Source organism: Triticum aestivum, chromosome 4B, assembly GCF_018294505.1.
Source record: "Triticum aestivum cultivar Chinese Spring chromosome 4B, IWGSC CS RefSeq v2.1, whole genome shotgun sequence".
Taxonomy (NCBI): domain Eukaryota; kingdom Viridiplantae; phylum Streptophyta; class Magnoliopsida; order Poales; family Poaceae; genus Triticum; species Triticum aestivum.
In genome coordinates, this window is record NC_057804.1 from 310,669,435 (window position 1) to 310,741,523 (window position 72,089).

A 72,089-nucleotide genomic window follows, 5' to 3' on the forward strand; every position below is an offset into this window, starting at 1 on the left:
CTGAATTATATGGCTTAGGTCGTCAGCGTCTGGTGGTCGCACATACGTGCCTTGGAAGTTATCGAGGAATGCGGCTTCCAGGTCTTCCCAACTCCCAATTGACTCTGCTGGCAAGCTGTTAAGCCAATGCCGGGCTGGTCCTTTAAGCTTGAGTGGGAGGTATTTGATGGCGTGAAGATCATCACCGCGGGCCATGTGGATATGAAGGAGATAGTCTTCGATCCAAACCGCGGGGTCTGTTGTGCCATCATAAGATTCAATATTCACGGGTTTAAACCCTTCGGGGATTTGATGATCCATTACTTCATCTGTGAAGCATAGTGGGTGTGCGGCGCCTCTGTATTGGGCGATATCACGACGAAGTTCAAAAGAGCTTTGTCTACTGTGTTCGGCCCGGCCGGACTTACTGTGTCCGGCGCGACGGTTGTCGTCACGTATCATGGGGCGCCCACGCGATCCATAGATCGATCTTGATTGTCTTGCCTTATCCTCCAATATATCTCGCAAGTCCAGAGCGTTCCCCTGTGGCCTTGTGCTTTTCGAGCGATGCCGGGGTACGGTTCTAGTGGAGGGCCTAGAGGCCTCTCTGTCGCGGCCACGGGGTGGTCGGTCAGCCGTATTGTCTGCTGGTGATGCAGGTTCATATGCCTCCTCCTCTAATCGGGGGAGCAGCTTGCGTTTAGGGTAGCTTTTGGAGGGGCGTTCGAGCTCATGCTCTTCGGCCGCAAGGACTTCAGTCCATCTGTCGGCTAGCAGATCTTGATCAGCTCTAAGCTGCTGCTGCTTTTTCTTGAGGCTGTTTGCCGTGGCCATAAGCCTGCGTTTAAAACGCTCTTGTTCGACGGGATCCTCAGGCACGACGAATTCGTCGTCGTCGAGGCTTGCCTCGTCTCCGGAGGGAGGCATGTAATCCTCTACCTCTTCGTCTGCTGCTCTCTCATGAGGGCTGGCATCTCCGTCCTCCTGTGCTGAATCTTGCTGGAGGGGGTTGTCTTCGGCACTGTCTGGGGTGTTATTATCTCCGGTGCCGGAATCTCCATTCTTGCTGTGACGGGATTTAGAGCGGCGCCGCTGACGCCGGCGCTTGGGCTGTTTCTTGGAGGGGTCATCCTCCGCTGTTCCTTCGCCATTCCCATCCTTTGGGATATCCACCATGTATATGTCATATGATGAGGTGGCTTTCCAGTGCCCAGTAGGCGCTGGTTCTTGGTCGTCTCCGGCATCGTCGTCCATACCGTCGATGTCTTCGGAGTCGAAGTCTAGCATGTCGGTTAGATCGTCGACAGTGGCTACTAAGTGGGTGGTGGGTGGGCTTTGAATTTCTTCGTCGTCCGCATCCCAACCGTCCTGACCGCAGTCCGGCCAGGGCTCTCCTGATAACGAGAGATACTTTAGCGAACTCAAGATGTCGCCGAAAGGTGAGTGTTGAAAGATGTCCGCAGCGGTGAATTCCATGATCGGCGCCCAATCGGATTCGATTGGAGGGGGCGCGGGAGGTTCGGAGTCCGGCGAGGAGTCCGGCACCTCGGAGTCACGAGCTTCATGAGGGACAAGGTCAGTGTTCGGCTCCATCACCGTAGAGGTTGCAGCCCCCGAGGCGGTGTCTAGCCACCCGTCCTCGATCTGCGCAGCCGGCTCCGAATTGAGGATCGGAGTGGACTCGTGTGCGGCCTCCAGGGCACTGTCCGGCTGCAGAGCTAAATCATGCCCATCGTGACAGTGCGGCGCGCTCGGCTGTGGCTCGAATCCATTGGAGATCAAGTCTCCGCGGATGTCAGCCGTGAAGTTCAAACTTCCAAACCTGACCTGACGGCCAGGGGCGTAGCTTTCGATCTGCTCCAGATGGCCAAGCGAATTGGCCCGCAGTGCAAAGCCGCCGAATACGAAGATCTGTCCGGGGAGAAAGGTCTCACCCTGGACTGCGTCGTTGTTGATGATCGAAGAAGCCATCGAGCCTATCGGTGACGACACAGAGGAACTCTCAATGAAAGCACCAATGTCGGTGTCAAAACCGGCGGATCTCGGGTAGGGGGTCCCGAACTGTGCGTCTAGGCGGATGGTAACAGGAGACAAGGGACACGCTGTTTTACCCAGGTTCAGGCCCTCTTAATGGAGGTAAAACCCTACGTCCTGCTTGATTGATATTGATGATGTGGGTATTACAAGAGTAGATCTACCACGAGATCAAGGAGGCTAAACCCTAGAAGCTAGCCTATGGTATGATTGTTGTTCGTCCTATGGACTAAAGCCATCCGGTTTATATAGACACCGGAGAGGGCTAGGGTTACACAGAGTCGGTTACAATGGTAGGAGATCTACATATCCGTATTGCCAAGCTTGCCTTCCACGCCAAGGAAAGTCCCATCCGGACACGGGACGAAGTCTTCAATCTTGTATCTTCATAGTCTTGGAGTCCGGCCGATGATGATAGTTTGGCTATCCGGACACCCCCTAGTCCAGGACTCCCTCACCCTCCCTTTACATTCTTGCAAGTTGCATGCTTTACTTTCCGCTGCTCATATACTCTTTGCATGCTTGCTTGAATTGTGTTGAGATTGCGTGACTTGTGCTAAGATAGCTAAAATCTTCCAAAGACTAAAATTGGGAAAAGGATAAGTTTTTATTTGGTCAAGTAGTCTAATCACCCCCCTACAAAGTGGCATAATGTTCAGTCTTCCCGCAGTTGAAACAAGTAATGTGGCTCAGATCCCTCTTGGCTGGTGTTGCAGGGTTGGAACAGTTCTGGCTGCTGCTTCCTCCATTCCCATTGCCATTCTTGGGGCCACTGTGGTTGTGCGAACTTCCTCCATTGTGTGTATGTCCTCCATGATTATGGCCTCCATGGTTATGAGTATGTCCTCTCGAGTATAGGGAATAGCGGGGCTTCTTCTGAGCTCCGGAAGTGTACCTCCCCTGTCCATACTTCCTCTTGCGATTGTCAATCTGTTGCTACTTGCCTTCTATCATGAGGGCCTTGTCTACCAACTCCTGGTAGTTGTTGAAGGTTGCCACCATCAACTGCATGCTCAACTCATCATTGAGTCCCTCAAGAAACTTCTCCTGCTTCGCGGCATTTGTGGCCACATCATCTGGGGCATAGCGTGCTAACTTTCTAAACTCATCCACGTACTGTCCCACTATACTACCTCCTTGGCGCAAGTTGCGAAACTCACGCTTCTTCATGCTCATAGCTCCTGCTGAAACATGGGCGGTTCGGGAAGCCTGCTGAAACTGATCACATGTAACTGTATCAATGGGGTAAGTGGTGGTGAAGTTCACCCACCAAGATGCTATGGGTCCATCAAGATGATGTGCAGCAAAGCCACTCTCTCCGCATATGTGCATCCTGCAGTAGTCAACTCCCTTCCAATCTTGCAGAACCAATCATCTGCAACAATCAGCTTGGTGCTGCTAGAGAACACCGATGGATTCAACCTCAGAAAACGGACTAGGTTGTCAACAGGGGGTGGTGGCGGTGTGTTGTTGTTGTTGCCTTGGTTTTGGTTCTGAACTAGCATCTGCATCAAGTCATTCTGCTGCTGGATCAACTGAGTGAGCTCCGATGGGAACAACAATCCATTGTCACGTCTCGGAGGCATCTGATGGGTGGAAGGGGTGAGAAAACAGAATACAATAAGGCATAAGAGAGATTCACAACCCATATGCACATGAGACAAACACAATCAATTCACTTCATTCAATATCAAACAAGGTTCACACAAACGATCTAAACTACGATTACAAACTCATCGATGCTAACTACTTGGAAGAATACTACTAGTAACATAGTGATCGTCTAGAAATTTTGATCGGAGGAAGACTCCATGATATCTGCTCCAGCTTCGTCAATGTAGTCGTCATCACTGTCATCATTTGCATCACTGTCCGTGTCGGTGTCGTCCAAGATGATGTAGTCCTCCGAACGGATCTCCTTTGCAAGTTCTCGCTTATGGTTCTCCACGGGTAGTCCTAGCTTCCTCTTCAATTCTTCATGTTTCTCCAGTAGTACGACAATTTCTTCCTCATATCCATCACATGTAAACTTGAGGTCCTCTTCTAGCTTGATATTCTTCTTCATCAGCTTCTTGATCTTCTTCATGTTCAAGCACAGTTGATTCTCTTGTCGGCGAATGTGATCACCCATCTCCTGAATATAAGCTGCAATTGATCCATCCTTCCTGGATCGAATCATCTCCCATTCTTCGTCTCAACGGCCACATATGCGTCCAAAAGTGATGTGGGCTGCCATGCTCTTTCCCAAACTCCAGCTTGGTGCATCCAGGTAGAAATCAATAGGCTCCGTTGTTGGTGCAAATGTCCTCCTAGGTACCCTAACTTTGATCTTCGAGTGCTTCTCTTCCGGTAAAGTTGCAGAGAAAATCCTAGTGAAGCTTGGTAGTCCAATGTTCAAGTACTTAGTGACTTCCTTCAAGTGTCGTCCAAAAGGGTTGTCGTCATCCGACTGAGTGAACTTGTTCCTGGGGTCCGCCATCTATAGAGTAGAAATAGAGGAGAATTTAGAAATTAGCAAAGAAGAGAAATCATGTGGCTTATTCTAATGGCCGCGTCCTACAGTCAGCATGTGCTCTGATACCATCTTGTAGCAACCACGATCCCAATGGACCAAAGTCTCTGTGCTTAAGTGTCATCCATGAATTGGTAATGCTGATACACACAGCACTCGAGGAATTATAACAGAGTTCAATCAATCACTTATTACATTGAGTCCTCATAAAGAGTATGATTACACAAATAATATGGCTGAAGGCCATCTGAACTAAATAACTGCGAAAGCTTCGAAGGTAAATGAGTCCATCAACTCCAACGGCATAGCTGAGTGCATTACAATGACCTATCGCACCTTATTTATCGTTTGAGTAGTCTGCAACATGAGACGTTGCAGCCGTGTAGGTCAGCACATTGAATATGCTGGCAAAGTTACACTGTAAAGCAATGAATGCAAGAACTATATCTACATGCAATATTTGGCTGGTGGAGGCTCTAAGTTTATGGTTTTGCATAAAGCTACTTTTTCCCTACAACAAAGGAATAAATTTATTTACTACTCCCAAGTTGTTCCAATATTTGACAAGGTTCCTCCAACTCCAGTCCGAATTAAACAAGTATCATCATTTAACCCAATTCAGTTAATTAAAGAGTGATGAGATCAACAATAATATCCAATTCCAGATACTCAAGATGTCCATAACCGGGGACACGGCTAACCATGATTAGTTTATACACTCTATAGAGGTTGCACACTTTCCCCCACAAGACTCGACTGCATCCATGATCGGAAGATCGAGACATAGTTTTTCTGAAGCATTAACTCTCTACTCCGGGCGGACCGGTAGACCTACTTTCCCCTACATCTGCTAGTCCACCTCTTCGAGAGCTCATACAAATTACTCAACTATGCCAGAGCCCATAATGGCTTGTGGCTGCACACTGAAGTTTTTAGGCATGAAATACCATATGATCCCTTTGAGCCTGGGTGACGAACCGAGGAAAAATCACACGGGTACTCCGGGATTTCCCTAATGGACAAACACTGGATTCTCCAGGTGCCCCAACCAATCCACCCAGATGTGTATTAAAGTTGCCACCTTAATTTTATCCAAGATTAATAACTCTCATAACTTCCATGTGAATCACGTTCCAATCCCCGTGTACGAGCTTGGCTAAGCAATAGAGCATAACGTATATTCCCGGGGTGATCAAAGGTATTAGATTCCTACCTCAAGTACTATAACAAAACCACATGTTCCCAATCCTACTCATGCAAATATTTGAAGGGAAAAACTAATGCATAGTAAAAACTGGGTATAGAAAAGTATGATCAAAGTGTAACTTGCCTTGCTAACGATCTGCAAACTCTAGAGATTCGTAGTAACAAGCTTTGCACTCCGGGTAATCTAGCGTAGACAAACAGTAGCATACATAAGCAATTGAAAGCACAAGTGCTCCCTAGGTGGTTTTGGTAATTAATGTCAACATATCTCTTGTTGGACTAACACTTTTATCCAGTATATTTCAGATAAGTTCAACGATGGAGTGGCATGGGCTAAAGGATGTGGGAACTCCTTCTGGATGCTAAGGACAAAGGATTGGCTCAAGCTTCAAGCTCAAGACTCTTCATTTTTAAATTTTAGTGACCCAAGATCACATTGAGTCTATAGGAAAAGCCAATACTATCAAGAAGGGATGAGGTGTTGCTCAATGAGTTTCTTGCTCCACAGTGCTTAGTGATATGCTCCAAAAACCCTCAACTACTTTCCCACTTCCACACATATGACCTAAACCTAAAGTCAAACTCGGCCCCACCGATTCTTTCTATCCGGCGCCACCGAGTTCAGATGTCTTAGCCACTGCCACAAACGCTAGACAAATCGGTATCACCGATAGGGATATCGGTCTCACCGAGATGGGATTGTAATCTCTCTGTGTATGTCCATTACCAAAATCGTCTCACCGAGTTTGAGCAATCGGTACTACCGAGATTACAATGCAAACTTTCTGGTCAACTTATTACCAAAATCGGTCCCACCGAGTTTGAGTAATCGGTCCCACTGAGTTTGCCTGACCAACTCTCTAGTTAGCTAATTACCAAATTTGGTCTCACTGGGTTTGTGTAATCGGTCTCACCGAGATTACGTTATGCCCTAACCCTAACCATATCGGTCCTACCGAGTTGCATGTCGGTCCCACCGAAAATCCTAACGGTTACTAGATTTGCTGAATCGGTCCGACCGAGTTTCTCAATTCGGTCCCATCGAGTTTGGTAAATTGTGTGTAACGATTAGATTTTGTGTGGAGGCTATATATACCCCTCCACCTCTTCTTCATTCGTGGAGACAGCCATCAGAACAAACCTACACTTCCAACTTACCATTTCTGAGAGAGAACCACCTACTCATGTGTTGAGGCCAAGATATTCCATTCCTACCATATGAATCTTTATCTCTAGCCTTCCCCAAGTTGCTTTCCACTCAAATCTTCTTTCCACCAGATCCAAATCCTATGAGAGAGAGTTGAGTGTTGGGGAGACTATCATTTGAAGCACAAGAGCAAGGAGTTCATCATCAACGCACCATTTGTTACTTCTTGGAGAGTGGTGTCTCCTAGATTGGCTAGGTGTCACTTGGGAGCCTCCGACAAGATTGTGGAGTTGAACCAAGGAGTTTGTAAGGGCAAGGAGATCGCCTACTTCATGAATATCTACCGCTAGTGAGGCAAGTCCTTCGTGGGAGACGACCATGGTGGGATAGACAAGGTTGCTTCTTCATGGACCCTTCGTGGGTGGAGCCCTCCGTGGACTCGCGCAACCGTTACCCTTCGTGGGTTGAAGTCTCCATCAACGTGGATGTACGATAGCACCACCTATCAGAACCACGCCAAAAACATCCGTGTCTCCAATTGCGTTTGAATCCTCCAAAACCCTTCCCTTTACATTCTTACAAGTTGCATGCTTTACTTTCCGCTGCTCATATACTCTTTGCATGCTTGCTTGTTATGTATTGTGAATGTTAAACTTGTGCCTAAACTCCACTTAAACTTAAAAGGATTAAAAACTGCTACTTTGGTACTTAGTGTCTAATCACCCCCCTATAGACACCTCTTCTCAAGGTCCTACAAGTGGTATCAGAGCATTGGTCTCCATTGCCTTGGTTTAATCACCATTGGAGGAAGATGGATGAGTCTACTTTGGGGAGTCTTAGACATAGAGTGCCTATTCTTGATGGAGAGTATTTTCATGAGTGGAAAAATGAGATGCTTGTAATTTTCAATCAATATCATTTAAACAAGTATATTGTTAGCCCTTGTGCACCTCATGTTGATACTATGCATCCTACTCTTGATCAGTCAATTGACATGGTTAGGAATCTTAGAACTGCCGAACTTATTATTAGATGATTGCCTAGAAACTTGATTGGATGTTTGCCTACTCTTGAGTGTGCCTACACTATATGGAAATTTCTTGAGGAACAATTTCCAAATTATTCCTTGAAAAATCTAGATGAAATTCTCCATAAGTCTATTGCCTTGAGTAAGATGAATACTAGTGATCCTATGTTTGGTCATCGTCTATTTGAATTTACAAACCTTATGCGTGCCAAAGGAGATGTTGGAATTATTGGTGATATTATTTCCGAAGCTATAAAAATTCATAAGCAAGATCATTGTCAAACTCACTCTAACGAATCACCTTCTCTAGGATTTGATCCACCACATGTTGATGTTGAACATGGATACTATGATGAGGATGATGATAGTGACTTCGATCTTGATGATGCAATGAGACGCTTTGGTCTTATGGCAAATCTTCGGGGATATATGTCAGGAGGAAAGGAATGGGTTCTTGATAGTGGATCTACCGATCACATGACCGGAGACAAAGACATGTTTCGTGAGCTTGCTGAAAATGATAGTCCTTGAAAGTATGTCACTTTCGGTGACAACTCAAAGGGTAAGGTGGTTGGCCTCGGTAAGGTGGCCATATCACATGATAGCTCCATACAAAATGTTATGCTCATTGAATCTCTTGGTTATAACCTACTTTCAGTATCTAGACTTGCTGATTTCGGTTTCAATGTCCTATTTACTGAAGTAGATTGCCAAGTGTTTCGTCGAGACAATCATAAAATGGTCTTTACCGGCATACGTAGAGGTGATCTATACATTGTTGATTTCACTAAAAAGTCTCAACCTAAAACTTGCTTCATTGCTAAATCCTCAAAAGGTTGGTTATGGCATAGACAACTAGGTCATGTTGGTTATGGCATAAACCACTCGAGGTACTTCACATGGATCTTTTTGGTCCCAACTCTTACAAGAGTCTCGGTGGAAACTCTTTTGGTCTAGTTATAGTTGATGATTTTTCAAGATTTATGTGGGTTTTCTTTCTCGATGATAAATCGCGGGTCCAAAAGATCTTCAAAAACTTCGCTAGGAAGGCCCAAAACCAATTTGAAGTGAATATCAAGAAGGTTCGCAGCGACAACGGAACGGAGTTCAAGAACGCAAATGTGGATACCTTTCTTGACGAAGAAGGAATTTCACACGAGTTCTCGGCTACGTACACACCTCAACAAAATGGAGTTGTTGAGAGGAAGAACCAGACGCTCATCGAAATGGCGAGAACGATGCTTGATGAGTACGACATACGAGCTCCTCACCGGTAACAAACCCCAAGTTGGATACTTTCGAGTATTCGGCTGAAAGTGCTACATTCTTGACAAGCATCATCGTTCTAAATTTGCTCCTAAGTCTCATGAAGGTTTCCTACTAGGTTATGGCTCAAACTCTCACACTTACCGTGTCTACAACAATTTCACCTGAAAGGTTGAAGAGACGGTAGATGTGAAGTTTGATGAATCTAACGGCTCGCAAGTAGAGCAATTGCCAATTGATGTAGGAGACAAAGATCCTTCGGAAGCAATCCAAGACTTGTCTATTGGCAAGGTTCGTCCAACGGAGGTGAAGGAGAGTACCTCATCCGTCCAAGTGGAAGCTTCTACTTCACGATAAGGTGAACCAAGAGTTGATACGGAAGCATCCACAAGTGGGACACACCAAGATGAAGAAAACAAGGAAGTGCATCAAGATGAACGTCAACGACCTCCTTCTCCACCACGACAAGAGAACTACAACGCCAACATTGAAGAAGGTCAAGAAGAAGAACAAGATGAAGAAGAAGTTCAACCAAGAACCAAGCAAAAGCTTTCACGAGTTCGAGCAAGAATTGCTAAAGACCACCCCGTCGAGCAAATCTACAATGATATTCACGAGTGGCAGCGGTGGCGTACGAGGTGTAGGAGGGGGCCGGGGTCCTCCTTATAAAGGTGACCCGGGACGGCGGACTTGCTTGGGGGAGGGGGCGCGGCGGCGACTTGCAGTCCAGGAGGACTCCAGTGGCGGCTCAGCTCGGCTCGGGGTCGGACTCCCGATCGGGGAAGGCGGCGGCGCTAGCGGGCCGGCTGGGCCTTCGGCCCAATTCGGTCGGGAAGAAGTTTTTTCAATAGTTTCGCCGCGAAGAAAAATCCTAATAAAATATTTAAAAAAATCTTAAAATACCAAAAATAATTTTCACCGTCCAAACCTAATATTAGGACAAGGTGAACATTTTTCTGGACTAAAATGCAATTTTCACAAATGCATGTTGTTCTCTAATTCAGATAAAATAGCAAATAAAATACAAATCAAATAATAATTTGATTTTAAAATCTTTTCTCCAATATTTCTCTTTTGTTGAAGAAGTCATATTATCTTCTCGTTTATTTTTGTTGTCGGAAATAATGAGAGAGAGAAATATTGAAATCAAATTGATCCTTTTTTCTTTCAAATTTGAACTAAATTCAAATATGAAAATTTTGTGAAACCACCAACTCTCTCCTTGGGTACTTGAGTTGCTTAAGATTTCTAGGATCACAACAAAATGCAAATAGAATATGATATGCATATGATGATCTATGTATAACATCCAAATTGAAAATTGGGATGTTACAAAGAGTATTGTACCATATCTTAGCATCACCCTTTAATAAGAATGGAAACAATTTGATAATATAATAGTAGCGAGTCTTCTCATCTTGAGCAAATAGGGTGGCTATATCATTTAATTTAGTAAGGTGTGCCACAACAGTTTCAATTTCAGAATAATGGAAATGATCAGATTCAACCAAAGTAATTAACTCTGCGTCGACAACAAATTCATAATCCTTATCATCAACAAAGATGGGTGAAGTAGCAAACTTAGGATCACATTTCATTCTAGCATTCAAGGATTTCTCTTTCAGTTTGCATAATAATTTCTTAAGACCATAAGCAAGAAAATCTCTAGTTGTCTCCTCGTCCATAACATAACCTTCCGGTATCTTAGGCATTTCATATCAAGGAGGGTTAGGTCTAATAGGTGTTTCAAGATTTTCAGTCTCAAGTATTTCATCAGTTTTAATGATCTCATCAGTTGCAGCATTCTCAATATCTTTAGCTCTAGCAATTTGTTCATCAAGAAAATCACGTAGTGGCACACCATCATCAAGCATCATTATGAGTAGCATTCCTAGAAGTAGCATCATCAACAACTTGCGACATATCGGGATTAAGAGCATGTGGTGGTGTTGCAAGTCTACTCAAAATAGAGGGTGAATCAAGTGCAGAGTGTGATGGCAGTTCCTTACCTCCCCTCGTCCTAGAGGGAACGATCTTGTTTTTTTATCCTTTAGATTCTTGAAAGTGATAAATAGATAATAATCCCAAGTGACTCAACAATATAGCTATGCTCCCCGGCAATAGTGTCAGAAAAAGGTCTTGATAACCCACAAGTATAGGGAATCGCAACAGTTTTCGAGGGTAGAGTATTCAACCTAAATTTATTGATTTGACAAAAGGGGAGCCAAATAATATTTGCAAGTATTAGAAGCTGAGTTGTCAATTCAACCACACCGGGAGATCATATAACAGTCATAAACTAGGTCCATACAAAACTAGCTCCAGTTCATAAATATAATGTAGGCATGTATTCCGCAAATTGTCATATGTGCTTATGGAAAGAACTTGCATGCCATCTTTTGTCCTACCCTTCCGTGGCAGTGGGGCCCATATGGAAACTAAGGGATATTAAGGCCTCCTTTTAATAGAGAACCGAAACAAAGCATTAGCACATAGTGAATACATGAACTCCTCAAACTACGGTCATCACCAGAAAGTATCCTGAATACTGTCACTCCCGGTTTATGGATCATAACACGTAATAGGTGGCTATAACTTGCAAGATCGAATCTATAACATACATATACTGGTGATAACATAAACGATTGAGATCTGAAATCATAGCACCCGGGTCCAAAGTGATAAGCATTAAGCATGGCAAAGTCATAGCAACATCAATCTCAGAACATAATGGATACTAGGGATAAAGCCCTAACAAAATTAACTACATTACATGATGAATATCATCCAACTCCCTCACCGACCAGCGATCCAATGAAGGAATTACTCACTCCTGATGGAGAAGGGTTGGTGATGATGAAGATCGAAGATACCCCTCTCCGGAGCCCAAAACGGACTCAGATCTGGCCTCCCGATGAAGAATAGGAGGTGGCGGCGGCTCCGTCTCGTGAAACATGATAATTCTTCTGCCTTGATTTTTCTCTCCGAAAATTGGGTTTTATAGCATTGGAGGTAGGGTCAGCGGGGCCACCTGGTGGGCACAACCCACCTGGGTGTGCCAGGAGGGGGAGGGGGCGCCTGGTGTGTTGTTCTCACCTAGGCCTCCCCCTCCGATGGTTCTTAGCTCCAGTATTTTTCTTTTATTGTATAAAAATCCTCCAAAAAATTTCATTCAATCCCGAGAACTTATATTTCTGCAGAAAAACAACACCACGATAGTTCTGCTGAAAACAACGATAGTCCGGGTTAGTTTCATTCAAATCATGCAAATTAGAGTCCAAAACAAGAGTAAAAGCGCTAGGAGAAGTAGATATGATGGAGACGTATTAGTTGCTCGCTCCGTGACCACACCAAGTCCGCCAAGACCATGGAGGTGTGCTCTCAGTTCACCAGCATTGATGACATGCATAAAGAAGCATATGAACTAGTGTTAAAGGCGACGAAGGAGGAGTTGAAGACGATGATAGCTGACCCAGTCAAAGGCGCTATGAAAATGGACATACTACGCTGGGCGATGGATCATACCGACTCCAGCTATGCTGGTCAAAGAGCAATATGGGCAAGGTACGGGCTTGTTAGGGCTCCTTAAGACTAGCCACTATCATTCTGGAGCCACAGGAGGACGATGAAGTAGGGGAGCTCGTGGTCGGGGCACCGGAGGCTGGCAACCGTACTATGCCCATTTTTCTGGACAATGACGAGGACGAGGGGTGGTGGATGATACGGTCAAGGCGGAGGTGACCGACTACATGGCCAAGGGCCTCCGGCGCTCCAAGCACCTCCAAGGTCACCGTGGCTAGGTGCAGCGTAAGTTTGATTTACTCCCAAACCCTTGTACACAATCCCCGTTTGATGTGACGGCGGCCTGATCTTTCGATGAGAGTGGGGATATTTATCGATTTGGTGGATTATGACCTTGATGATCTGGCTATACCGTACCCGACGACACGCCTCGACAATCGCTAAACCAATCTCCGATGGTTATTGACCTTGTCGTAGGCACAATCAACCTGAACAACGAGGTTCAAGTTCCTGCAAGCAACCGAAGAACGGGCAAGAACAAATGTGAATTGCAATCTGAAATTGCGGATGAAAAATTGAGCACACGAAATAGATGAAAAGTTGGGGTTTCATTGTGGATCTCACAAGGCGGTAGTCCTACACGTCTCGTAGATGCTAAATGTAGAGATGACTAGACAATACAATAAAACCCAAGTCTAAACCCTAATTTAGACTAGCTATTTATCAAGAAACGGATAGGCAGGCGTGTTCGTGGGTGAACTGTCCTGGAGTCCATCTGCTTGTGTCCATGGAACTAGGCCGGGCTGCACCTGGTCTTGGGCCTCGTGAAGTCCGGCGACGACGCCTGCATGACTTAGTAGGCTGGCCTACAAGCCCTCAACATTGGTGCACGTAATTAACACGGACGGATGCATGGACTTTGTACAGTAGAAAAACAGGGCACACCTCTTCAAGAAATTGATCGCAGTTTTCCAAATTAGCACACGTGTGAAGCATGGACCATCATGCATATACCTGTAGGTCAGTGTGTGTGCATGTATAAACTTTGTTTTCCATCTCGCATTTTAACTTGTGGTTTGTGTAATCTTCTGTATATCTGCGAGTAAGAAATAAATGTGTAGTATTTTTATCCTTGATAATAAAATAAAATAATTTATATTTACCACAAGAATTGACTTCATATTTGTATACGTAGAAAATATATTTGGTCGCGTCTGTAGATGCCATGTCCAGATCATTCTCCCTTTCTTGAAAACAAAGTCGTCCTCGGCTTTGAATAATATGAAAATGGACTAACCAAAAAGACAAGGCGTATACATGGTATATGTGTAAGTCATCCATTTTAATTTCTCTCCATTGTTGCACTATTAATATTTTGATACATAAGTAATTAGCATATCTCATGAGATGAAAGTCCAAGGGATTATCACAAAAATTGTACTGACATGAAGTATTACAACTTAGTTTGCACATATAAGTGAAGCACATATTTATGTCATCCAATTTGCAATCCTGGTCATTTAACCACCCCAACATAGGTAGATAACAATTAGGGATATCCAAGTTAGCATGTGTGGATAAACAATCATGCAACATGCTATTCAACATGTAATCAATAACAATATTGGAGGTCATATTAAAATGATCAAGAATTGGCTTATTAATATCCTCTTTCAAGCTAGCAACATCATCACATGTGATACAAATTCTATGCACTAAAAATTCCTTGTCTACACAGTCCTCTTCAATCAATCTAATGGTAATATTAGGGGCATAAACACTTTTCGCCGAACTCAAACATGGGATTTCAACAATTTTATTTCACGCATGTGACAAAGGCATAGGTGGGTCCACCAAAAGAGAATACAAAGAACTAACACGAGAAATTCTAGCGATTACTTCATCATGCTTAACCAATCGTATGCGATCCAAACCAGATTTAATTATTAAGTCACATGGTCCAATAACAGTGGCCTTTAATTCATTGGGTGCACTCAAAGTAACGAGGGAAATAATTTTTGCAGTTGGTGCACGCAAAACAATAGGTGTTTCGGTCGTTTGATCACACAAACTATCCAAGGTAGCAACACAGTTATCCATTACAACTGGTGTGATCAAAACAGAGGGTATTTCATTCAACTCAACACGTAAATCTTTTAATTCAACATGACATAAATCGATATCAGGTGGATGAGGTGATTCTGTACCTCTATTATTACCTTGTATGTGTGACTCTGAATATGTAGGTATTGCCGACGGTTGCCGGTCACAAGCTAGAAGTGGCATGGATCTAAAAGCAGCGGGTGCAACAACCATAGCAGATTTCACACAGGAAGAGACAAAAGTTGATGTAGGAACTTCCACCAAGTGTTTCTTTGTTCCATGTAAACCTCGATTAATTTTGTGCTCAACTTGACAAGCAAGATGAAACAAACCATTGATGGAATAATATTCCTTATACACAAGTATATCATAAATATGAAGGTTTAATCCTCTCAAAAATCTATTCATGGTAGCTTCTTCGCATTCTTCAAAGCCAGAATGAAAAAGCAGTGCACAAATAATTATAATATTCTTCAACGGTGTTATTGCCTTGCGTTAAACATTGCAATTTTCTAAGAAAATAACTAGCATGGTATGAAGGACAAATCGGTTTTGCATGACAAGTTTTAAAGCTTTCCAAGTAGTAGGTCTATTATAAATATTTTCTCTGCAATAATTTCTCCACCAAACTGAAGCAAAACCGAAAAAGATTTTAGTGACATCATTTATTTTCTTAGGCTCAGGAAAAATCATGGTTACGAAAGATTTCTTCTACCTCCATTTCCCAATCAATATACGAATCAGGGTCATATTTACCCTCAAAATTTGGCAAAGAGGTAACCTGATGATGTGTGTTTCTATCATGATGTACATCTTCTGACGGCCATCGTATCTGCTGTGGTGGAAAAAGTGATTTGCATCAACATATGGTAAGTAATCTCTGACAACAGACACAACCCAACTATTGGCTGCTCTTGAATCTGACATGGTTAGTACCATAAAAAACAAAATCACAAGTATAATGTTCCTATAGTACTACTCGGAGGTGGTGTGAAATTTTTTCTCAACACTCTAGCAATTACCAAGCTCTTACCGGTTCTTACCATGCTGTGGTGGTTGTCGGCCTTTGGCACTGTGAGAAGTTATCAAACGTTGGATATAGCGTTTGCCAAATCGACAGAACAAGGTACAATATATGAAGTGGAGCTTGGTTAAGGTTTCCTCCACTCACAATATGAGTGGCACAATTTAGCAAAGAGTAATGCAAGTTAAATAATTGCTCAAACTCCTAACTAGTGCTAGCAGGTGACTAGTAAGAGATAAAATAATCTAAGCTCAGATCCTGACACAAGTGAGAGTAAACCGATGTAAATGCTATAGCTCTAACTAGCTAGATATAAGTGAGGTATAAACATGGCGACCAAGAGTGAAAAATATGCCAAGCAAGTATCACATGTATAACAGAGGAACAATTCTGAGCATCAAAAGAAATTGCACAAAGAGTGCTAGCCGGCCAGAATGTTGCAACCTATTTTTTTTTTACTTTTTCTTGTTTTTATTTTATTTATTTTTGCTTCACTCTTTTTTTCTTTTTTTCCAAGCCGGTTACTAGCAGAAATTACGTACACCAAGATGAGGCTAAGATAAATTAAATGCCAGTGTTGTAACTTGTGCTAATTGAGCTGCATGCAGAAGCTAACAACGATGCCAGATGACAAATACTGGTACACTAGATGTGTGGTGTATTGCGCGTGGAGGCAGCCACAAGGGGCGAGATGTCTGGCGTCGTGCGTCTACTTATGGTGAGCGGGGCGGAGCAGAGTCTGGTGGATGGGAAGCACACGCAGTGTCAGACACAGATGGCCGTGTGTCTGGTCATTTGCGTAACCTGCCTGCGTGCGTTAATACGAAAAGTAATCTAATCAACGCCTGCTAAATAAGTCGAGAAAAAAAGGCGTCAAGAATCTCCAAAAATTGGAAACAACCAATTGCAATCTCGCTCACTTTTTTTGGGAACTTTCTTCAGATTGGTAACTAGCGTTGCGGGAGTATTATGTGGGTGGACAAAACATATTGATCTAGTAGATAATTTTACACCCTAACTGATCTAAACCAACACTAATTCTAGGATGTATGTAATAAAAAATTCAACTACACAAATACTAGATGCAAAAAATTGCTAAAGGCTAAAAATATATGTGCAAAGGATGAACTAACCTATTTTTTTGGCCTTTTCGTGGGTTATAGGACCAAAAAAATCTAATCGAATAAAACTGGAAATCTCTTACGGATGAACGTGAAAACTGATACCACTTGATGTGACGGCGGCCTGATCTTTCGATGAGAGTGGGGATATTTATCGATTTGGTGGATTTTTGACCTTGACGATTCGGCTATACTGTACCCGACGACACGCCTCGACAATCGCTAAACCAATCTCCGATGGTTATTGACCTTGCCCTAGGCACGATCAACCTGAACAACGAGGTTTGAGTTCCTGCAAGCAACCGAAGAACTGGCAAGAACAAAGGTGAATTGCAATCTGAAATTGCAGATGAAAATTGAGCACACGAAATAAATGAAAAAGTTGGGGTTTCATTGTGGATTTGATAAGGCGGTAGTTCTACACGTCTCGTAGATGCGAATTGTAGTGATGGCTAGACAATAGAAAAAATCCGAGTCTAAACCCTAATTTAGGCTAGCTATTTATCAAGAACCAGGTAGAGAACCAGGTAGGCAGGCGTGTTTGTGGGCGAACTGTCCTGGAGTTCATCAACTTGCGTCCATGGAACTAGGCCAGGCTATACCTGGTCTTTGGGCCTCGTGAAGTCTGGCGACGGCGCGTGCATGACTTAGCCGGCTAGCCTACAAGCCCTCGCCTTGGTGCAGGTAACTAACACGGACGCATGCATGGCCTTTGTACGGTAGAAAAGCACGGCACACCTCTTCAAGAAATTGATGACAGTTTTCCAAAGTAGCACACGTGTGAAGCATGGGCCATCATGCATATACATGTACGTCTGTGTGTGCATGTATAAACTTTGTTTTCCATCTACCATTTTAACTCGTGGCTTGTGTAAATCTTCTGTATATCTACGAGTAAGAAATAAATGTGTAGTATTTTTATCCTTGATAATAAAATAAAACAATTTGTATTTACCACAAGAATTCACCAGATATTTGTATACATAGACAATATATTTGGTCGTATCTGTGGATGCCATGTCCACATCACCCGTTCAAACCCTAATATTCATCGGTACTACCTAAATGTAAATGTGTCGGTAAATCCACTTTCGAACCCCTACATTCAATCGAACCCCTAGCACGCGAATCAAATATGAAAATCGAATCGAATATGCGAATTAAATATGGAAATCAAGAGCGAGGAGGTGAAACAGAGGGCTTACCGCCATTGTTGTCAAACACTTGTTAGTGAGGTGGTGAAGCCGGTGATTGCCGTTGGTGCGAGCCTTGCAGTTTTACGCTTTGCTGATCGCCGTTGTTGGTGTCAGACTGAGGAGAGCGGAGAGAGAGCGATGAGGGAAGGTGGGGGTAATTATGTTGATGTTTCAGGAAACAATGCGACATCTTGAGTCTGGCTCCTCACGTGCAACCAGCGCTGCCCACGTGCCTAGAGTTGCATCCCATGGGCATGGCTATGGAAAAACTGCCGATTTTCCCGTTCCTAGCGGGCCTAGCTCGGGAGTGCTTTAAGGTTCGTGCTTTGTAGGCCGAATAGTAAATGCAGTCTACCAAACATCTGATTTTCGTACCGCACGAGCCTGAGTGGGTTGTATGCAGGCAACCAAACATGCCCTAACTTTCCCTTCCCATTGGGTCTAGGCTGATTTCCCCCCTTTGAAATGTGAAGAATTGGTTCCTATCCTACATAGGAATAGGAATCCATTTGTACAAACCAAAGAGCATCAAAGGAATTTTTCCTACAAAATTCGAGTTGGTAACGATTTGATCTAACTGCTATGCATCATCATAGTGATCCTGTGAACTTCATTCGTAGGCCAATTTTTTTGTTTTCTACTATGTTTCCCAACACCTCTTCAGACGAGGAATAATACCACATAAAGGATTTGTTTGGAAACATGGTAGAAAATAAAATCGCCCTATGATCATCGAGGAACAATATGATGATGTATATATGGTTTGGATCAACGATTGTTACCGACTCCGGAGTTACAGCAGAAGAAGACGAGTCGGTGTAGGTCATACTTGGAGTCCCTCGAACCGTTGATGATGATACGACGAACTGCCCTTGAACGATCCCTCGAATGGAAGGCCGAAATCATGACCTCTCTACTTGGTTGAAAGCGTACGATCTTCGCGATCCGGCAGCGCTTCGCCATCCAAAGCTAATCATCGCTAGAGAATTAGAGGGAGGAGATTAGGACCACACCGAGCTTCTAATTATGAGGATTAGAGGAATTAGGTATAGCTCTAATTAGTCAATGATACGTCTCTGACGTATCTATAATTTTTGATTGTTCCATGCTGTTATATTATCATTCTTGGATGTTTTACAATCATTTTATAGTTATTTTATATCATTTGTTGGTACTAACCCATTGACATAGTGCCCAGTGCTAGTTGTTATTTTCTACATGTTATTTACATCGCATGAAATCAATATCAAACGGAGTCTAAACACAGCGAAACTCCTGGAGGAATTTTTATGGGCCAGAAGACATCCAGTGGGCCCAGAAAGCACCTGGGGGTGGCTCGAGGGGAGCAGCACCCACCAGGGCCCGCCAGGAGGCCCTAGCGCGCCCTGGTGGGTTGTGCCCACCTGGGGGCCCCCTGAACCACCTCTTTGCTCTATAAATACCCCAATATTCCAGAAACCCTAGGGGAGTCGACGAAAATCAATTCCAGCCGCCGCAAAGTCCAAAACCACCAGATCCAATCTAGACACCGTCATGGAGGGGTTTGCGACTTCCATTGGTGCCTCTCCGATGATGCGTGAGTAGTTCTTTGTAGACCTTTGGGTCCGTAGTTAGTAGCTAGATGGCTTCCTCTCTCTCTCTCTCTCTCTCTCTCTCTCTTGATTTTCAATACAATGGTCTCTTGGAGATCCATATGATGTAATTCTTTTTGCGGTGTGTTTGTTGGGATCCGATGAACTTTGAGTTTACGATCAGATCTATGTTTTTATCCATGAATGTTATTTGAGTCTTCTCTGATCTCTTATATGCATGATTGCTTATAGCCTCATATTTCTTCTCTGATATTTGGGTTTTGTTTGGCCAACTTGATTTATCTATCTTGCAATGGGAAGTGGTGCTTTGTAGCGGGTTCGATCTTATGGTGCTTGATCCTAGTGACAGAAGGGGAACCGACACGTATGTATTATTGCTACTAACGATAACAAGATGAGATCTATATCTCTGCAATAGATAAACGGATCTCGTCTACATCATGTCATCGTTCTTATTGCATTATTCCGTTTTCCCATGAACTTAATACACTAGATGCATGCTGGATAGCGGTTGATGTGTTGAGTAATAGTAGTAGATGCAGGGAGGAGTCGGTCTACTAATCTTGGACATGATGCCTACATAATGATCATTGCCTGGATATCGTCATGATTATTTCAAGTTCTATCAGTTGCCCATAAGTAATTGTTTTCCCACCATTTGCTATTTTTCCCGAGAGAAGCCACTAGTAAAACCTACGGGCCCTGGGTCTCTTTTCGTCATATTTGCCTTTGCGATCTATCTGCCCTTGCATTTATTTCCAGATCTATTAAACCAAAAGCTACAAAAATACCTTTCTGGAATTTATTTGTTCCGCGGTCTATTTATCCTATCTACCACTTTTACCTCACGTTATTTGCCTATCTTGAGGCACCGTACCCGAAAGGGATTGACAACCCCTTTAACACGTCGTGTTACGAGTATTTGTTATTGTGTGCAGTTGTTGTTTACATGGTGTGAGGAGGTTCTCCTACAGGTTCGATAACCTTGATCTCATCACTGAGGGAAATACCGACGTAGTTCTAGCAGACATCAAAAGGAATTTCTAGCGCCATTGCCGGGGAGGATATTTAAAATCAACCAGGTTCCTAATCACAAATCTCATCTCCCCGCAATTTACATTATTTGCCATTTGCCTCTTGTTTTCCTCTCCCCCACTTCACTAAAATTTGCCGTTTTATTTGCCCTCTTTCATTCGTCGTTTTCTCGTCAGATCTGTTTTTCGTGAGCAATCTTGTTTATCACCTTTTGTCGTTATGTATTTATCTTCTTCTATTGCGTGCACCCCCGAGAACGAGGTTCTCAACGTCAAACAAAGGGGATGAGAAAATTTAAAAGATGCTTGGTATAGGATTTGCAGTGCTCATAATAGATCTATCCGTAAGCAATCTACCGCTGTTCTTCTTCATTGTTTTTATGTGGGAATTACCACTTGGTATAGATTCGTCCTTGATACGATTACCAGTGGGAATTTTTTGATGTGTCCTTCTCTTGATGCTTTTAATGCTTTGGGAAATTTAGTAGGTTCACCACCACTCGTGATCAATGAAACAATATTGACTCTCGAGCATGTTATGGAAAGACTAGATGCTATTGAAAAGAAAATGATTACCGTAGAACATGATGAAAACTTGGATAGAAAAATGCAAAGTTATGCTACTAAGGTTGGTTCAAAAGCAGGAGACGTTTTTAAGTTGCTAAAAGAAAAGGGAACTATAATTCACGAAAGAATCGAAGAAAGTCCGTCTAGGATTGATAAATTGGAATAAACCTTTTCTAGTCTAGGAACAAATTTTGCTTCTGCTAAAACTTCCTTGAAAATTGGCAAGACTACTCAAGTCACTAAAAACAAAGGTGCAACTTCTAGCAATGATAAAGGAGACCTTAAGATGATTAGTATCCATCCCAACTTTATTAAAGTCATAAGAGACCCTTTTTGCAAAAATAAGTTTATCAATATCATGCCTAGAAGTATTGTCGATGAGAATTTATATGCAAAACCCTTGAAAAATCCTAAGTGTTTGATCAAAGAATTGGACAAGGATGACAAAACTTAGATGCTACGCGTTATGCCTAGCTAGGGGCGTAAAACAATAGCGCTTGTTGGGAGGCAACCCAATGAATAAAATTTATTTTTTACTTTTTGCTTTCTGTTCTTGAGTGTTAGCACAATTATGATACTGTTATGATTATGGTTTTTGTATTTTAGTTAGTGTTTGTGCCAAGCAAGGCCTTTGGGAAGATTTTGGTGAAAGTTTATTTGATCTTGCTGAAAAATAGAAACTTTTGTGATCACGAGATTATTTGTCATTTTTATTAGAACAGTGATTTTGAGTTGATTCTTTTTGCTGAAGATTAATATATAAATTCCTCACGTCCACCAATTTATTTCAGAATTTTTGGAGTTACATAAGTATTCGAAATATTTAGATTGCTACAGACTGTTCTGTTTTTGACAGATTCTGTTTTCTTTGCGTTATGTGCTTGTTTTGATGATTCTATGTTTTTTTGATGAGTTCTTGCTATAGGAAAGTTGGAATACAGTAGATATAATGAAAAAAATAAGAATAAGTTTCCTACAGTACTTATAGTAGTGGTTTGGTTTCTTATACTAATGGATCTTACGAAGTTTTTGTTTGAGTTTTGTGTGATTGAAGTTTTCAAGTTTTGAGTTATCTTACGATGGATGAAGGAATAAGGATTAGCAAAAGGCTAAGCTTGGGGATGCTCTAGGCACCCCAAGATAATATTCAAATAATTAGCAAGCAACAAAGCTTGTGGATGCCCCCGAGTGGCATCCCCACTTTCTTCTAACAACCATCAGTATTTTACTTGAAACTATATTTTTATTCGTCACATAATATGAGTTTTGCTTGGAGCGTCTTGTATGATATGAGTCTTTGCTTGTTTTGCTTTGTGTTTTAAGTATTGAATCCTTTCTGGACACACCCTTTTGAGAGAGCCAAAAATTATGCTATGCTTGCTCCTATGCTTCACTTAAATTTTTAGAGACATGGATTTGCTCTAGTACTTCACTTATATCTTTTTGAGCACGGTGTGCTTTGTTAATTTTGAAGAAATGCTCTCATGCTTCAATTAGATTTATTTGGGAGTGAGTAAAGTTTTAAGAAATTGTCTCTTGCTTCACTTATAGTTTTTTTGAGAGAAAGAAAAAATTATGCTCATGATCTTCACTTATATTTGTTTGAGCTTATCAAAAGCAACTTACGAAAATAGTCCCAAAGTGACAGATATCCAAGGAGGATATAATAAAACTTTCATGAAGATCATTGGACAAAATAAACTTGATTCTTAGTAATGATTTTGAGATATGACGATATGATATGTGAGTTATGTTGATGAGTAATTGTGCTTTAGTAAGAATATTGATGTTAAGGTTTGTGATTCCCTATGCAAGCACGAAAGTCAATAGTTATGCAATGAAATTTATATCCTACTTATGGTGCATTATTCGGTTTTACTTATGCTTAATGCTTGGGTACGAGATTTTTCGCTTTTTGGTTGGTTGCTTCTCAATATTTTTGCTAGCCTTCATTTTGCACTAAGTATGAGCACTACTTGTGCATCCAAAACCCTTTAAACCAGTTTTGCCATATGAGCCCACTATACCTACCAATATGCGGCATTTGCATGTTGTTCTAAGAAAATTTGCATGTGCCATCTCTAATGTTCGAAATAAATTTCTCTTTGTGTGCTCTACAGCTCGCGAAGCGGTAAAGGGTAGCCAATATTTTCCATGCTAGATGTGTTATTCTCATGATGAGTGTTTATTCACTTGTCATTGCACGAGAGTATGACAAAGGTACTAGGGATGCCCAGTCGCGAAATGAATAATGAATTTACTTTATGTTGTCAAATAATAAATTCCTTGGAAAGTGTTGGTATGGAGGGCACTCGTGGATACGGTTAGCCATGGAAAGTGAAAGTAATGGTGGAAAAAAGAATGAACTTTATTTTTCTTGGGAACCACCTACGATGTATCTAGCATGGAAAGTGTTGGGATGCTCCAAGTCGTTTTCGTTGGTGGGAAAAGTATGCCTCTCAAAAATAATTTTTATCTATCAATTTAAGCTTTGAGCTCTGCCTCCTCTACAAATCACTACTCCCCTCCGCGAAGGGCCTTTCTTTTACTTATGCAATTTTTATTTTGAACTTGAGTCTCCATCTTCTCTTATAAATCAGCAACTAAGGGTCACTATGATCGTATTTGACCATTGGGTGTCGCTAATATTTGAGTGTGTTTCATGAATGGATCAATGATTGAGCATGATGGGCTAGGGATAACTTGCTTTAGTGTTGATATTTTGAAAGACATGGTTGCTTGTTGGTATGCTTAAGTATTAAAGTCTTCATGTCAAAACTAGACTATTGCTTTGAATCATATAAAAGTCCATATGTCCATGCTATAAAGAAAAGAAATGTGTTGAACATGTTAGGCAGCATTCCACATCAAAAATTCTGTTTTTATCATTTACCTACTCGAGGACGAGCAGGAACTAAGCTTGGGGATGCTGATACGTCTCCAACATATCTATAATTTTTGATTGTTCCATGCTGTTATATTATCATTCTTGGATGTTTTACAAGTTTATAGTCATTTCATATCATTTTTTGGTACTAACCTATTAACATAGTGCCCAGTGCTAGTTGCTGTTTTCTGCATGTTTTTTACATCGCAGGAAATCAATATCAAACGGAGTCCAAATGCAGCGAAACTCCTAGAGGATTTTTTTGGGCCAGAAGACATCCAGTGGGCCAAGAAAGCACCTCGGGGGTGGCTCGAGGGGAGCAGCACCCACCAGGGCACGCCAGGAGGCCCAGGCGCGCCCTGGTGGGTTGTGCCCACCTCAGGTGCCCCCTGAACCGCCTCCTTGCTCTATAAATACCCCAATATTCCAGAAACCCTATGTGAGTTGACGAAAATCAATTCCAGCCGCCGCAGAGTCCAGAACCACCAGATACAGTCTAGACACCATCATGGAGGGGTTCACCACTTCCATTGGTGCCTCTCTGATGATGCGTGAGTAGTTCTTTGTAGACCTTCGGGTCCGTAGTTAGTAGCTAGATGGCTTCCTCTCTCTCTCTCTCTCTCTCTCTTGATTATCAATACAACGGTCTCTTGGAGATCCATATGATGTAAGTCTTTTTGCGGTGTGCTTGTTGGGATCCGATGAACTTTGAGTTTATGATGAGATCTATGTTCTTATCCATGAAAGTTATTTGAGTCTTCATTGATCTCTTATATGCATGATTGCTTATTGCCTTGTATTTCCTCCTATATTTCGGTTTTGTTTGGCCAACTTGATCTATTTATCTTGCAATAGGAAGAGGTGCTTTCTAGTGGGTTCGATCTTACGGTGCTTGATCCCAGTGACACAAGGGGAACCGACACGTATGTATCATTGCTACTAAGGATAAGAAGATGAGATCTATATCTCTGCAATAGATAAACGTATCTCGTCTACATCATGTCATCATTCTTATTGCATTACTCCATTTTCCCATGAACTTAATACACTAGATGCATGCTGGATAGCGGTCGATGTGTGGAGTAATAGTAGTAGGCAGGAGTCGGTCTACTAATCTTGGACATGATGCCTATATAATGATCATTGCCTAGATATCGTCATGATTATTTGAAGTTCTATCAATTTCCCTACAGTAATTGTTTTCCCACCATTTGCTATTTTTCTCGAGAGAAGCCACTAGTGAAACCTACGGCCCCCGGGTCTATTTTCATCATATTTGCCTTTGCGATCTATTATCCCTTGCATTTATTTTTAGATCTGTTAAACCAAAAAATACAAAAACACCTTGCTGCAATTTATTTGTTCAATGATCTATTTATCCTATCTACCACTTTTACCTCACGTTATTTGCCTATCTTGAGGCACTGTACCCGGAAGGGATTGACAACCCCTTTAACACGTTGGGTTGCGAGTATTTGTTATTTGTCTGCAGGTGCTGTTTACGTGGTGTGAGGAGGTTCTCCTACTGGTTCGATAACCTTGGTCTCATCACTGAGGGAAATACCTACTGTCTCTATACTGCATCATCCCTTCCTCTTTGGGGATATACCGACATAGTTCTAGCGGACATCAGTCAACTAGGACCAACTAGAACTAGATGAACTAGAGGTGGCTCCAAAACTTGTGTACACAATATGGCACAATACCTCAAGTATATATAGATTAGAGGGAGAGAGAAGGGTTGCCACCGAGGGAAATTTACTCATTGGTGCGTTGGCCAGGGGACAGGAGGTGGACTTCTTTCCCACTTGGATTCGACCCCCACTCCACAAGGAAAGGGGGGCGCCAACTCAACTTGGGCCCTTGTGGCCCAAGCTGCCTTCCACCTGTTGGACTTTTAAGGCATGTTGCTATTTAATTATTTATAAAATCCTTATAACAATTACTAGAGCCTTTTGTATATAATTTAACATCACCAAAAACATTTTCCACCTACATATTAAATATCAGGAATACCCAGTATTGCCCGATAAACTCCGAACCCCTTTCGGTGACCTCGAAACACTTGTGGTTCGTCTCAAAACTATTCCGAATATTAATGAAAGAATTCCACAAATAAATCCTTGATACTCTCATCCTACTAATGCTTAGAAAATCATGATTACCTTAAGCTTGTGACCCATAGGTTCAGTAAATCATAGACATGAATGAAACCCCTTCGTTCAATGACCGATAGTGGAACCGTGGGCGTCCATATCAATCCCTATGATTACACAATGATATTCGAGTGAACCTTTGGTTATTATGTGATGTTTTCTTTGCTTCACAATACTTTACAAAACGTGAGGTGCATTGGTATCCTCCTGAGTTGTGCACATGCTCATTATACCGTTGATCTCGTTGCCGATTTTGTTCTTCTTTCTTGTTGAAGTGTTCCGGCATCCCAGTGACGTAGTTACCTGTGTTTGGCCAGACGATAATGGATGCTGTCACACAAGAGGGCTATAATAATATCTCTCCATGGTTAGAGGAGCAAATCGCACTCTGGAGCTATCTTGTCCCTTGATAACTTTACGATAAACCCGTAAGTTGTCATTATGATCACCTAGTTACATATGACGTTTGAGCAACCCCAAAGTCCACCGTACAGTAGGAAGTGACTACGATACTCTCATGGTCTGAGAAACTAAAACACATGTTAGCAATCTATGTTATAATAATTGATTTTACACCATATTATCTCAAAGTATAACAGACAAGTTTGGGTAATATGATCGTTCTTCTAACATCATAATCTCAGTGTTATTTTAGGAATATCGTTACCCTTAACGATATCCTAATGTCCAAAAAACATCATCACCAACAACGCTAGAGCCATTCTTACACTCAAGCATAGGAACCTATTTTTTACCGTTTATCATTTCACACGTGCATATGAGTTTTTCCACTTAATCACATATTTCAGGATCATAACAGTTATAGCATGAAATATAAACTCTTAATTATGAAACCATAAATATTATAACACAATATTATTGCCTCTAGGGTATATTTCCAATAGTCTCCCACTTGCACTAGAGTCAATAATCTAGTCAGCACATTTCTTTAACACTGTTGAGTATTACGATTATTATGAAGTATATGATAGACTAGGATTTGGTCCTGCCTTATCTTGTACTCCAAGTTGGTCATTGTACTCCTATATATATATATGCCCATGAGGCTCAAGCAATAATCAACAATTCCACCAATCTCTCTCCATCCCTTCTAACATGGCATCAACCTAACCTATCCAACCCTAGCCACCACCCGCCGCCCTCGGGGCGGTCGGCCTCCATGACCGCCGCCGGGGGCCGCGCTTCCCGTACCTAGGATTCGTCCGTCGGTCGTGTTGACTGACTGTCCTAGAGAGTCTTTTCCCGAGCCCTTGCTTCAGGTTTTTCTCTCTCCCGCCGGCCATCTTGATTGGCGTTTTCTTTTTGGTTTTCCGACCTAAGATAAGTTTGCATCGCCCGCTGCCGCCGACCCTCATGCGCCTTTCCTCCAACATCGGTGCGACCAGTCGACTTCTTCACCGACCCGACGGCCTTGTGCGACAGGCGGCCCCTCACGTCCGTCGTCCGCCCGTCTGCCTACCCGTCGCCCTGCGCCGGGTGTCGCCGCCCTGCGCCGAGCGTCGCTGCCCTACTCTGATCGAGACTCCTACATCACCACCCCGCCTTTGCCTCCGCTGTGAATGTATGGCCACCTCCACACGGTGTCGCGTTCGCCGCTCCGAGCTGGCCGCTCGGGCGTCGCTGCGTTGGCCGCCCGGGCACCGGTGATGACGCACTCATCCGCGCTTCGTCACACGCCGACCATCGTCACCAGTTTCAACTCAGACTCCGCCACCACCCTGCCTCCACCGAGGGACATCCATGATCTCATGCGCGATCGGATTGATCATCTGCCCGCGCCGCGATCCGCTTCGCCTGCGCCATGCAACCCATTGGGCCCGTCGGTTGCGCACGCCTCTGCATGTCTCGTGGAGATAATCTTGAGTACACCGCCCCTCCATCAATCAAGCATTGTGCTGCCGCTGCGTCGCCCCATCGGGCGGCAATGCCGCCGCCCCTAGTCCTCCCCGCGTATACATCAACCCACGTGCTGCCCCTGCATCGGCCTTTGGGCCGTAGTGCCACAGCCCGCTATCTACCATCGCTCCGAGGACGTCCGTTCTAGGTCGTCTCCGTGGCTGCACTGACCGACGCGCTGCCGCTGCGTCGCCCCATCGGGCCGTGGCGAGCATGGAAACGGTCTCCACCTCCGCCCGAGGCCGTCTCCACTGCTACTATGACCCGTGCTCTGCCGCCCCTTTGTGCCCTCGCGTTGCGTCCCGTGGTCTTCGCTGTTGCCCCAAGATCTTCCTGCCGTTGCCCTGTCCCGCCTGCTGCCGCTGTGTTGCCCCTTCGGGCCATAGCGCTGCGGCCCGCGGTCCACTCTGCCATCCCCACACGTCGACTTCCCATGGTATGCGCTGAGCCGCGTCCCTCAGCACGGAACTCCACCGCCCGTGCCGGTCTTCGTCACGCTGTTGGGTTCCTCGCCTACTTCGAGCACTGCCGCCGCGCACCTAACCTAGCCACCACCGTCAGGCCGTTGCTGCTGCTCTCCTTCAACTGCCGTCACTACTACCCCATAGAGACCGCCGCCCGTCCACCCCCTTTGTCTTCGTGCAGCACCAACCCGTCGCCAGCGTCACTGTCATCTTCCCCGACCACTTCATCTACTTCGACCACCGTTGGTGACATCGGCCCCACGCCAATTGGCGCCACAATCATCATCGAGTGTTCTTCTCTGCTGGCCTCCGACTCCTTGACATGGCGTACAACTCATGCAGGTCCCTCTTGGGAATGTTGCATGGAGTACAAAAAATTTCTATGCACACACAGGATCTATCCATGGAGATGCATAGCTCCGAGAGAGGGAGAGCATCTACATATCCTTGTAGATCACTAAGCGGAAGCGTATATAACGCGGTTGATGTAGTCGTACTCGTCATGACCCGATCACGATCCAACCGATCTAGTGCCGAACGGACAACACCTCCGAGTTTAGCACACATGCGGCTTGATGACGTCTCCTCCTTCTTGATACAACAAGCAGGAGAGGAGAAGTAGATGGGATCACAACCAACACGATGGCGTGGTGGTGATGGTGGTGGTGGAGCACCAACAACGCTTCGCTAAGCGTCACTGGGATGAGGCGGTGGAACTACGGAGTAACTAGAGAGAGAGAGGGGCGCCAAGGGCTTGGTGTATCCTCTTGGGGCGCCCCTCCCCTCTATATATATAGGTGGAGGCGCGTGGGGAACTGATGAGGACATCAATACCATTGTTACACCCACAACCCCTACTGCTACATATACTGGACCAATTACTAGAGTTCGTGCATGCCAATTAAATTATCAGGTACTTTCGTTTCTTGGTAATGATTCTAATGTTCATGAGAATACGATGCTGCCTAAATTGGATACATTTGTTTTGCTTACAAATGAAGGGCCTAGCTTGGAGAAGGATGAACATTGGAGCAAGGACAAGCATGGAGATGATGGCATGCGCAAGGGGAACAAGAACGGAGTTACAAGAGATGATTTTAGGACTTTGAAGCCACCATAATGAGTGCATGAAGCCTTGGACGAAATATACAAGATGCCACTTCATAAATTTCGTCTAGAGGCTATTCTAGGTGCTGCGCCACCTTATTATTCGGCCAGGCCCATGTAATTTCAAAACACATAATTATAGGCTATTTTTAGAGCCCGTATGTGTGGGGAAACAAGAGATAGAGTTAGTTTCAGACCCCTCCACCAAGGGCCACGGAATTCCCCCCTCTTCCTCCATATATACAGCCCTTAGGGTGCCGTTTAGACTTTGGGTTTTGTTTAGATTAAAAGTTCACCATAGCTGCAACTTCGCGTACTTCGTTTGTGTTCAACGACCAGACCAAGACGTCACAGAACCCCACCTTCATTAATAAAGCTTTCCTCTTATATTTGCAATATCGAGATTGCAATCTCAGTTTCTTGCTTGTTCTTTGTTTGCTTGCAGGAAACAGACCCTCGTGGTTAGGTTGATCATGCTCCGGCATGGTCAATAACCCCTCGGAAGTTAGTTTAGCGATTGCTAAGGCGCGACATCTCGCACGTTCCTAGTCGGATCGTCAATGTCAACTCCCACAGAAATGATAGCCACCATCTCATCGAAACATCGGGACACCTTTGCCTCTATCAAGTTGTATCAGATTTTCAGGTTGCTCGGTGAGATTTTACAGTTTTTCATAGTTTAGATCGAGTCTGTTCTTCATACCTATAGTCCACGAAAAAGCCACAAAAAAAAGTCTGGAAACCACCCTCCGTTTAGGCCCAAAATTGTCCAAAAACACACTCGACAGAAAAAATTCTGGCTATCCTATTTTTTGGTGTTCCCAAGCGTATTGAGACAGTCGCCGTTATAGAAAGTTTTTTTGAGCCATTTCTAGTTTTTGGGTCCGGGCAATCGAAAAAAAAATTGGTCGCAAATATTTCGTGTCTATCCTGTTATCTTGACTTGGGAAGAGTTTTGAGACACTCGCCATTATAGTGATTTTTCGGCAAAAAAAAGAGGAGCGCAAAAAAAAAGAGCGCAAAAGAAGCAAAAAAAATAAAATCCAGAGTGTGCTCTTCCCTTAATGTTCTAGGCTCGCGTCTCTAGCACGGTCTAGCCTAGGACCAGCATAGTACCGTCGTTGAGCGTTTATTTAACTTTGCATCTCTGAATTGATTATTGCTGACCCTTTTTGCTACCATATTATAAGCCTTCCCAGCTCCACACACATCTACGTCGTGCGTTCGAATCTCCCTGGTAATCGCTCTATCCAAGCTTTGAGAGTTTTGACTACAACGGTTGCCAATCACCACCTGCTACTAGGTAAGAACTGGTAAGAATTTGAGATTTGCTTGAAGGATTTGTGACACCCACCACCACCTCTTGTTACTAGTCTGTAGGATCATATTCTTGTGTGTTTCTATTGCTGCTAACCATGGCAGGATCACAAGCCGATGAGACTGATTGGGAGAACATGACGAACAAACAGCTAAATGATAAATTTCATCAAATGATGAGTGGACAGGTGCAAGATGTGCTAAACAGATTTGAAGAGACCATGGAGAAAATAGATGGCATTGAGAAGTCGTTCGAGACAAAGCTGGATAACAAGTTTAATGAATTGCTCAAGCGTCTTCCCCAACCACCACCGGCTGCACCTATTGCACCTCTACAACAACAACAACAACATATCCAACACCGCCTTCCAAATCAAGTGGGACGAGCACAACGTGTTGCAATTGAGACTGGTCAAAATTCTGGTGCTGTTGCACCTACAGTTGATGCTTCTTTGGCTCCTGCTACAGCGACTACTGGTGCCGAGGAGGATGATGATTATGCGGGCGATTATGAGGATGAGGTTGATCACAATCAGAACTACGTGCAGCCACCAACACCACCACCAGCAGGTCGACCTCAGGTATATATTCGCAACGTTAGGCCTGCACCACCACCTCAGGTATGAGATAATGACCATATTTCTAAACTGAAATTGAATATTCCACCATTTGAGGATAGATATGTTCCTGATATATATCTTACATGGGATTTAGAAACTGAACAACGTTTTACATGTTTACAATATCCCGAGGAGAGACGGGTTGCTGATGTTGTTTGTGCTTTCACTAGTTTTGCATGTGTATGGTGATCCGAACATTGTAGATTATATCCTATTCCAGCTACTTGGGCTGCTTTAAAAACTGCTATGCGTACTCATTGGGTTCCACCATATTATCAACGTGAATTACTTCAAAAACTGCAGCATTTGAGACAAGGGAAAAATTCTGTAGAAGAATATTATCAGGAATTACAAACTGGCAAGATTAGATGTGGTATTGTTGTGGAGAATGAAGCTATGCTTGCATGTTTTATGGGTGGTTTAAATAGAGAGATTCAAACCACTCTAGATTATAAGGAGTATACTAATATCACTCGTTTATTCCATCTTGCTTGTAAAGCTGAACGTGAAGTGTAGGATCGACAAGCATTGGCGCAAACTAACTTTTCTGCAGGTCGACCTTCATCATGGACACCGCGTGCATCTTCTACTTCCACTGCACCAGCACCTCCATCAGGTGCCACCTCCAGCCGTGATACAAGAAAGCAGGCACAACCACTACTATCTGCCAAGAGCACACCTGTCGGGCCTGCACTGAGCTCTTCTTCTTCCATGGAATCAACATGGCACACAAGTGATATTATTTGTTGTCGTTGTAAGGGAAGAGGACATTATGCGCGAGAATGCAAATCTCGGCGTATGATGATTGCTACTGAGGGTGGTGGGTATGAGTCCGCTAGTTACTATGATGAGGAGACTTTGGTTCTTATTACAAGTGAAGAACACGGTGGAGATGATTCTGATCATGAGACGCAATACATGGCTCCTGAAGATGCTGACAGGTATGAATGTTTAGTTGCTCAACGTGTTTTGAGTGTGCATGTTACACAAGCTGAGCAAAATCAGAGGCATAATTTGTTCCATGCAAGGGGAGTTGTGAAGGAATGTTCTGTGCGCGTCATCATAGATGGAGGGAGCTGCAACAACTTAGCTAGCATGGAGATTGTGGAGAAGCTATCTCTCACCACAAGACCACATCCACATCCTTACTACATCCAATGGCTCAACAACAGCAGCAAGGTTAAGGTAACACGTACTATTCGTGTGTATTTTAGTATCTCTACGTATGTTGATTATGTTGATTGTGATGTGGTACCTATGCAAGCTTGTTCCTTATTACTTGGTCGACCATGGCAATTAGATAAAAAATTTGTACACCATGGTAGAAACAATCAGTATACTCTTGTTCATAATGATAAAAATATTACTTTGCTTCCTATGAATCCTGATTCCATTTTGAAAGATGATATTAATAGAGCTAATAAAGCAAAACAGGAGAAGAATAAGAGTGAAAATCAGATTGTGGCAAAAGAATTTGAGCAACAAATGAGGCCTAATAATAAACCATCTAGTGTTGCTTCTGAAATTAAATTGAAAAGTGCATGTTTATTTGCCACCAAATCTGATATTGATGAGCTAGATTTCAGCAAATCTGTTTGCTATGACTCATGTATGCATGAACGACAAGATTTGTGTCCAGATAAGCTATTTCCTTTCTCTCTGAACCGACTCTGTAAAACCCTAGGCCCCTTAGGTGTCTATATAAACCGGAGGGTTTAGCTTGTAGAGGCAAGGAGAATCTTCATAGGCTAGACAAGCTAGGGTTTAGCCATTACGATCTTGAGGTAGATCAACTCTTGTAACCCCTATACTCATCGAATACAATCAAGCAGGACGTAGCGTTTTACCTCCTTCAAGAGGGCCCGAACCTTGGTAAACATTGTGTCCCTTTGTCCATTGTTACCATTGATCCCAGACGCACAGCTTGGGCCCCCCTACCCGAGATCTACCGGTTTTGACACCGACAACACCCCCCTGGGGCGCGCCTAGCGAGATTGTCGCTCCCTCGTGGCTCTTGTGGTCTTCTCGTGAACCTTCGTGGGTCCCTTCTAGTCCTGGAAAAAATTAATCCAGAGATTTTTTCGCCGTTTGGACTCCATTTGAGATTGATTTTCTGAAAAGACAAAAACGAGCAAAAAAACAGCAACTACCACTGGGCACTAGGTTAATAGGTTAGTCCCAAAAAGTGATATAAAGTAGCATATAAAACCTCTAGGATTGATACGATTATAGCATGGAACAATAAAAAATTATAGATATGTTGGAGACATATCAAAGCCTGAATAATAGAGGGTGATGAACCAAAGGTTCATTTATGAACTTGGTATGGTTTCTAAATGATTATCCCAATGGAACACTGCTCTCAATAGTGGTCCCATAGCTCAATCTAAGGATTCAAAAGCCCTACCGGTGATTCAATATATACAAAGCCTATTTCACATAAATTATGAATTTTTGTGAAAGCATGATAGATTCATAGAAATGCAAATGATACACGGGGATCTGAAGTTGTCAAGATCTGATAGGAGGAAGGCTATACCAGAAGCAAAGCATGAAGAAACATCAGATTGCCATTGGTGTTTGTTAGAAGGGAAAGAGAGAGAGATTGGTGGAATTGTTGATTATTGCTTGAGCCTTGTGGGCATATATATAGGAGCAGAATGACCAACTTGGAGTACATGACAAGGCAGGACCAAATCCTAGTCTATCCTATACTTCCTAATAATCATAATACTCAACATCCCCTCGTCGTCACAACGGTAGCGATGTAGATGGCGAGACTGGAGAAGAATCCGAAGGCAAACCGAAGGACACCCCCCCCACACACACACATAGTCGTAACAGTTGGTGCATCACGAAAGTCGTGGTTGGACTGGAAACCGACAAGGTTCCTCAAGCAAGGCGGTAGCCCTTTGTGCCTATGTCGATGTAGTTGAGAGTGTAGGGTGGTGTAGCCGTGGTCGAGGTAGCCATGCGAATAACGCCATGGTCGATGTCGAGTCGGGGTAGCCGGTGTCAAGGATGCCATCATGGAGCCACGGGCGCAAGGAGACGTCGAGTTAGTCATGGGTGTCCTGGTGTCGAAGTAGTGGTGCGCTGGGAAGAAGTCGTTGTTGACGATGCGCCGCACCGGATTTGCCAAGCCCGGGGACATGTCGTAGATGAAGGTGCACATCTGTGTTGCCAGCATCGGGCATGCGTAGACGAGCAAAAACGAAGTTGACGAAGCACCGACCAGGCTTGCCGGGCCCGGGAACATGTCGTGGATGAAGGCAAGCATCGGTCTTGCCGGCACTAGGCATGCATAGACGAGGGTGATGTAAATATGCGCTATAGGCAATAATAAAGTTGTTATTATTATATTTCCTTATTCATGATAAATGTTTTTTATTATTCAAGCTTGAATTGTGTTGACCGGAAACTTAAATACATGTGTGAATACATAAACAAATATTGTGTCCCTAGTGAGCCTCTACTAGACTAGCTCGTTGATCAAAAGATGGTTAAGGTTTCCTAACCATAGGCATGTGTTGTCACTTGATAACGGGATCACATCATTAGGAGAATGATATGATGGACAAGACCCAACCATTAGATAGCATATGATCATTCAGTTTATTGTTACTGCTTTCTTAATGTCAAATACATGTTTCTTCGACCATGATATCATGCAACTCTCGAACTCTAGAGGAATAGATTGTGTGCTATCAAACTTCACAACGTAACTGGATGATCATAAACATGCTCTATAGGTATCTCCGAAGGTGTCTATTGAGTTGGCATGGATCGAGATTGGGATTTGTCACTCCGTGTATGGGAGAGGTATCTCTGGTCCCTCTCGGTAATACAAATCACAAGAAGCTTGCAAGCAAAGTGACTAAGGAATTAGTTGCAGATGATGTATTAGAGAACGAGTAAAGAGACTTGCGATAATGAGATTGAACTAGGTATAGAGATACTGACGATCGAATCTCGGTCAAGAACATACCGACGGACAAAGGGAACTACTTATGTTGTCATAAAGGTTCAACCGATAACGATCTTCGTGGAATATGTAGGAACCAATGTGGGCATCCAGGTCCTACCATTGGTTATTAACCGGAGAGGTGTCTCGGTCTTGACTACATGATTCCCGAACCCGCGGGGTCGCACGCTTAATGTTCATTAGCGCTACAGTAGTATTGGGATATTTTGGTAATCGAATGTTGTTCGAAGTCCCGGATGAGATCCCAAAAATCATGAGGAGTCTCGGAATTGTCGGGAGGTAAAGATTGATATATGGAAAGTTGTTTTCAGGGTTCCAGAAAAAGTTTCAGTCTTTTTGGTGTTGTACAGGGAAGCTTCTAGAAGGTTCCGGAAACTTCTAAAGGAGTCCAGAAGTCAACCAAGGGTTCCACCACGTCCCAAGGATCAGAATGGGTTGAGGGGAGGCGCCCTGGACTTATTGCGCCAGGCGCACACAAGTCCCTCAAGTCCCATGCAGTTGGGAAAGGTGGAAAGTCTACGGAAGGGAGGGAGGAGGAGTAGGATTCCACCTCCTCCCCCCTTGGCTGCGCCTTAGGGTTTGGAGGGGCTGTTCCTGATAGAGGACAAGGTGTCCCGATGTTTCGATGAGATGGTGACTATCGTTTCTATGGGAGTCAACCTTGACGATCCGACTACGAACATGCGAGACGTCGCGCCTTAGCAATCACTAAACCAACTTCTGAGGGGTTATTGACCATGCCGGAGTACAATCCACCTGACCACGAGGGTATGTTTCCTGCGAGCAAACAAAGAACAAGCAAGAAATTGAGATTGCAATCTGGATATTACGAATATAAGAGGAAAGCTTTATTAATGAAGGTGGGGTTCTGTGACGTCTTAGTCTAGTCGTTGAACACAAACGAAGTACGCGAAGTTGCAGCTATGGCGAACTTTTAATCTAAACAAAACCCAAAGTCTAAATGGTGCCCTAAGGGCTGTATATAAGGAGGAAGAGGGGGGAATTCGTGGCCCTTGGTGGAGGGGTCCGAAACTAACCCTATCTCTTGTTTCCCCACACATACGGACTCTAAAAATAGCCTATACTTATGTATTTCGAAATTAAATGGGCCTAGACCAATAATAAGGTGACGCAACACCTAGACTATCCTCTGGACGAAATTTATGAAGTGGCATCTTGTATATTTCGTCCAAGGCTTCATGCACTCATTATGGTGGCTTCAAAGTCCTGAAATCATCACTTGTAACTCCGTTCTTGTTCCCCTTGCACATGCCACCATATCCATGCTTGTCCTTGCTCCAATGTTCATCCTTCTCCAAGCTAGGCCCTTCATTTGTAAGCAAAACAAATGTATCCAATTTAGGCAGCATCATATTCTCATGAACATTAGAATCATTACTAAGAAACGAAAGTACCTGATAATTTAATTGGCGTGTGCGAGCTCTAGTAATTGGTCCAGTTGTAGCAGTAGGGGTTGTGGGTGTAACAATGGTATTGATGTCCTCATCAGCCTCCCCTTCTTGAAATGAAGTTGTCCTCGATAGAAGCTCATCTTCCTCACCCAAATAAGGCTTCAAATCTGCAATGTTAAAAGTGGGACTAACCCTGAAATCTGCAGGTAGCTCAAGTTTATATGTATTATCATTTATTTTCTCTAACACCTTAAAAGGACCATCAGCACGTGCCATTAGCTTTGACTTGCGCAAATCAGGAAATCTATCCTTACACAAATGTAACCAAACAAGATCTCCAGGTGCAAACACAACATGTTTTCTACGCTTATCTCCAGCAAGTTTATATTTAGCATTCATACGCTCAATGTTTTCCTTAGTTAACTCATGCATTTTTAAAATCAATTCAGCATCTTGTTTAGCATCAAAATTAACCTTCTCCGAAGATGGAAGAGGCAACAAATCAATAGGTGCATGACGTAGGAAACCATACACAATTTCAAAAGGACACATCTTAGTAGTAGAATGCAATGAACGATTATAAGCAAATTCAATATGAGGCAAGCATTCTTCCCACATTTTCTTATTATTCTTCAAAACAGCCCTAAGCATAGTAGACAATGTTCTATTGACTACTTCAGTTTGTCCATCAGTTTGGGGGTGACAAGTAGTACTAAAAAGCAGTTTAGTCCCCAACTTAGCCCATAAACATCTCCAAAAGTGGCTAAGAAATTTAGTATCACAATCTGAAACAATAGTATTTGGCACACCATGCAAGCGAATAAGTTCACGAAAGAACAAATTAGCAACGTTAACAGCATCATCGCTTTTATGACATGGTATAAAGTATGCCATTTTCGAGAATCTATCCACGATAACAAATATGCTATCCCTCCCCTTCTTTGTTCGAGGTAAACCTAAAACAAAGTCCATAGATATATCCTCCCAAGAAACACTAGGTACAGGCAAAGGCATATATAAACCATGAGGATTGATTCGTGACTTAGCTTTTTGACATGTAGTGCAGCGAGCAACAAAGCGCTCAACATCCCGTCTCATCTTTGGCCAAAAGAAATGTGTAGCAAGTACGTCCTCCATCTTCTTCACGCCAAAGTGTCCCATTAATCCTCCTCCATGCGCCTCCTGCAACAACAAAAGACGAATGGAGCTAGCTGGAATGTATAGCTTGTTAGCATGGAACACAAATCCATCATTAACGACGAACTTTTTCCATGTTCTTCCTTCTTTACAATTCTGCAATACATCTTTAAAATCAGCATCATGCACATAATGATCTTTGATGGTCTCCAAACCAAATATTTTGAAGTCAAGTTGTGAAAGCATAGTATAGTGACGAGACAATGCATCAGCAATAACATTTTCTTTACCCTTCTTGTGTTTAATGACATAAGGGAAAGTCTCTATGAATTCAACCCATTTAGCATGTCTACGTATTCAGTTTGGCTTGACTTTAATATGTTTCAAAGATTCATGATCAGAATGTATAACAAATTCTTTGGGCCATAAATAATGTTGCCATGTTTCTAAAGTCTGAACAAGAGCATATAATTCTTTATCATAAGTAGAATAATTCAGACTAGGCCCACTCAATTTTTCAGAAAAGTATGCAACAAGTTTGCCATCTTGTAATAAAACACCTCCTAATCCAATTCCACTAGCATCACATTCAAGCTCAAAAGTCTGATTAAAATCAAGAAGTTGGAGTAAAGGAGCATGTGTCAACTTATCTTTCATTACCGTGAAGGCTTCTTCCTGTGCGGTACCCCAAACAAAAGGCACATCTTTCTTTGTAAGCTCATTGAGAGGTGCAGCAATGGAGCTGAATCTCTCACAAAACGCCTATAGAATCAGCAAGGCCAAGAAAACTCCTCACTTGTGTGACCGTTTTGGGCTGCAGACAACTTTTAATAGCTTCAATCTTGGCTTTATCAACTTCAATTCCCTATGGAGTAACAACATAGCCAAGAAAAGATACTCGGTCGGTGCAAAACGTGCACTTCCCAAGGTTACCAAACAAACGTGCATCACGTAGAGCAATAAAAACTGCACGTAAATGTTCCAAATGTTCCTCCAAAGATCTGCTATAAATCAGTATATCATCAAAATAGACTACCACAAATCATCCAATGAAAGCACGTAAAACTTCGTTCATTAATCTCATGAAAGTACTAGGTGCATTAGTAAACCCAAAAGGCATGACTAACCACTCATATAATCCAAACTTAGTTTTAAATGTTGTTTTCCATTCATCCCCCAATTTCATAGGAATTTGATGGTATCCACTACGCAAATCAACTTTGGAGAATATTGTAGAGCCACTCAATTCATCAAGCATATCATCTAGCCTAGGAATAGGATGACGATAACGAATAGTAATATTATTAATGCCTCTACAATCAACACACATACGCGATGTACCATCCTTTTTCGGCACTAGAATAATAGGAACAACACAAGGACTAAGGGATTCGCGTATATAACCTTTGTCGAGAAGCTCCTGTACTTGACGCATAATCTCCTTCGTCTCCTCTGGATTGGTACGGTATGGCGCATGGTTTGGCAGTGAAGCACCGGGAATTAAGTCAATCTGATGCTCAATCCCTCGAATAGGCGGTAATCCCGGTGGCACGTCTTGTGGAAAGACGTCAGCGAACTCCTGCAAAATGTTAGTGACAGCAGGAGGCAAAGAGGAAGGCATGTCCTCGAATGAAAATAATGCCTCTTTGCACACAAAAGCATACCCAGACACGGGAGATGATCTTGTGCCTTTATCTTCACGGCCCATCAGTCCGGCCCATATGAAATAGGCCGGCCGCCCGAGGACCCCTAGTACAGGACTTCCTCAGTAACCCCAGAACCAATCTTACACGACGACTTGTTCGGCACTGGATTGTCTTCGGCATTGCAAGGCGTGTTCCCTCACTTGAATATCACACGTCAGCCTTCCTAATAAAAGAACTGTATTCGGCTCTGCATAATCAACACAATCCAAGCCACGAAGGCAAGATGCCAAAACAAGAATAAAGTCTTTTTACTCACAACTTTTTACGGCGAAGGGTCACACTCAACTCTTCAACATTTCGAATCGTTTTCACACCTCCCATTTCATGTTTCGAGGTCGAGCCTTCATTGACACGTCTTGTCAAAACAGAGATCATGCTCACTTATTACGAAATTCTAATCAATGGGATTTGGGTAACCCAACCGCTCCTGGCGCACGCTCTCATTAGGAATACACGAGGTTTAAGGCTTAAGTGGGGAACAGTTGGCATTTTCGCCGCCTATAAGAGGATACAGATTCCTCCTTTCTTTCCCACGCCTTCCTTCAGCCTCTGTCTTCCAATCTCTCAAGCTCCAGTGCCCAAAAAAGCTCCCATCTTCCTCACCGCCACCACCCTCTCCAGCCATGGACGGGTCAGGTTCCAAGGGCAATTGGGAGGCCTCCTCCATCATGGAGAAGGACATGAAGGATCTCCGGAGCGCGGGGTATCTATCTGCGAACATCGCGCATAGGCTTCCCGACAAGGACCAAGCCATCTCCACTCCGGTGCCCGACGAAAGGGTTGTATTCCTCCCCCATTTCCTCAGGGGGCTAGGATTTCCCCTCCACCCCTTCGTCCGTGGCCTTATGTTCTACTAAGGGCTGGATTTCCATGATCTAGCCCCAAATTTTTCCTTCACATATCGGCGTTCATCCTCGTGTGTGAGGCTCTGCTCCGCATCCCACCACACTTCGGCCTGTGGCTTGAGGTCTTCAATCTAAAGCCGAAGGTGGTCGTCGAACAACATGCAGACTGTAGCGGGGCCATGGTAAGCAAGTTTCCCAATGCCACATGGCCCAAAGGGGCTTTCATCAAGACCGTCAAGGACTGGCAGCAGGAGTGGTTCTACATCACCGAACCCCGCCACGCCAATTGGGTGGCAATTCCGGAGTTCAGATCGGGACCCCCCACGAGGCTCACCTCGTGGACTGCTAAGGGTCCCAGACAGAGGTGCAAATGCCGTAGAAGTGCTTCTTCGGCACTACGCACGAGGAGATATGGAAGCTGCTCTTCAAGGCCCAAAAGAGCTGGCCCATGAAGACCGAGGACATTGGGCTCGACATCGAGAATCCAGCCTCAGAGGTAATTATTAGCTCTTCCAAAGACCTATTCGGTCAATGCTTTAATCAATAGAAACCTTATGAGGTCCCTTCCTTACAGGATTTGACAGCAAAGGTAGAGCAGATCGACAGCCCGGCTCCGCTGCCAGAGGGCCCAACTACTCCCCAGTATAGCTGGCCAAATGGGCTGGTTTTTTTGGGCCGGCCCCTGAGCACGCCGGCACGGCCCGCCTTGGGCCAGGCACGGTACGGGCTAAATGGTCCGGGCCCGGCACGCGGCATGCTCTGGGCCATGCCTGGGCCTGGAGGCTGGGCACGCGGGCCGGCACGGCACGGCCCGATTACATTTTTTATTTTTTTATACATCTATATATGGCCCAACATGTAAAAATAGGCTACAAACGCTTAGTGCGTCAAATAACAGGCTAAAAATATGCGGCCCACCATGCTAAACGGGCCAACGTGCCGGCCCGTTTACTAACTGGGTCGTGCTTGGGCCTGGGGGCGCTGCACGCGGGCCGGCACAGCACGGCCCGTGTAGTAATCGTGCCCTTGCGGGCCGTGTCGGGCCAGGCACGATTACGATGGGCCGGGCCATGCCATGCCAGGCCGTCCCATTTGGCCAGGTATGCTCCCCAGCTGACAGAGATGCTGGTTCCGATGCCCTATCAGGCGCCGGAGAAGAAGGGTAAGAAGAAGGGCAAGGAGCCCAAGGGCGGCCCCCGCCCCAGAGGCCCTTCGGACGCTGTGTCCGGAGAGACCGAGATCGTCTCCTCTCATGAGGGAGACGAGGAAGAAGAGGAGGAGGCGGAGGTGGAAAGCGATTCCCCCCGCAAGGGGAGGAGGAAGAAGAGGACGACCTCCGAAGACCTGGAGGTGGTGGAGCCGAAGAGGGGGAAGATAACCCTTTGATACGTCTCCGTCGTATATACTTTTCCTAACACTTTTCCTCTTGTTTTGGACTCTAATTTGCACGATTTGAATGAAACTAACGCGGACTGACACTGTTTTCAGCAGAACTACCATGGTGTTGTTTTTGTGCAGAAATAAAAGTTCTCAGAATGGAACGTAACTTTTCAAGGATTTTTTATATAAGAAAATAAAATATCTGGAGCCAAGAACCACCGGAGAGGGGCACCTAGGTGGGTACAACCCACCAGGGCGCGTCACCCCTCCAGGCGTGCCCATGTGGGTTGTCCCCACCTGGTGGCCCCGATGACCCTGAAACCGATGCTATAAGACCACATATTTCTAGAAAAAAATGGGGAGCCGCAGCCGTCTCCTGTTCTTCATTGGGAGGCCATATCTTGAGTCCGTTTGGGGCTCCGGAGAGGGAGATCTTTGATCTTCGTCATCACCAACACATCTCCATCACCAATTATAGGATGCTCCCCACCGAGAGTGAGTAATTCCTTCGTAGGCTCGCCGGTCAGTGAGGAGTTGGATGAGATTCACCATGTAATCGAGTAAGTTTTCTTAGGGCCTGATCCCTAGTATCCACTATGTTCTGGGATAGATGTTGCTATGACTTTGCCATGCTTAATATGATGTTGCAAGTTATAGTCACCTACTATATTCAGATCTGAACCGTTTATGTTATCACCATTATATCTATGTTCTACATCCGATCTTGCAAGTTATATTCACCTACTACGTGCTATGATCCGGCAACCCTGGAGTGACAATAGTCGGGACCACTCCCGGTGATGACCGTAGTTTGAGGAGTTCATGTATTTGCCGTGTGTTAATGCTTTGTTCCTGTTCTCTATTAAAAGGAGGCCTTAATATCCCTTAGTTTCCAATAGGACACCGCTGCCACGGGAGGGTAGGACAAAATATGTCATGCAAGTTCTTTCCATAAGCACATATGACTATTTACAAAATACATGCCTACATTATATTTATGAACTGGAGCTAGTGCCGTATCGCCCTAGGTTATGACTGTCTCATGATGAATATCATCCAACGAGTCACCGATCCAATGTCTACGAATTTACCTTATATTGTTCTTGCTAAGTTACTACTACTGCTACAACTATTGTTACTGCTACAAAATCATTGCTATCACTGTTACCGTTACTGTTGCTTTTGCTACTATTATCAAAACTATCATACTACTTTGCTACTGATCACTTTGCTGCAGGTAATTAACATCCATGTGTGGTTGAATTGACAATTCAGCTACTAATACCTTCAAATATTCTTTGGCTCCCCTTGTGTCGAATCTATAAATTTGGGTTGAATACTCTACCCTCGAAAACTGTTGCGATCCCCTATACTTGTGGGTTATCAAGATCTTTTTCTGGCGCCGTTGCCGGGGAGCATAGCTATATTTGTTGAGTCACTTGGGATTATTCTCATATTATCACTATGAAGAATCTAAAGGATGCTAAGACTAAGATTTTTCCCTCTAAGACGAGGGGAGGTAAGGAACTTCCATCCAGCTCCGCTTTAGATTCACCTTCTGTTATAAGTAAACTTGCAACACCACCACATGCTATTAATTTTGATATGTCGCAAGTTGTATGCTACTTCTACTATGAATGCTACTCATGATGATGCTAGTACCTTGCTTGATGATGATGTGCCACTAGGTGAATTTCTTGATGAACAAATTGCTAGAGTAAGACAACATGATATTGTTGAAACTGATGATGAGCTTGAAACTGAAACTCTTGAAACACCTAGAATTAGTCCTCCTAGATATGAATTGCAAAATGTACCAGAAGGTTATGCTATGAGTGAGGAGGCAACTAGAGATATTCTTTCTTGTAAGGATAGAGATGATCTAGAGAAGTTATTATGCAAGTACAAAGAAAGATCTCTGAATGCTAAAATGAAATGTGATCCTGAGTTTGCTACTTCACCTATCTTTATTGATGATAAGGATTATGAATTCTCTGTTGACCCAGAGTTAATTACTTTGGTTGAATTTGATCCTTTCCATGTTATGAAACTGAAACTATTGTGGCACATCTTACTAAGGTGAATGACATAGCCACCCTTTTTGCTCACGATGAGAAGATTCGCTATTATTATATCCAAAATTTATTCCCATTCTCATTAAAGGGTGATGCTAAAGCTTGGTACAATACTCTTGCTCATGGTTGTGTGCGTAGTCCCCAGGATATGATTTATTACTTCTCTGAAAAATATTTCCCTGCTCATAAGAAACAAGCTGCCTTGCAGGAAATATTTAACTTTGTGCAAATTGAAGAAGAGAGTATCCCACAAGCTTGGGGGAGGCTTCTCCAATTGCTTAATGCTTTGCCTGATCATCCTCTTAAGAAAAATGAAATACTTGATATCTTCTTAATAGACTAACCGATGCTTCTAGGGATTTCCTAGATAGTTGTGCTGGTTGTGTTTTCAGGGAATGAACTATTGGGAAATCTAAAGAATTATTGAATAACATATTAAAAAATCATGGTGATTGGACTCCTCCTGAAACATCTATTAAACCCACTCCAAAGAAGATGGGTATCTTATATCTCAGTCCTGCGGATATGCAAGAGGCAAAGAAAACTATGAAGGAAAAAGGTATTAAAGCCGAGGATGTTAAAAATTTACCACCCATCGAAGAAATTCATGGGCGTGAAACACAACCACCACCTAAGGTGGTAGAGGTAAAATATTTAATGAAATTTAATGATAGTGATGATCCTTGTAATAAATATCCTAGTCAATGCCTTTATGAGTTTGATAATTACATTAGAAAGCAAGATCACTTCAATGCAAATGTTATGAAACAAGTGAAATACAACTCTGATATGATTGCTCGCTTAAGTGACTTGTTATTCAGAATCTCAAATGATGTTAGAGGTGTAGGAAAGCAAGCCTCTATGGTTCAAACTCAATTAGAACAAGTTGCTAAATCTCAAAGAGAGTTGCTTGATGAAATGAACAATAACATAAGTGACTGCTGTTAGAGTAGCAACTAGAGGAGGTAAAAATGACTCAGGAACCACTTTATCTTGAGGGACACCCAAAGAGAATTGAACAAGACTCTCAAAGAATTAACACTGATGCACCTAGTCCTTCTAAAAAGAAAAATAAAATGAGGAAGAAAAATAATAGGACTCTGCATGCCTCTAGTGAACTTGAAGTAGAAAAACCTCGTGATAATGATAATGAAGTTTCTATCTCTGATGCTGAAACTCAATCTGGTAATGAACACTCACCTTCTGATAATGAAAAATATAATGATGAGGTTCATGAAGATACCGAACCTAATGAAAAATAAACAGACAATGATGTTGAGATAGAACCACCTGTTGATCTAAAAGATATGACAAAAGAGACTTTGTGGCTAGAAAACATGGAAAGGAAAGAGAACCAGGGGTTCAAAAGCCTATGCCCTTTCCACCTAATTCAACTAAAAATAAAAATGATGAAGAATTTGAATACTTTGCTGAAATGATTAGGCCAGTCATTTTGCGAACTCGCTTGATTGATATCTTAAAAATGCCTCCTTATGCCAAGTACATGAAAGACATCATCACCAATAAGAGAAAAATAGCGAAAGCTAGAATCTCCACTATGCTTGCTAATTATACTTTTAAAGATGGAGTACCTAAAAACATGGAGATCCGGGAATACCAACTATACCTTGCTCCATTAAAAGAAAGTATGTGAAAACTGCTTTATGTGTTTTGGGAGCTCGTGTTAGTGTTATGCCTTTCTCTTTATATAAAAGACTTGATTTGAATAAACTCACACCTATTGAAATATCTTTGCAAATGGCTAACAAATCAACTGCCATACCTATTGGTATTTGTGAGGATGTGCCCGTTGTTGTTGCTAATGTTACTATTTTGACTGACTTTGTTATACTTGAGATGCCCGAGGATGACAACTTGTCGATTATCCTTGGTAGACCTTTCTTGAATATTGCAGGGGCTGTTATTGATTGCAATAAAAGCAAGATCACTTTTCATATCAATGGTAATGAGCATACGGTGCACTTTCTGAAGAAACAATTCCAAGTGAATGGTATTAATGCTATTGGAAAATCTCCGACAATCACTATTGGAAATTTTCAACTACCTCTACCTACTATTAAAAAGAAATATGAAATGCTTATTGTTGGGGACATTCATATCCCCATTGTAGTAACTTAGTGGTTTACGAAAGTTCTTCGGTTTCATGCTAATCGAAAGTGGTTGTTAATAAGACTTGATCAACCTTATTAATGGATCATTTTGAGAGGTATGAAGTTGAAGAATTTAGTGAGCACTACCTTCTATCCGTACCTTTTGTTTTCTGTTTTTCTTAGTTAAATAAAATAAAATGCCATGCTTTGTCTATTTTCTGAGCCTTCCGTGCAATAAAAAAATGACCCAACAATAAAAGTCCCCAGAATGCCCTAAAAATTTAACACGGTTTTTTTCTGAATATTTCTAAATTTCTGGTGCAAATAATATCAGAGGGAGGTGCACCAAGTGGGCACAACCCACCTGGGCGCGCCAGGACCCCCGGGCACGCCCTAGTGGGTTGTGGTCCCCACATGGGCCCCCTCACTTACTTCTTCTTCCCACATCACTCCATTCACCTAGAAAAAAAATCACCATTGCTTTGTCTCTCGTGTTCTTGCTCCCAAAACCGCGGATTTCGATCTCTTTGCTCGAAGCTCCGTTTCTGAAACTGTTTTGGGGATTTGTTGCTTGGTATGTGACCCCTCCATGTGTCCAATTATTTTTTGTTTTAGTGGTTTATATTTTGAATAATTAGCTACTCTTGGTGATGCTGTAGAAGAGCTTGCATGTTGAATTCTTAGAGTTCTAAGTAGTTTGAATGCTTGTTATGGCCTCTACACATCCCTATGAGTAGTTGCTATCATTTTTGTGAAGTTTTGTTGAGAAAAATTTTGTGGACTAAAAATTTCAGAATTTTGTTCATAGGAAAAGATGGGTTTCTTTAGGAAGTTTGCTTCCAAGAAGAACTCCAAGGGGGTTATTGGGGAGTTATTTGACAATGATCTCCATACCCGGAGGTTGGCGAAGTTACGTCCGTGCGAGTGGCTGCATAATCCATTCATGGAAGGGGCTGGAATCCTTCAAGAGTTCACACAATATGATGCTAATGCCAGCCTCACCGACTTCATCGCAGCTGAATGCAAATAGTATCATCTCCTCACAAATTCCTTTGTGCAAAACTTTCATTTCCATTCTAGGAATAACCCCCCCTGAGGTGCAGTTTAATTTATATGTTGAACCCCACCAGATACCACTTACTGAATTTTGTGACATATGCATGCTTCCTTCTGATGGGGATTTGGTAGAGCCTAAGCCCTCAAAGTTTGAAGGTTTTTACCGTAGTCTGACAGTGGGGGATGAGAGAGGAGTATCGAGCACCACCGCTGTTAGCTTGCAGTTTCCCGTCGTGCATTATTTTGCTATATTTGTTGCAAAGTGCTTGCTAGCGAGAGAGAAGGTGGGTGCACTTAGCGCCCCGGACTTTTCTATTTTACGTCGCACGCTTTATGGCGAGAACACTTATAGCTTGGGAGCTATTGTGGCACGTCATCTTCACCTTAATAGATCTAAGGGTAAAATACATGGGGGCATTTATGCTACTCGCTTGGCGACTCACTTTAATGTGTAGATACACCAGCATGATCGTCCTTTGCCCAGAGCTTACTTAAATAGAGCAGCTCTGGAGGACCACCAGTTTATTGCCGCTGATTACCCTAATATTGATATGCCTTACAACTTAGTTTTCAATGTGAAAACTCGTGATATTATTCCCTTGCCTGCACCTGCTTTGTTTGATCATGTTGCCAGGGGCAGATACAGGATTATGCCTGAGGACATTGTCGCTTACCGGAACAACCTGGCTGCGGCACAGGAGGAGCCTCAGCAGTGGGACCCCCAAGTGCCTCCTCCCTAGTACTTCAACATTGGACCTCACGGCTTCTATGAGTGGCCCTAGAGCAAGTTAGGCCAAAAATCCTAAGCTTGGGGGAGTACATATTTCCACCGACATTACATTCATGTTCACACATTTCATTCCAGTTGTCGGTGTCCACACTTTTTCATTGTATCATCCATGTTAAATTTATTTTCTCGCTTTCTTCTTATGTGTTTGAAAAACTTTAAGAAAATCCAAAAATATTTTTCTTGCTTCTTTCTGATTTTTCTTCCTAGTTTAAATTGTTATAGCACTAAAAAGAAAACCCAAAAAGATTTCCTTGTTCTTCTTTTACTCGTTGGGAATTTTCCCGTGTAAATAGCTTTTCTCGTTTTGCTTTTCTCTTTTCATTTGCTTTCTTATGAAAAACCAAAAACTCTAAAAATATTTCAGTGCGTTTCTCTGATTTTTTTTCTTTTTATTGAGTCATACCGAGGAGAAGACCATGATGAAAATATTGAGTGGCTCTCATTTGCAGTATTATTGATATGATAAAAAGCCCATATTACCTTGTCTTCTCCTGTTGAATAAAATGTTTGCAAATTCCTGCTTAGTCCACGGCAATCTTGCACTCTTATTATTTTTAAATCATTCGGTCGTGCAAGTGAAAGGCAATAATGACGATGTTCGATGAATTGGTCGTGGCATAGAGAAACAGATATGAACTCGACTTGTTCAGTTTTTGTAAATATGTTTAACCTAGTATCCATGATGCAGCCTATTATGATTAAACATGTTTGCAATGACAATTAGAGATTATAGTTTCTCATGCCATGCATAAGTAGCTACGAGTGAATAATAACTTATCTTGGATATCAACATTGTGTTAAAATGAGTGTGATGTAGTATCATGATATGGTATCCTCCTTTGAATGTTCGAGTGGCTTGACTTGGCACATGTTCATGCATGTAGTTGAATCAAAACTGACATAGCCTCTATGATGTTTATGTTCATGGTGTTCATATCCTACTCATGCTAGTATCCAATGTTACTTATGTATAATGCATGTTCATGACCGTTGTTGCTCTCTAGCTAGCCGCTTCTCAACCTATTTGCTAGCCTTCACATGTACTAAGTGGGAACTCTGCTTGTACATCAAAAATCTTGAACCCAAGTTATTCCAGATGAGTCCACTATACCAACCTATATGCGGTATTACCCTGCCGTCGTAAGTAAATTTGCATGTGCCATCTCTAAGAACTTCAAATAAATATCCTTTTTGTGTGCCTAGATCATTCATGGAACGGCATGAGGTAGTCAGTATCTTCCATGCTAAGTGGGTTATTCTCAGGTCGAGTGTTTATTCAATTGCCATCGCACGAGAAAAGGGCGGTAATAGGGATGCCCAGTTCCAAACTGCAAAAAGAATTGATCTCTCAAATAATCAAACAAAAACTCCCAATGGAGTCATAACCTTTACTTTATCGCTTGGGAACCGCCACTAGCGTGTTTAGCATGGAAGATATTGATAACTAATAGTCGTGAAGTAAATGAGAAGGGTGCATGTCTCAAAATTTCATTTACCTCTGTTTTAAAAACTTGAGCTTTGGCACCTCTACAAATCACTGCTTCCCTCTGTAAAAGGGACTATCTATTTACTTTTATATTGTGTCATCACCTTCTCAAATAAGTGCCAGAACCTGAGAGCACGGATGTGTCATGCTGATGCATTGTGTGTAGCTAATGTTGGGTGCATCATGACTGGATCTTTTCTACCATGAATTACAATGTTTAGTCATTGCTTGAACTTTGGGGGTGCTCTGCATTTATGCGTTGCGGTCTCAGAAAGGGCTAGCGAGATACCACTATTGTCATATTGTATCATGGTTGTTTTGACAACATGTTGCTATTTGAGATATCTTATTATTGCTCTCCAGTTGATTATGTCATTGATATGAGTTAATATAATTTTTAACAGTTATTGCCGACATGGTTAGTATAATCTTTGCTGAAAACCTGGGTGCTGTTTAAGCTTATTTATGAAACAAGAGCAAAAGAGTTCATAAAAGTTTTTCTTTTCACTTTCAGTTTATCAACTGAATTGCTTGAGGACAAGCAAAGGTTTAAGCTTGGGGGAGTTGACAAGTCTCCGTCGTATCTACTTTTCTAATGCTTTGCCTCTTGTTTTGGACTCTAATTTGCATGATTTGAATGAAACTAAGCAAGACTAACGATGTTTTCAGTAGAACTACCATGGCGTTACTTTTGTGCAGAAATAGAACTTCTCAGAATGGAACAAAACTGTGCGAGGATTTTTTATACAATAAAAGAAAATATCTGGAGCCAAGAACCACCATAGGGGGCACCTGGGTGGGCACAACCCACCAGGGTGCGCCACCCCCTCTAGGCGCGCCCAGGTGGGTTGTCCTCACTTGGTGGCCCTGATGACCCTGAAATTGACGCTATAAAATAACATATTCTAGAAAAAAAATCAGGGAGAAAGAATTATCGTGTTTCACAAGACGGAGCCGCTGCCGTCTCCTATTCTTCATTGGGAGGCCAGATCTGAAGTCCGTTTGGGCTCCAGAGAGGGATCTTCGATCTTCATCATCACCAACACATCTCCATCACGAATTTCATGATGCTCCCCACCAGGAGTGAGTAATTCCTTCATAGGCTCACTGGTCGGTGAAGAGTTGGACGAGATTCATCATGTAATCGAGTTAGTTTTGTTAGCGCCTGATCCCTAGTATCCACTATGTCCTAAGATTGATGTTGCTATGACTTTGCCATGCTTAATGCTTGTCACTTTGGGCTCGGGTGCCATGATTTCAGGTCTGAACCATTTATGTTATCACCATTATATCTATGTTCTAGATCTGATCTTGCAAGTTATAATCACCTACTACGTTTACGATCCGGCAACCTCGGAGTGACAATAGTCGGGACCACTCCCGGTGATGATTGTAGTTTTAGGAGTTCATGTATTCACCGTGTGTTAATGCTTTGTTCCGGTTCTTTATTAAAAGGAGGGCTTAATATCCCTTAGTTTCCAATAGGACCCCGCTACCACAGGAGGGTAGGACAAAAGATGGCGTGCAAGTTCTTTACATAAGCACGTATGACTATTTACGGAATACATGCCTACATTATATTTATAAACGGGAGCTAGTGCCATATCGCCCTAGGTTATGACTGTCTCATGATGAATATCATCCACCGAGTCACCGTTCCAATGCCTACGAATTTACCTTATATTGTTCTTGCTACGTTACTACTGCTGCTACTGTTATTGTTACTGCTACAAAATCATTGCTATCACTATTACCATTATTGTTGTTGTTGCTACTATTATCAAAACTATCATACTACTTTGCTACTAATCACTTTGCTGCAGATAATTAATCTCTTGGTGTGGTTGAATTGACAACTCAGTTGCTAATACCTTCAAATATTCTTTGGCTCCCCTTGTGTCGAATCTATAAATTTGGATTGAATACTCTACCCTCGAAAGCTGTTGTGATCCCCTATACTTGTGGGTTATCACCCTTTCGGTCAGTTCGGACTCAGAGTCCAAACACATCCCCAAAAGACCTCCCAGGGTGAAGCCCTTGGCCGAATTGTAAGCATTCGTAATCTTACTATTTGGTTTCCGCTTAGCTACCTCTGTTATGTATGTTATATTTTTATTTGCTTTTCAGCCCTCCCCGCGAGATTCGGAACACCCCTTCGTCGGAGGGGAACTCCCTGCCGCTTGAGCAGGAGGAGAGTGACGCGTCGTCGCGAGCCCCCTCGCCTATTGCCATGGAGGACATAAGGTGTTGTCCCGAAGGACTTCTCCTGGCCGAGGAGGGGTGGACGAGGCTGTCGAGAAGGCGCATGAGGATGACACCTCGGTCGCCAAAGACTTGGGGGAGGCGACCCCCATGACAACCAACAATGGAGAGCCCCATCAGTCCGGGCCCCCACCACACACCATTCCGGAGGCCAATGCGGCTCCGGGAAGGGATGCGCAGCCCCCTTCAAGAGAGGGGGGAGGAGCAGCAGCTCTATCAGTGGCCTCCATTAATTCGGAAGTTGCTCATGCTCTGGAGGAAGCGCTGCAACACGCTCCCATCATGGAGGAGCACCGCACCCTGATGGGTGCGGTTATGGAGAGAATTCTCTCTGCAAAAAGCAGACTGAACGAAGCCTTCAACAACCTACTATCGGGCTTTGAGGTATGCGACGTAATCCTCTAGAAGACTTGTTATATGAAAGGATGAACCCATGTATAGACAGTAGCCCCTAAGACTCTGTCTAGATTAGAACGATCCGGACAGGGGATGACATGACAATTCGGACTTTAATATATTGTGCTAATGTGTGTAACAGGCATCCATGTTGGCGGCCACCGCCCAGGCCGCAGAGGTTTCCGAGCTTAATCGGAAGCTGCGAGTGGCCGATGAGGAGCTCGACCGCATCAACAAGCGGTTCGAGGAGACACAAGGTATGCAGAAGTTATATATCAAAAGTGATATGTATAGCGAGTCTTTGAACTCATTGGATTTTGTGATTATGATCACAGTTGGTGCAACCGAGGTCGAGTCCCTCAAAGGTGCGCTTGCCCAAGCCAAGAAGGAGGCGAAGGCGAATAAGGCAGCCACTGACAAGCCGGCTAAGGAGCTGGAGGCGGAGCAAACTACCCACCGCCAACATGAAGCTCGGGTGGCCGAAGTCGAGCAAGAGCTCAAGGACAACATCACCAAGTGTGAGTCCTTGGAGTAGAAGACTTTGGACCAAGCGTCCGAACTTGCGAAGGCTCTCCAGGATGCCAAAGATGCCCAGGTTGTGTCCCAGAGCACTCGTGGGGAGATCCAGCAAGCAAGGCCGACAGCAGAGTAAATTTGGAAGTAAGAGGTATATCTTGCTGACCCGAGTTTGGAGTTCTCCAGGCGCATTTGTGGATCTTCCGAGGAGTGTCGCCGACACCGCGCAGTTCTTCCAAGCCCAGGAGGGGAGCTCGACCGAGAAGCTGTTCTAGTCACAGTATCTCGCGCCGGAGCATCCGATGCCTCTGAGCGACCAACTGAAGCAGCTGACCGAGCTGCATAGGGTGGCAGTTTTGGCCATGAAGGATCTATAGTCCAACTTTAGCCAGCCCAACAACTACTTCGTCCTCGTAAAGCGGCTTGTCAACGTGTGTCCTCGGATCGACGCCATAAAGCGGTCGGCCTACATAGAAGGTGCCCGGATGGCCTTCGCCCGCGTTAGATGCAATGGGTGAAAATGAAGGCCACCAAAGTGGCGACCGCAGGTCCACCCGAGGGCAAAGATCATCGGAAGCCGGAGAGGTACTTTGAAGATGTCCTAGAAGGGGCTCAAATAGTAGAGGCCCAGTGTTCAAAGGACATTATGTTCGAGTAGATGTACCTTGGTTAAAAAACTATGTTATGAGTCCGAGCTATGGTTGCGCCTTTTGTGTTAGTTTATCCTCCTGTCCGGCCATTTATTGTTTATATTTTTTAAGGTTGCCAGTCGTCGGCTTCTGCCCCCATGTAAATGTTACAAGGGTGTTCATAACGCGTATCCGCACTTTATCCAACATGTTGGTCCATAGAGGAGGCATCCGCCCGGTGAACTAGGCAATCAGACTATGCGGCTTTATTACCTTCACTTAGCCATAAGAGTCCATTGGTGGGGCTAAGTACTAGCCCCTGTTGCATTATGCGTCCGTCCGGATTACAGTGCCTTTGCAACATAGCTAGTCGAATCCCAGCCCCTCGTGTGACATGGAAGAATCGCTAACGATTTGTAGTATAACACTAAGTCACTGGATCGCTGACCAGCTCTCGCTTATCATGACGGTCAGTTTTCGGCTTTCTCTACTGAGGTACTTAACTGGACGAACCAGAAATTCAATCGCAATAGTTATCCCTTTACTACCTTAGCCGAACTGGCGGAACGTAAGGTGGTAAGAATAGGAGCCAGGTAACCCAACTTTAGACCAAAGACATGATTCGGAACCTATGCATATAATGCAATATCCGAGACGCCGAAGAGCTCCCTACAGGTGTTCGGACTTTAGAATGTGCAAGGCCGAATATAGCCCCCAGCATCAAGGCCGGGATAAAGCACATATATAAATCAAAAATAAGGGGGGAATACGGATGATAGTAGATCGTGGGTACCGAACAAAAAGTGGTGATCATCTGCTTCCTTCATATCCTTATTAATACGTCGAGACGCATTTCGCAAATGATGCCATGAATATTGAGGTCATGTTACATGCCAAAAATTTACACAAGGGAAACGTTTCCACGGGGCCTAAAACATGGTGGTTTGAAGATCCCAGTGATGACCTGCCGCACGTCTGTGTCGTTTCTCCTTAGTAGTGAATCCTTTGAGAGGGAGATTAGATAGTTGTCTATAAAGAAGAGAAAGAGGGGCCGAGGAGGGAGCGCTCATGCAACCATACAGCTGGTAGGTTTTCGAATGAACCTACAGTGAAAGAGAGGAAAAAGGTATGTGGAGTCCGAATTGGGTTGAACCGTACTATGGACCTTCTCTGCAGTTTGCCTCCGGCGTTGCCCAAGGTATTTTAAGTGTGTAGTTATGTACGCACAATACATAAACCGCAGCCTTATGGGGCAGTAGGTGGAGGCAAAAATGCTATTCCAGGTCCAGGTCCACCAAGCTATCTCCATGAGGTGCGGACTGGACTCTTTTGGCAATGTCATTGGTCTTGATGGCTGATGAATTGTTTGGCTTAATAAGGCCGCCATGCACCTCGGCTGCTAGGGCCGCGGTGTGCTCCTCAGTACGGAGGGAACTCCATATTTCCATTGACTGTGACGTCACCACGCGGTCCGGGCATTTTAAGCTTCAAATAAGCATAGTGCGGGACTGCATTGAAACGAGCGAAAGCGGTTCGTCCGAGCAATGCGTGATAGCCACTGCAGAAGGGGATGATATCAAAGATCAGTTCTTTGCTATGGAAGTTGTTCTAAGAGCCGAATACCACTTCCAGTTTTAATGAGCCCGTACAACGGGCCTCCACACCGGGTATCACTCCTTTAGGCCTTGTTCGGTTTGGAGGGTTTGAAGAGGTTTGAAAGGGATTGAAGGGGATTAAATCCTTTGCAAGTCAAAATCCTTCTCAAACCTCCCCAATACCCTTCAATCCCTATGGCAAGGGGATTAACCGAACATGGCTTTAAAGGTAGTGTTACTGGGCTTGATTCTTGACGGGTCGATGCCCATTTTACGGATGGTGTCTTGATAGATCAAGTTAAGACTGTTGCCGCTGTCCATAAGGACTCTAGTGAGATGGTATTTGTCAATGATAGGATCGAGTACCAGGGCGGCCGAACCCCCGTTATGGATACTGGTTGGATGATCCCTACTATGGAAGGTGATCGGACTAGCCGGCCATGGGTTGAATTTTGGGGCGACAGTCTCTACGGCCTAGATGTCCCTTAGTGCGCGTTTGCGCTCCCTTTTGGGGATGTGGGTGACATAGATCATGTTCACTGTTTTCACTTTGGGGGGAAACTGCTTCTGACCCCCGGTGTTCGGCTGACTGGGCTCAAAATCGTCCTTGCTTGGAGGTCCCTTCCTCTTGTGTTCGATGTTTAACTTACCAGCCTATTTGAAAACCCAGCAATTTCTATTGGTGTGATTGGCAGGCTTATCGGGGGTGCCATGAATGTGACAAGGCCTCTCGATGATTTTGCCCAAATTGGATGGACTGTCCCTGTTGCCCTTAAAAGGTTTCTTTCGCTGACCAGGTTTAGAACCACTGAATCCGGCATTGACTGCGTGTCTTCTGTGTCATCGTTATTGTTCTGACGTTTGTTTTTATTGCTGCATGGCCTTCCATTGCTGTCCCTAGCCTTAGAGGTGTCGGGGTCACTGGAACTGTTGCTTCTACGAGCTAGCCAGCTATCTTCGCCCGCGCAGAAGCAGGTCATGAGTGTTGTAAGGACTGCCATGGTTTTCGGCTTTTCCTGCCCGAGGTGTCGGGCGAGCCATTCGTCACAGACACTATGTTTAAAGGTCGCTAAGGCTTCGGCGTCTGGATGGTCCACGATTTGGTTCTTTTTAATGAGGAACCGATTCCAAAGTTTGCAAGGTGACTCTCCGGGATGCTGGACTATGTGACTTAGGGCATTGGCGTCTGGTGGCCGGACATAGGTGCCCTGGAAGTTACCCTGGAAAGCATCTTCTATAGCTTCCCAGCTCCCAATGGAGTTCTCTGGGAGGCTATTCAGCCAGTGTCGTGTTGGTCCCTTCAACTTCAGAGGAAGGTATTTAATGGCATGGAGGTCATCTCCGCGAGCCATATGAATATGGATAAGAAAGTCCTCAATCCAGACGACATGGTCTGTCGTTCCGTCGTACTGCTCGATGTTAACGGGTTTAAACCCTTCCAGAAATTGGTGCTGCATTACTTCTTCAGCAAATCACATAGGGTGTGCAGCACCTCTATGCCTGGCCACATTGCGACGGAGTTCGGATGACATCTGTGTTCGGTGCTGACCTCAAACTTGATGATGTTCATCGCGCCAGGTTTGGTGGCCTTCATCTCGTGCCAACGCCCATCCTCTGGATCCGTAGATCGATCTAGCATGGTCGGCTTTATTGGCCAAGTCCCGACGTAAGTCGTAAGTGTAGTCCGGCGCCGCGTCTCCTTGCCTCTATGGCGAGGTGGTGCAGGCTGGTGTTCGGTGTGATAGGACATTTTCTCCCATCCACGTGGTGGTCGGTTTGGTTGATCAGCATAATTGTATTTTGATGGAATTGCCTCGAGGGCTTCATCGTCAAATTGTGGCAGCAGCCTACGCTTGGGGTAACTCTTTACTAGTCACTTAAGGTCGTACTCTTCGATGGCTAGAACCTTAGTCCATCTATCATTGAGTGTGTCCTATTCAGCGTGAAGCTGCTCTGTTTATTTTTCAGGCTCCGTGCAGTGGCGATGAGTTGTCGCTTGAAGCATTCTTGTTTGAGGGGTTCCTCTGGGACGATGAAATCTTCGTCACCAAGGCTCACATCCTCCTTAGAGGCAGGTAGGTAGTTCCTGACTTCTGAGTCCTCATGATCAGCATGTTTGAGCCTATGCTGACCCTCCTCCCTCTCGTCCTATTTGGACGTGGGATCGACAACGTGGTCGCGGTCTTCGGCGTTATCCGGAGTGTCATTATCTCCGATGCCGGTGTTACTATCCTTTGCCCGATGCGATCGTGAGCGGCGCCGCTGACGTCGGTGCTTTGGTGGTTCATCGACGGGCTTGTCCTTACCTGGATCTTGGATGCCATCGTCGTCCTTCTTCTCAGGAGTGTCCACCATGTATACATCATAGGTAGAAGTGGCCGTCCAACACCTAGTGATAGGCGGGTTTTGGCTTTGCTTGGCGTCGAATCATCGTCCATGTCGTCGATGTCTTCGGAGGCGTAGTCTAGCATGTCGGTTAAATCCTCGACAATGGCTATTAAGTCGATGGTGGGTGGGGTGTGAAATTCCCCGATCTCAGACCCCAGCCTAAGCTGGGTGTAGTTCAGAGGCACGGCTTCCGTAATGGTGAGATTGTATTAAGCCTAGTGCTTCGTCTAAGAGCAAAAGCTAGATAGGAGTTTGCGGATATGCAAGGCTGGGCACTTGATCGAGCCCGATGGACGCAGACCTCGACAGTTCGGAGTTATTATCTAGAGGCGAGTCCAGCTCTCTGATGATTGGGAGTGTCCCGTTTGACTCTGGGTTTACCAACGGCGCGATCGCATCTGGGTCTCCGATTGGGAGCTCCATGATAGGAGAAAGTCCGGCGGGGTTGGTACTCCCGTCTTCGGACAACATAACCTTCCCCGGATCTAAGGCCGAGGTGGGTGCAAATATTGACCCATGGATGGGATCTGATAGCGGATCCAAAGGGACTTCTTCATAAGGGTAGGGAGCGGCAGTCGGGGCCGTGAACCCCTCGAAGATCAGATCTCCTCGGATATCAGCGACGTAATTCAGGTTCCCAAACCTGATCTGGTGACCGGGGGCGTAACTATCGACCTGCTCAAGGTGGCCGGTCGAGTCGACACGTAGCATGAAGCCACCGAACACGAAGACCTGTCTAGGGAGAAAAGTATCCCTGGACAAGGCATCATCGTTGATGAAGAGGTGCGCCATCAATCCTTCTGTTTGACAACGCAACAGAGCTCTCAATGAAAGCACCAATGTCGGTGTCAAAACCGGAAAATCTCAGGCAGGGGGGCCAAGCTGTGCGTGTGAGGATCAATGGTAAAAATGGTCAAAGGGACACAATGTTTACCCAGGTTCGGGCCCTCTAGAGGGAGGTAAAACCCTACGTCCTGCTTGATTGTATTCAATGAGTATAGGGGTTACAAGAGTTGATCTACCTCGAGATCGTAATGGCTAAACCCTAGCTTGTCTAGCCTATGGATATTCTCCTTGCCTCTATAGGCAAAACCCTCCGGTTTATATAGACACCGGAGGGGCCTAGGGTTGTATAGAATCGGTTCAGAGAAAAAGGAAATAGCTTATCCGAACACAAATCTTGCCATTCACGCATACAGGAGTCCTACCCGGACACGGGAGATAATCTTCTGCCTTTATCTTCACGGCCCATCAGTCCGACCCATATCAAATAGGCCGGTCGCCCGAGGACCCCCTAGTCTAGGACTCCCTCAGGCGCCCCCAGGCTTGTGTGCCCCTTGTGGCACCTTGATACGTCTCCAACATATCTATAATTTTTAATTGTTCCATGCTATTATATTATCTATTTTGGATGTTTTATATGCATTAATATGCTGTTTTATATTATTTTTGGGACTAACCTATTAACCTAGAGCCCAGTGCTAGTTTCTGTTTTTTCCTTGTTTTTGAGCTTCGCAGAGAAGGAATACCAAATGGAGTCCAAACAGAATAAAACCTTCCCGATGATTTTACTTAGACCAGAAGACACCTAGGAGACTTGGAGATCTAGTCAGAAGAGCCACGAGGCGGCCATAAGGGGGGAGGGTGCGCCCCCTGCCTTGTGGGCCCCCAGTGACACCACCGACCTACTTCTTCGTCCTATATATTCACATATATCCCCAAACCACCAGAAGCATCCACGAAAATACTTTTCCACTACCGCAACCTTCTGTTCCCGTGAGATCCCTTCTAGGGGCCTTTTCCGGCATCCTACCGTGAGTAGTTTACCTCAGACCTACGGGTCCATAGATAGTAGCTAGATGGCTTCTTCTCTCTCTTTGATTCTCAATACCATGTTCACCTCAATGTTCTTGGAGATCTATCTGATGTAATCTTCTTTTGTAGTGTGTTTGTAAAGATCTGCTGAATTGTGGATTTATGACCAGCTTATCTATCAATATTACTTGAATCTTCTCTGAATTCTTATATGCATGATTTGATATCTTTGTAATTCTCTTTGAACTTTTGGTTTAGTTTGGCCAACTAGATTCTTTTTTCTTGCAATGGGAGAAGTGCTTAGCTTTGGGTTCAATCTTGCGGTGTCCTTTCCCAGTGATAGTAGGGGCTGCAAGGCACATATTGTATTTTTGCCATCGTGGATAAAAAGATGGGGTTTACATCATATTGCCTGAGTTTATTCCTCTACATCTTGTCATCGTACTTAATGTGTTACTCTGTTCTTCATGAACTTAATACTCTAGATGCAGGTAGGAGTCAGTCGATGCGTGGAGTAATAGTAGTAGATGCAGGCAGCAGTCGGTCTACTTGACACAGACATGATGCCTATATTTCATAATCATTGCCTTAGATATCGTCATAACTTTTGCTTTTCTATCAATTGCTCGACTATAATTTGTTCACCCACCGTATTATTTGCTATCTTGAGAGAAGCCTCTAGTGAAACCTATGGCCCCGGGTCTATTTTCCATCATATTAGCTTTCGATCTACTATTTTTGCAATCTTTTACTCTCTGATCGATAAACCAAAAATACCAAAAATATTTACTTTATCTTTTGCTTAGTTTCATCTGTCTCTATTAGATCTCACTTTTGCAAGTGACCTTGAAGGGATTAACAACCGCTTTACCGTGTTGGGTGCAAGTTGTTTGATTGTTTGTGCAGGTATTGGTGGCTTGTGCGTTGTCTCCTACTGGATTGATACCTTGGTTCTCTAACTAAGGGAAATACTTATCTCTTCTTTGCTGCATCACCCTTGCCTCTTCAAGGGAGAAACTAACACAAGCTCAAGAAGTAGCAGTAAGAATTTCTGGCGCCATTGCCGGGGAGATTTACACCAAGTCAAGACATACCAAGTACCCTCATAAAACTCTCATCTCTTGCATTACATTATTCGCCATTTGCCTCTCGTTTTCTTCTCACCCACTCCTAAAATGATTTTTGAAAAGATTTTCGCGTTTCTTTGCCTTTTTCTTCGCCCCTCTTCCATTCGTCTTCTTCGTTTTCTTTTTGTCCGATTGTTAGGTTGGGTTGTTGTTATCATGTCTGAATCTGGGGAAGCCATCGTTGAAAATCTTGAGGAAAAACTTGGGTCCTGTTCTTTGGATTATGAAACTGAAACTCCTCCTAATTACAAAGCAAAAACTTTTCATGTGGGGGATGGTAATATTATTGGAAAAAGTATTATTCAAGAATTCTTTGATTGTATGGGATCTATGCCTATGAGTAAAAAATCTATTCTTCTTGATACAAATTTTTATGCAGACGCCATTGTTATGCTCATTGAGAAATTAGAAAGAAAATTTGTGCAAATTCATCCTGCTTTGCAAAGGTATTTTACGAACTGCCCAACATTAATCATCCTATAGCTAAAAAGATTGCTACCAGTATCCTTATGTGAGAATTTGATTCTATAAAACAAGAAGCTAGGGATATTTTTGCTTTCAATAATAAAGATGTCGCACACCCTTCGATTCGAGATATCCTTCATGATACAGAAACTATGCGTAGTTTCGAATCTAGGGATTATCAATCTTATAGTGAGAATCTTAAGAGGAGAGTTACCTATTTAGAAATCTCTCAGACTTTGTACCTTGAGACCTGTGAGGAATTTGATTGGATTACAAGGGGAATTTATGCAGGATTTAATAGGGATTGTTTGAATAAGATGATGAAGGAACCCGTTAGAAACGAGATACGTGTTTTGTATGATGATATATATTGTGATGATCCTGATTGCGGGTTTATGAATGTCAAAATCACTAGTAAAAGTCCTTTTCGTGATTTAAGTTCATATACTAGAAAGGAAATAAAAGAAAGGATAAATTTGCTAAGATGAGTTTTGGAGGATTTGATGAGAAAAGAATTGCATACCAAAAATGACAATACCTAGATCTATTCGTGTTTTTATGCCTAGCTAAGGGCGTTAAACAATAGCGCTTGTTGGGAGGCAACCCAATTTTATTTTTGTTCTTTGCTTTGTGCTCCTGTTTTGCTTTGAATAATTCATCTAGCCTCTGGTTGGATGTCGTTTTGTGTTTTAATTAGTGTTTGTGCCAAGTAAGACCTTTGGGGTGACTTATGGTGATAGTAGTTTTATCTTACTAAAAAACAGAAACTTTTGCGCCCAGGAAAATAATTTTCATAATTCAAAGAAGCGTGATATTGATCTGATTCCTTTTTCCCAATATTGGAACAAAAATTTCCCAGGTTGTCCTAATTTTTCAGAATTTTGGGAGTTACAGAAGTATTCAAAGTTTCCATATTGCTACAGACTGTTCTGTTTTTGACAGATTCTATTTTCTGTGTGTTGTTTACTTATCTTGATGAATCTATGGGTAGTCTCGGGGATATGAACCAAGGAAAAGTTGGAATGCAGTAGATATTACACCAATATAAATAAATAATGAGTTCAAAAGTGGTGATTTATTTTCTTATACTAACGGAGCTTATGAGATTTTCTGTTGAGTGTTGTGTTGTGAAGTTTTCAAGTTTTGGGTAAGGATTTGATGGACTATGGAATAAGGAGTGACAAGAGCCTAAGATTGGGGATGCCCAAGGCACCCCAAGGTAATATTGAAGGACAACCAAGAGCCCACCCTCTTTCATCTTCGTCTATCGGTAACCTTGAGGCTATATTTTTATTCACCACATGATATGTGTTTTGCTTGGAGCGTCTTGTATGATTTGCGTCTTTGCTTTTTAGTTTGCCATAATCATCCTAGTTGTACACACCTTTTGAGAGGGACACACATGAATCATGATTTATTAGAATACTCTATGTGCTTCACTTGTATCTTTTGAGCTAGGCAATATTGCTCTAGTGCTTCACTTATATCTTTTTAGAGCACGACGGTGGTTTTATTTTATAGAAATTGTTGAACTCTCATGCTTCACTTATATTGTTTTGAGAGTCTCTAAACAAAATGGTAATTTGCTTTGGTTATAAATTTAGTCCTAATATGATAGGCATCCAAGAGGGATATAATAAAAACTTTCATATAAAGTGCATTGGATACTATGAGAAGTTTGATTCCTTATGATTGTTTTGAGATATAAATATGGTGATATTAGAGTCATGCTAGTAAGTAATTGTGGATTGTAGAAATACTTGGGTTGAAGCTTGTGATTCTAGTAGCATGCACGTATGGTGAACCGTTATGTGATGAAGTCAGAACATGATTTATTTATTGATTGTCTTCCTTATGAGTGGCGGTCGGGGACGAGCGTTGGTCTTTTCCTACCAATCTATCTGCCTAGGAGCATGCGCGTAGTACTTTGTTTCAATGACTAATATATTTTTGCAATAAGTATGTGAGTTCTTTATGACTAATGTCACTCTCACCCTTCCACCATTGCTAGCTTCTCTAGTACCACGCAACTTTCACCGGTACCATACACCCACCATATACATTCCTTAAAACAGCCACCATACCTACCTATTATGGCATTTCCATAGCCATTCCGAGATATATTTCCATGCAACTCTCCACCGTTCCGTTTATTATGACACACTTCATCATTGTCTTGTTGCTTTGCATGATCATGTAGTTGACATCGTATTTGTGGCAAAGCCACCATTTATAATTCCTTCATACATGTCACTCTTGATTCATTGCACATCCCGGTACACCGCTGGAGGCATTCATATAGAGTCATATTTTGTAAGTTGTAATTCTTCATCCCGGTACACCGCTGAAGTATCGAGTTGTAATTCTTGAGTTGTAAGTAAATAAAACTATGATGATCTTCATTATTAGAGCATTGTCCCATGTGAGGAAAGGATGATGGAGACTATGATCCCCCCAGAAGTCGGCATGGGACTACAGACGAAAAAAGAGGCCAAAAAAAGAGAAGGCCCAAAAAAATGAGAGAAAAGAGAGAAGCGGCAATGTTACTATCCTTTTACCACACTTGTGCTTCAAAGTAGCACCATGATCTTCATGATAGAGAGTCTCCTATGTTGTCACTTTCATATAATAGTTGTAATTTTTCAATATAGTACTTGGCTTGTATATTCCAATGACGGGCTTCCTCAAATTGCCCTAGGTCCTCGTGAGCAAGCGAGTTGGATGCACACCAACTTAGTTTCTTTTTGAGCTTTCATAAACTTATAGCTCTGTTGCATCCGTTGCATGGCAATCCCTACTCACTCATATTGATATCTATTTATGGGCATCTCCATAGCCCGTTAATACACCTAGCTGATGTGAGACTATCTCCCTCTTTTTGTCTTATCCACAACCACCATATTCTATTCCACCTATAGTGCTATGTCCATGGCTCACGCTCATGTATTGCATGAAAGTTGAAAAAGTTTGAGGACATCAAAAGTATGAAACAATTGCTTGGCTTGTCATGGGGGTGTGCAAGATTTGAATATCTTGTGTGATGAAGATGGAGCATAGCCAGACTATATGATTTTGTAGGGATAGCTTCCTTTCACCAAGTTATTTTGAGAAGACATAATTGCCTTGTTAGTATGCTTGAAGTATTATCGTTTTTATGTCAATATTAAACTTTTGTTTTGAATCTTACGGATCTGAACATTCATGCCACAATAAAGAAAAATTACACGGATAAATATGTTAGGTAGCATTCCACATCAAAAATTCTATTTTTATCATTTACCTACTCGAGGATGAGCAGGAATTAAGTTTGGGGATTCATGATACGTCTCCAACGTATATATAATTTTTGGTTGTTCCATGCTATTATATTATCTGTTTTGGATGTTTTATATGCATTAATATGCTATTTTATATAATTTTTGGGACTAACCTATTAACCTAGAGCCCAGTGCCAGTTTCAGTTTTTTTTCCTTGTTTTTGAGATTCGTAGAGAAGGAATACCAAATGGAATAAAACCTTTGCGATGACACCCAGGAGACTTGGAGATCAAGCCGGAAGAACCACGAGGTGGCCACAAGGGGGAGGGTGCCCCCAGGTGGTAGGGCGCACCCCCTGCCTTGTGCCCCCTAACTCCACCGACCTACTTCTTCGTCATATATATTCACATATCCCCAAACCACCAGGAGCATCCACGAAAACACTTTCCATTGCCGGAACCTTCTGTTCCCATGAGATCCCATCTAGGGGCCTCTTCCGTCATCCTATGGAGGGGGATTCAATCATGAAGGGCTTCTACATCAACTCTATTGCCCTTCTAATGAAGCATGAGTAGTTTACCTCAGACCTACGGGTCCATAGCTAGTAGCTAGATGGCTCCTTCTCTCTCTTTGATTCTCAATACCATGTTCTCCTCGATGTTCTTGGAGATCTATCTGATGCAATCTTCTTTTGCGGTGTGCTTGTCGAGATTCGATGAATTGTGGATTTATGATCAGCTTATCTATGAATATTATTTGAATCTTCTCTGAATTCTTATATGCATGATTTGATATCTTTGTAATTCTCTTTGAACTAGGTTTAGTTTGGCCAACTAGATTGGTATCTCTTGCAATGGGATAAGTGCTTAGCTTTGGGTTCAATCTTGTGGTGTCCTTTTGCCGTGACAGTAGGGGTAGCAAGGCACATATTGTATTGTTGCCATCAAGGATAAAAAGATGGGGTTTACATCATATTGCTTGACTTTATTCCTCTACATCATGTCATCTTACTTAATGTGTTACTCTGTTCTTCATGAACATAGTACTCTAGATACAGGCAGGAGTCGGTCGGTGTATGGAGTAATAGTAGTAGATGCAGGAAGGAGTCGGTCTACTTGACACAGACGTGATGCCTATATTTCATAATCATTGCCTTAGATATCGTCATAACTTTGTGCTTTTTTATCAATTGCTCAACAGTAATTTGTTCACCCACCGTATTATTTGATATCTTGAGAGAAGCCTCTAGTGAAACCTATGGGCCCCGGGTCTATTTTCCATCATATTAGTTTTCGATCTACTATTTTTGTAATCTTTTACTTTCCGATCTATAAACCAAAAATACCAAAAATATTTACTTTGTGTTTTGTTTATTTTCATCTATCTCTATTAGATCTCACTTTTGCAAGTGACCGTGAAGGGATTGACAACCCCTTTATTGTGTTGGGTGCAAGTTGTCTGATTGTTTGTGCAGGTATTGGTAGCTTGTGCGTTGTCTCCTGCTGGATTGATACCTTGGTTCTCTAACTGAGGGAAATACTTATCTCTACATTGCTGCATCACCCTTTCCCGTTCAAGGGAAAAACCAACGCAAGCTCAAGAAGTAGCACACCTCTTGACCTAATTCCACCTCTATAAATTCCCAAATGTTCGCAATATACCAGAGAGCCACTTAAACACTTTTTCTGCCACCGCAAGCTTCTCTTCTTCTGTGTTTCCATTTAGAGGCCTTTTCTGGTACTCCACCGGAGGGGAAATCGATCACGGAAGGCTTCTACATCATCCCTGCTACCTTCCGATGAAGCGTGAGTAGTTCACCATAGACCTACGGGTCCATGGCTAGTAGATAGATGGCTTCTTCTCTCTCTTTGCAATGTTCTCCTCGTTGTCCGTGGAGTTCTATCCGATGTAATCTTCTTTTGTGGTGTCTTTGTTGGGATTCGATGAATTGTGGTTTGATGATCAAATTATTCATGAATACTAATTGAATCTTTTCTAAACTTTATTATGCATGATTGTTATAGCTTTGTATTTCTCTCTGATATATCTGTTTGGTTTGGCCAACTAGACTTTGTCTTGCAATGGGAGAGGTGCTTTGTGATGGGTTCAATCTTGCGGTGCTCTATCCCAGTGACAAAGTAGGGGACAAGAGAAGTATTTGTATTGTTGCCATTAAGGGTAAAACGATGGAGTTTATTCATATTGACTGGGTTTACTTTGTCTACATTATGTAATCTTGCGTAAGGCATCCCTATGTTTTATACTTAATACCCTAGATGCATGCTGGATAGCGGTCGATGGGTGGAGTAATAGTAGTAGATGCAGGAAGGAGTCGGTCTACTTGTCTCAGACGTGATGCCTATATACATAATCATTTCCTTGAATATTGTCATAACTATTTTCTTTTCTATCAATTGCCTAATAGTAATTTGTTCACCCAACGTATGCTATGTGCTCGAGAGAGAAGCCTCTAGTGAAAACTATGGCCCTTGGGTCTGCTTTTATCATATATAAAAATACAAAAATACCTTGTTGCAATTTGATTTCTTTTATTTTGTTTTGCAATTTATTTATTCACTTACCACTATGAGATTTAATCCTTGCTAGTAACCGCTGAGGGGATTGACAACCCCTTGTTTGCGTTGGGTGCCAGTATTTGCTTTTGTGTGTGCAAGTGCTGTCCGCGAGGCTTTGTGTGATTCTCCTAATGGATTGATAACCTTGATTCTTAACTGAGGGAAATACTTATGTCTACAGTATCACATCATCCTCTACTTTTCGAGGAAATCCCAACGCAGCTCACAAGTAGCAGGAAGAATTTCTGGCGCTGTTGTTGGGGAGGCATCATCAAAACCTATCAAGTACCTTTGCACAAACTATCATCTACTTGCTCTTATTTTTAGTTGCCTTTGCCTCTTGTTTTCATCTCCCCCACCTCTATTTGTTTATACAAAAACACAAAAATATTTTTATTTTCTTGTTTGCTTACTTTGTTTTTACTAAGTTGTGTGATTTTTCAAATACTAATAATAATGATATTATTAGTAATCCAATTGCTCCTCCCACCACTAGTGCGGAGTCATATGATATTAATGTCGCTTTGATAAATCTTGTTATTGAAGAGCAACTTTTTGGTAGTCCTAATGAAGATGTTGCATCCCATCTTAATACTTTCGTTGAATTATGTGATATGCAAAAGAAATAAGATGTGGACAATGATATTGTCAAATTGAAATTATATTCATTCTCACTACGAGACCGTGCTAAAACTTGGCTTTCATCCTTCCTCAAAATAGTATGGATTCTTGGGATAAGTGTGTGGATGCTTTTATTGCCAAGTATTTTCCTCCCACAGAAATTATTTCTCTAAAAAAATTATAAACTTTAATCAACTTGAGCATGAACATGTTGCACAATCTTGGGATAGAATGAAATTAATGATACAAAACTTTCCCACTCATGGTTTAAGCTTATGGATGATTATACAAAATTTCTATGCGGGACTAAACTTTGTTTCTAGAAATCTTCTAGACTCTACTATAGGTGGCACCTTTATGGAAATCACATTGGGAGAAGCTACAAAACTCCTTGATAATATAATGGTAAATTACACTCAATGGCATACCAAAAGAGCTCCAACTGGAGAAGGTAAATAAAGTTGATTACTATGTTGAGTGATAAAATGGATGCTCTTATGAAAATGGTTGCTAGTAAGAATGCTCATGTTGATCCTAATGATGTGATATTGTCTACCGTGATTGAGCAAAATAATGATGTCGTTGATGTGAATTTTGTCTCTCGAAATAATTCCAATAACAATGCTTATAGAGGCAATTTTAATTCTAGATCGTATCCCAGAATTTCCTCCAATAATTATGGTAATTCCTATGGAAATTGTTATAATAATAATAGGATACCTACTGATCTTGAGAGTAATATTAAAGAATTCATTAATTCTCAAAAGATTTTTAGTGTTATGGTTGAAGAAAATTTGAATAAAGTTGATGATATGACTAGGAACATGGATAGAATTGCTCACGATGTGGAAAATCTGAAATCCGCCAAAGCTTGATATTAATGAGTCCATTAAAGTTATCTATGTCTAGATTAATGAAAGTACAGAAAGAACCGCTAGGTCGAGAGCTAAGCGAGAATTCATAGAAAAAGCTATTCCTCCCAATTTTTACCGTAATCATGAAGATATTAAAATGATTAGTGATATCAATGCGAGGAGTAGGGATTAACATGTAACGGATCTATGGGGACCCCGACTCATAAGTCGTGATCACCAAATGCATGTGGACAATGATCCTAGAAATCAATGCTCATTGAACAAACATAATCTGAATAACAAGAGTCCTACATCCGTACATACCGTATTACACAAGTAGGACCATTATGGTCAAGTCCTGAGTATATCATCACAGCGGAAATCTTCGTCGACAACTTGGACCCATGCCAGCTGTCTTAACTCTATAGGCATTCTGACTGGGAGCGTCCTAGCTCGCAGGATCGTCACCAAAGAACTCTTCTTTGAATACCTGCCCTTTCAAGCCTGGCCAAGTAAATAGCCAGGGACAAGCCAATGAGTACGTTTGAATGTACTCGCAAGCAACCCAAGAGTGATAACAGAATAATTATGCAAGGCTCTACTGCTAAATTGGCATTTTTGCGGAAAGCTAGTTTTCTCATGCAAGTATGGTCATGATTTTTCAAAGGACATGAATGCGTCTGCAACAAGTATCAAGAGGTTACAAACATCAACATCGAGAAAGAGTTATGAACAACTCATGCTCAAGCTCATCGTGACTTCCTCATGAATCATATCAACAAGATTACCAAACCGTGTTGTTTGTCAGAAACATATGGACATAGTCTAAGCAGCACCACCCAACTGTCCTTGACCGTGGACACGGCTATTCGAATAGTTTGACACTCTGCAAAGGTTGCACACTTTACCCACAAGATTCAGGAAGCTTTCGTGTCATCCACGACCCGCTGTACCTCAAGTACCCGGTGTAAGCACCCGATCACTACCTTTCCCTAGCCATGACTAACATAGAGTTCACTTGATTGGCAACAACCCCTGTCCCACAGTCATGTTTTAGTTCAATGGAGCCACGCTCCCAAATCTATCACATAACGTGAGCACGGGGTACCAACGGTGTGTCCGGTGCCCTATGAAAACAGTCATGGCCGCCTATCCAAGCACGAGCCTGTCCCGAGAGTGACCAAGCCACTCCCGTCACTAGTGATGCAGGCATCCATGCTAGCATGAACTAGGTAATCAATAATGCCCCGTTCCATAAGGGGTACTGTGGTTGTACAATTTTGGTTGGGACGGTAGACAATCTTAAATCTAATCCATCTCTGTAAACAAAACCTTCATCAAGCCTCGGTACACTACTTCTCCACCAGCAGTGACCTAGTTCATCATGATCTCCCAAGGGCATTAGTGGCACCCACTTGGGCTATTTTCGAGTATGTCAAACCACACTTCTTTCTTCCCATGCATAACCCTGACCCATTTTGCATAGCCAACTACTATCAACACAACTCTAAACAAGGATAGAGTCATGAAAAATGCAAGTATCAACGGGGTATGCAACGGAGGAAAGCCTAGCAAGGTTTCCATTCAAGATATATCATGCACTCGATGAAACAATGAAAATGGTATTATGATGTAAAATGGTTCATCATGGTCAAAGGGTTGCTTGCCTGGTTCATCAGAGTCTTCAAATCTTCTGGTCCATCTCCGAGTATTTCGTCTACTTCGTCAACTAACGTCGGAAACAATCCTAGTAAGCAACACACCAAGGCAAAAATAAAAGTGCTCTAAGAATGTGAGTTGGACTTTTCTAGGATACCTCTGGTCATATAAAAAATGACCAAAGTGGTTTCATTGGAAGTGGATCAATTTATACTTATGAGCATTTCAATATGATGGATTCGAGGGATTTGTGGATTTGCAAGAAGTATACAGAAATATTATACTGAAAAATGATCAAAGGCACCCATTTGACAAGGAATGATTTTAGAAGCATCTAGGAGTTGGTTTCACTAGATTTGGAGTTGAAATGAATTTCCTAAGAGTTTGCAAAGTTGGTTAAACATGAAGAAATGGACCAATATTTCATGTGGCACAGAAAGTATTGGGAAAAATGTTCAAAAACTAAGTTTTGAACTTAGAAGTACCTAGGAATTTGAATCATGGCATTTGGATTAAATTTGAGCTCTTTGTGATTTTCTAAACTTTATCACAGAAATGGAAACATTGGGTTTGATAAATAATTGTGAAGAAAATGTTCCTATAAAAATGTGAGAACCTCACCATGAGATAGTTGATGATTTATAGAGTCACTAGGAATTTGAATCACCAAATTTGGAGATCAAATGAATTATTTATTAATTTTATAATTTATCTAGAAAAAGAAAAGAAAATAAAGCATTACCCTTATCCTACGCTCTGCACGAGAGATAGTCAGTGGGCTGGCCTAGCTGCATGGCCGCATGGGCGACATCGGTGACATCGAAGGCGCCTTCCACTGGGTGCGCCTTCGCTGCGGGTTTGTGTGAAATGGCGGACCTGTATCCACTTGCCAGCATGGCCTAGAGGCTGGGCCACTAATGAGCGGGGCCCGCCCGTAGACTCATCGCCAACCTCCTGCGTAGGCGCATCAGGAAACAGAGGAGGCGAGGCCGGACGGTGCAGGCGCTCTCCCTGGTGGCACCGGCCCACTCCGGTGACCCCCAGTACACTGGCGAGCTTAGGGGAGCCCGCCTCATACACTGAGGCATTCCTCGGAGGCAGGGTGGTCGGATGCGGGCGCACCATTGGCCACGTTGGGCGAGGTTGGCGGTGGAAATGGTATCGGTGCTAGGGGGCACTGGAGCGGAGGGTGAAGTGGTGAGGGTCTCCGTCGTGGTTGGGGGTTTGCCTCGTGGGGAAAGGAGGGGAGGAGGAGCCCTTGTTCATGGCAATTTTGGAGGAGGCCGGCGGCTCGGCTCCGGCCATAGAGGTGCAAGGATGGCGCGGGGAGAGGAGTGATCCAGTCAGGGGTGATGCATAGGAGGGAGTGAGAGAGAGAGAGAGTAGTAGGCATCTGGAGGAGTGCCCAAAGAGGCCCTTATATGGCAGGGCAGTGGCGCACCACGGACGGCGACCAAGGCCACGGCCTAGGTGAAGCCAGAGGCCAAATTCGCACTCTAGGCCGTGTCTGGGGTGCTCATAGGCGTGGTCCAGATAGAGGGAGAGAGGATGGGGAGGCGAGGCACACTCCAGGATGGCCCCGAGCTCGTGCGCTCACTCACCGAGTTGGGCAACATCGGGCGAGCTTAGCAGGGGGAGAAGGAGAGAGGGGAAGAAGGGGGCTGACCAGTTAGCATCCCGTGGACGTCGAGGTAACCTCAAGAGACACGGCCCCGACGCTCAAGGTCGTCGAGTGCCTCGGAATGGGCATGCTCCAGTGCGAGAGTGCACTGTAGCGTCCTCCAGAGCTCGACCATGGCATGCCATGGCATTTTAGTAGTGCCATGGGCATGTCCTCTAGTGTCTGGGGGTTTGGGGGGAGTAAACATGTTGAGATAGCCTCGGATGCCCTGGTGAACCACTGGGAGAGAGGTGGGATTGAGAGACAGAGAGTGAGAAATGGGTTGTCCAGAGAGGGAAAGTGAGGTTTTCAACCCTCAATTATTGAGCTCTGGTTGGGAGGGAGTTACTGGAGGTAGAGGGTGACTAGATGAAGCTCTGGTAAAAAGTTGAGCTCAAGGAGAATAGTGTCAGTGGTCAAAATGGTGATTTTGGAAAAATGACGTTTGATGCAAATTTGGCCAAGCAAATGAAGTTGGGTTTGATCAC